The sequence below is a fragment of the Papaver somniferum genome, chromosome 2 (genome assembly GCF_003573695.1).
Source record: "Papaver somniferum cultivar HN1 chromosome 2, ASM357369v1, whole genome shotgun sequence".
In the NCBI taxonomy this organism is placed as follows: domain Eukaryota; kingdom Viridiplantae; phylum Streptophyta; class Magnoliopsida; order Ranunculales; family Papaveraceae; genus Papaver; species Papaver somniferum.
In genome coordinates, this window is record NC_039359.1 from 55,025,888 (window position 1) to 55,097,976 (window position 72,089).

The following is a 72,089-nucleotide window of genomic DNA, read 5'->3' on the forward strand; positions in this document are numbered from 1 at the left end:
AGACACGAAATTTGGTGCATGGTATTGGCGCATATTGCATGGTTGGGTCATGTATTATTTGGCCCACCCATTCTACGCTCGTCTGGCCTCGTGTGTCAAATTGAAAATTTCAATTTAATTGGTTATTTTCAGTACTGCTAGATTCATTTAACATTTGGGAACAACCTTAAGTCGTGTAAAACCCCGCGTTAAAAACTCCTGCTAACTTCTCGCATTTAGAAATATCGGACTCCGGAGATTAATGGCAGTGCTCACGGATATCCAGATGAAATTAAGTAAAGGGTGTATATACATACTTTAGAGTCTTTGGGTGCGTAGATGATGAAAACAGTAACATATATGGCTTGAAGAATAGCACCAGCTCCATTAACAGTGACAATAAGCATACCACCGTGATCCCGTTGAAATTCTCTGTTGATTTCTTCTTCACTATTCTCTTAAAAGTTTTTCTGAATAAATTTATTAAACCACTGCACAACATGGTTATTTCCCCGGCACGACAGAACAGAAAACGTCATCTAGCACGACACAACACGACACGTATTAATTTCCGGTACAACACAACACGACACACAACACGCTAAACATGTGACTTCGTGATCCTCTAGTCCCATGGGCTGTCACAACATATCCCATATCTGCCTGAACCTTTTTATCCGGACTTTATTAACTTCGGTTTTTCAGAGCGACTATCAAACGACATGGCAGTTTATGGGGCACACGATAACGTAACGGGAACTTTGCTCTTTAGTCCATTAAACTCGATCCGGGTAAATGGCTAGTCCAGCGGGTAAACATATTTACTCGCTAGTCCGAATTTTTTTTGAAAATAGTAAAATTACTCTGCTAACCCTAACATATGTTACTATGTATGTTACTAGTAACATACTACTACTAGTAACATATGTTACTACATATTACCATATGTATTGATAATGTTAAGTATTGATACTATTAAGTACCAATACTAATATGATACTACATATGTTATGTATTGATACTAATTAAATCTGTAAGGGTGTTTTAGTCATTTAAAAAATACATTTTATAATCTCCACAAAGTTTTCGGACCAATGAATTAATAATCTGGTCCAAAAACATGCTTTTGTATTAGCGAGTAGATTAGTTTCACAAATGAACTAGCCATTAACTGGGTCATGAAAAATCGGACTAACCAGCAATTCCTATTAATGTAGAAGCATGTGCAGATCTGAATGAATTATTACATGGAACAGCCGTAATGAAAATCAAAATCTTTTTGGATAATCCGATCCTCTTGGGCACGTTCTAAATCTTATCGGAAAATCACCAAATCTGGAAATACAGCTATGAATCAATTGTCTGACTGTACGGGCAACTGTTACCGTATCCTCTTTATTTAACTAATAAAATTATTGGCACGATGACACATCACCAAATCAAATCTGCCTTAAAAAAATAATAATCAAAGCAAATCTTCTGCTTCAAAAATAAAATGAGATATTCCTTTTTGGCTTGAAATTTGTCTCTGTTGGGCACCCAAAAAAAGCGATGCGCGTGCTAACGCTGCCCATCTATTACTATAATTTTTTTTTTGAAGCATCTATTACTACAATGGTTCTACCCATACCGCGTATATGAATAATTTTAAAACAACCTCCTCACATTAGCCATGTGGGGGACTAGCAGGGGATCATTTTTAGGCCCCACCAGTGAGAGAAATGTGAGGAGTTATTTTAACATTGTCTATTGGGGCGGTACGCGAAGAACTTTTGCTATTACTAAGGGTTCTGAATTCCAAATCTGGAACACAGCCATCACAGTCCCATAATTTTCTGGTTGTCAGAATCCAAACTGTTGGAAGAAATAATTTTTAGTATTTTTCTCTTTGTATTTTTTTCTTGGAAGAATAAATCTTTTATTTCGTTGCAGTCGATGTGTATGTGCATTTAATGTGGATATATTGGCTGATATCATAAACGATTTGATATTGTCTTAAAAGAGAAAACCCTGCATCAATACGTGGTCTCTCATCTGTTGCTTTTTGAGAGTGTATGGACCGTTATGGATACCACGCCTTCAATCAGACTGTATCCACTTAGGATGTGTTCCTTGGTGGTTGCCCATACATAAAGTTAGGCAAGTTTTTTTTATCTTATTGAGAGTTAAAGATTAAAGACATTGTACTTGGTCGTGTACTCTGTTTTTCCTCTGGTTCCTTTTTCCTGTCTCCGAGTGTTCTAAATGAAAACGGAGACCATGAGTGATTCTACGACTGAAACACCCTTTTCTAAAGCTGGTTTACTTAGTAGATTATCATTTTGGTGGTTAAATCCGTTGATAAAGAAAGGAAAAGACAAACATCTTGAAGACGAAGATATACCTATGTTAAGAAATTCAGATAGAGCAAGCACTTCTTACATGTTATTCATGCAACAACAACAGGAGCAATCACATTCAGTTTTTTGGGCAATTGTTCATTGTTATTGGGAAGAGATTGTCATATCGGGTTTATGCGCATTCCTCAAGATAATCACTCTATCTTCTGGTCCATTGTTTCTTAGTGCTTTTATTAAAGTTGCAGAAGGTAAAGAAGATTTTAAACATGAAGGTTATGTTTTAGCTATACTATTGTTGTTCTGTAAATTGTTAGAATCGCTATCGCAACGGCAATGGTATTTTCGTAGTAGATTAACGGGTATTCGGATAAGATCATTACTTTCAGCAGCTATTTATAAGAAGCAATTGAAACTTTCTAGTTCTGCTAAAACAACAAATTCAGCGAGCGACATAATTAGTTATGTCACGGTTGATGCCTATAGAATTGGTGAGTCTCCTTACTGGTTTCATCAGATATGGGCATTAGTCCTCCAAGTTTGTCTAGGCTTAGCCATTCTTGTTTATTATGTGGGTCTTGCGACGCTTGCGGCTTTAGTTGTCATAGTACTTGCTGTGTTACTGAACATTCCTATGGCAAAACTTCAAACCAAGTATCAGAGAAGGCTTACGGGGCTACAGGATAGGAGACTAAAGGCGATATCTGAAGCGTTGGTGAACATGAGAATCTTGAAGTTTTATGCTTGGGATATTCATTTCAAAAACGTCATCGAAAAATTGAGAAATGAGGAGTACAAATGGTTGTCACCCATTCAGTATCAGAAAGCGTTCAACAGTTTCATCTTTTGGGCAACACCTACCACGGCGGCTGCTGCCACCTTTTTGGCTTGTTACTTTCTCAAGGTTCCTTTGAGTTCTAGTAATGTGTTCACGTTTATAGCAACGTTAGGTATTGTGCAAGAGCCTATTAGAATGATTCCCGATGTTATTGAAGTTGTAATTCAAGCAAAAGTCTCATATGAAAGGATCAAAATCTTTCTTGTAGCATTTGGAGAATGAGAAGGTTAGGCACAAGGGAAATGATAAAGAGCAACTTAAGCATTCCATATTTATCGAATCGGCTTGTTTCTCATGGGAAGAGAGTCCTGTAAAATACACTGAAAAACACAAATTTAGAGGTTAAACCTGGTGACAAAGTTGCTATATGTGGATAGGTCGGTGCAGGTAAATCAACACTTTTAGCAGCAATTCTTGGAGAGGTACCAAACACAAAAGGCACGGTAAGTCCTGTTTTACACACAAACCCTGTTTTTATTTTATTTTATTTAATTTTTTAAGGGTCACTTTTCTGCTTAAATAGGGTTTGAGTCGTGGAATATGTAATTGACCATTGACCCTTTTTGATCGTAGAACAATCCCGTTGAGTCGATAGTTAATCACTTTCGAATTTGGTCAAGTTAACTCCGCCTGACCCTTTGGAAAAATTAAACACAATCAAATGACCCTTTTACTGAAATTATTAGGGTAGAAAATTATTTTAATAAGGGTATTTTAGTTAAAAACATAAAAGGTCAAACTAGTTTTATGTCACTGTACGACTCTTTTGCATGAAGTGCACAACCCAGACCCTCCTTAGGTTGTAAACAAAATATCTCTTTTTTTGAATTAACTTTCAATTGGATTTCTAAACTCATTCTGCAGATTCAAGTTTATGGGCCAATGGCCTATGTTTCTCAAACGGCATGGATACAGTCAGGAAGTATACAAGAAAATATATTGTTTGGGTGCACCTTGGATAAGAAATGGTACCAAGACGTATTGGAAAAGTGTTCACTGCTTAAGGATCTTGAAATGTTACCATATGGTGATCTCACTGAAATAGGAGAACGATGAATTAATTTGAGTGGTGGTCAGAAGCAGCGTATTCAACTAGCTCGTGCGCTCTATCAGGATGCTGATATATATCTCTTGGACGATCCATTTAGTGCGGTTGATGCTCATACTGCTACCAGCTTATTTAATGTGAGATCATAACTCGCTTTCCACTGCAAATTATTTTGCTTATTATTTGTATCCTTTTGATGATTGCTACATTGGTTCCCGCAGGAATACGTTATGGGAGCTCTCTCAGGAAAGACAGTGTTACTTGTGACTCACCAAGTTGATTTTCTTCCTGCATTCGATTATGTTCTGGTCAGTTTGCAACTAAAATCCCATTAAACTGCATCTAATTACGTCTTTTTTTTCTATATGACTGAAAGTTTGATGAATTTTACCATCTTACCGGCTTGCATAGCTGATGTCAGACGGTGAAATCCAACATGCATCTCCATATCATACGCTACTAGCTTCAAGTTCAGTATTTCGTGACCTTGTCAATGCACATAAAGATACAGCTGGATTTGAAAGGCTCGATAAGGTTGATTTCTCCCAAAGAAATGCAATCTCTGCCAAAGGTGAGGGTAAAATATACCGAGACAAAGAGATTCCGGAATCAGCAGGACATCAGTTGATTAGGAAAGAAGAAAAAGAAACTGGAAACACGGGCTGGAAGCCGTACCTGCAATACCTGAATCAAAAGAAAGGCTTCTTTTACTTATCTTTAGCAACTCTTCCATCGCTCTTTTTTTTTGGTGGCCAAATACTACAAAACTATTGGATGGCTTCTAACCTTCAACACTCACATGTCAGCAAATTACGACTAGTAGTAGTCTACTTTGCAATTGGATGCATCTCGATACTCTTTTTACTTGTTAGAAGTGTTTCTGTGGTTGCTTTGACTATGCAGTCATCAAAGTCCTTATTCTGCCAATTACTGGACTCTCTTTTCCATGCACCGATTTCTTTTATGAGTCGACTCCTCTGGGAAGATTTCTAAGCCGGGTAAGTGCACTCACTTATTATATCATTAAATGGATTGTTGATTTTGTAAGAGAATTAACGGAAACTGACATTTTTCCGATTTAGGTCTCTTCTGATCTAAGTATAGTAGATCTCGATCTCGCATTCAACTTCTTATTCGCTATCGTGGTTACCGCTAATATTTATATTACTCTTGGAGTACTGACTGTCAATACCTGGCAAGTCATCTTTGTTTGCATACCGATGGTATTCTCAGTGATATACTTACAGGTAAAGTACAAAGTTTTTCTCCCTAAGCAATCCTGTAAGGAATAAATGGATAAGCTGAAAAATGTACTTTTGCTCAACAGGGATACTATTCGGCTTCTGCAAAAGAATTCATGAGGATTAATGGAACAACCAAGTCAATGGTAGCAAATCATCTTGGGGAGTCCATAGCAGGAGCAATGACAATTAGAGCTTTCCAAAATGAAGAGAGATTCTTTATTCGAAATCTCGAGCTCATTGACAAAAATGCAAGTCCTTCTTTTCACATTTATTCTGCAAATGAGTGGTTCCTCCAACGTTTGGAAACACTATCAGTCATTGTTCTTTGCTCCTCAGCACTGCTAATGGTTTTGCATCCTCGGGGAACTTTTAGTTTAGGTATGAATAGAACGAAACTCTGCCCATACTTTTGTTGCGCCAAAGCCTGCGGAAGCGTTAGGTTTGCTCTACTACGAGGTATCTCAATATCGCCAAGAACACAATCACACACACAAGAAGAACAAGTATTTAACGAGGTTGAATCCTCGAGAAGGAATAAGCAATTTTATATATCACCGTATAGGTTGGAATATACAAAGCCTTAGACGAGAAGAAAAGAACTTTTACCTAGTTCTGGTGTTTTTTTCTCTAGTTCTCTCTATGACTATTTATACATATCAATAGGACTGGACACATTCCTTAATAAGGATTACTTTCCTACAAGTATAGGGTTTCCTAACTTAACTCTAAGAGACAAACCTCTTAAGTTGCTATACTTAGGACACTAGTAATTGGTTTCCCACACCAACTAGATTTCTTAATTTAGTCCTTGACAATCCTACAACCAATTCTCCACCTCGGATCATGCATTCATGCATGAGACGATCAATAAATAAAATCACCTCCATCTTCCAACGTCGATTGAACCATCACTGGCTGCCTACGTATCCTCAATAGGAATCAAACCCGACCGTAGTTCTCTCAAATGGCCTTACTAGAAGACCTCCACCAGGTTCCTAAGAACCTCTACCCCAAAAGGGCCTTTCACCAAACCGGAAGGATGTGTATCAATTTCGAACAATATCGAAACTTGATCCCAGATACTACTTTAGTCAACATATCAGAATGTCTTCACAAGTAGAATGTCTTCTTATTCAAGAATTTCTCTCACAAAGTGAAATCGTACGTCTATATGTTTGGTTCTAGCATGATGCACATGATTCTTAGCCAAATAAATTGCACTTTGACTATCACAATGCACAAGAAGTTGGTCTTGCACAACTCCTAAGTCATCTAGCAAACCTTGTAACCATATAGCCTCCTTAAATGCCTCAGTCACTGCCATATACTCCGTCTCCATAGTTGAAAGCGCCACAGTAGACTGCAAGATTGATCTCCAACTTACTGGTTCCCCTGCTATGGTAAATACATACCCTGTAGTTGTACGTCTCTTGTCCAAATTAACAGCATAGTCAAAATCCACATACTCAACACACAACTGATTGTTACTTCTATCCTTCACAAACTCCAAGCCAACATCAACCGTACCGTAAAGATACCTCAAAATCCATTTTACAGCTTGCCAATGTTCCTTACCAGGACAATGCATATAACGGCTAACCATACTAACAACATGTGAAATGTCTGGCCTTGTATATACCATCGTATACATCAAGCTACCAACAGACTCAGCATATGGGACTTGGGCCATATACTTTCGCTCTTCTTCAGAAGTGGGAGACATACGTGCATTCAACTTAAAATGAGCATCAAGGGGAGTACTTACAAATTTTGTTCCTTCGTAGACACCAAACTTCTGTAACACTTTATTCAAATATGCCTTTTGAGACAAACAAACCTTACCCTTCTCTCTGTTACGTTGAATATCCATACCAAGAATCTTTTTAGCTTCTCCGAGATCTTTCATCTCAAACTCAGTTGACAACTTATGCTTCAAATTATCAATCTCTTTCTTGTTATTCGATGCCATCAGCATATCATCGACATACAAGAGCAAATATATGAATTACCCATCACGTAGATTCGTAAAATATACACAATGGTCATAGTGACTTCTTGTGTATGTTTGGCCTATCATAAACTGGTCAAATCGCTTGTACCATTGTCTTGGAGACTGCTTCATCCCGTACAACGATCTCTTCAGTTTACATACACAATCTTCTTTTCCAGCAACCTTAAACCCACTCGGCTGAGTCATATAGATCTCCTCTTCTAGATCACCATGTAAGAATGTTGTCTTAACATCTACCTGAACTAGGTCTTAATCATATTGTGCTACCAAGGCCAACAAAATACGGATTGATGAGTGTTTTACCACCGGAGAGAACACCTCATTGTAGTCAATCCCTTATCTTTGGGATTAACCTTTTGCAACTAACCTTGCCTTGTAGCGTACGTGATTCACCGAAGATCCTTCTTTCTTAGCATATACCCACTTGCACCCTATGGCCTTCTGACCGTTCAGAAGCTTCATAAGAATCTATGTGCCATTCTTGTAAAGAGACTACATCTCTTCCTGCATTGCACCTTCCCATTCTTTACACTCTGCACTACGTACAACTTCTAAATAGGAAGTAGGAGTACCATCTTCAACAACTGGTAATGCATAAGCAATATAGTCATTCATCCAACCAGGCTTCCTGGTTGTTCTTCTCGCTTTGCTGGTTGTTATAGTCTTCGTGATCGTAGCTTCTGTATTTTCTACTGACTCTTGTTCCTCTTCCTCAACAGTGTCACTATCATTTGGAACTTCAGTAGTTACCTCTCTTTCAGACCCAATGTCTTCAGAATTATTTTGAACAGATACATACTTAACTGGATTTGGTGGAGTTGCATCAATCTCCACCTGCTGCAAAGGCTCATTAGTACTGGTGTTTTTTTTCTCCACCTGCCGAGAACCTCAAGACTTTACCATAGACATCTCATCAAATGTGACATCTCTACTCATGACTATCTTCTTCTCAACTGGATTCCAAATCTTGAACCCTTTTAATCCACTCTTCATACCCACAAAGATTCCTTTCACAACATGGCTATCAAGCTTGTTTTCACTAACATGATAACACGCAGGATAACCAAAGATATGAATTGAGTCATAATCATAAGCTGGTTTACCAAACCACTTCTCCATAGGAGTTTTACCTTATAATGCAGCTGATGGCAACCTATTAATGAGGAAGCACGCATACGTAACTGCCTCAGCCCAAAACTCCTTACCTAATCCAGCATTAGATAACATACATCGTACCTTCTCCAGCAAAGTACGATTCATGCGTTCAGCTACCCCATTCTGGTGCGGTGTCTTCTTAACTGTGAAGTACCTCTTTATCCACTCATTCTGACATACTTGCAAGAATGTATCACTCTTGTACTCTCCACCATTGTCCGAACGTAGTACTTTGATATTTCTGCCAGTTTAAGTCTCAGTTGCCTTCTTCCACCTCACAAAAACTTCTAGGACTTCATCCTTATTCCTCATGGTGTACACCCATACGCGCCTAGAATAGTCATCCATGAACGACACAAACCAATGTTTTCCTCGCAATGATGCATTCTTGGAAGGACCCAAAACATCTGAGTGAACATAGTCAAGAACTCCACTAGTATTGTGGATAATTGTGCCAAAGCTTGTTCTTGTTTTCTTTCCCTTAACACAATGTTCACAAAATGCTAACGTGCAGGCAATAACACCTTTCAACAAGTCTTGTTGAATCAACCTATGCAACGACTTCTCACCTGGATGTGCAAGTCTCGTGTGACATAGCTTCGTCTTCTCAGTAGTTGCAGTCTCGATGTGTTCAGAAATAGACACATCCCCTGTTGTTGTACTCCCATTCAAGTAATATAAGTTATGACGACGTGTGCCCTTCATGATTACCAACGATCCAAAGATTACCTTTAGAACACCATTTTCAGCGACTATCGTATAGCCCTTAGCTTCCAAAGTTTCGAGTGAAATCAAATTCTTCTTTATGGAAGATACAAATCTTACCTCCTTCAACTCTCTAACCATACCATCATGCATCTTGATACGAACACTACCAATTCCAATCACCCTGCAGGTATGATTGTTTCCCATACGTACTTCTCCATCAAGCTCTTCAAATCTTGAGAACCAGTCCCGATATGGACATATATGATATGTTGCTCCAATTTCTAAATCCCATGTACCATTTGTAATAGTACAAGCTGATTGTGTCACAGTCAGCGAAAAATCAGAAGCATCATCTGATTCTTCATTACCTTTAGCAATGTTTGCCTCGGTATTACTATTATATCCTTCTCTTGCCTTACGCTTGGTAGAATCCTATCCCAATGACCTAAATCATGGCACCAAGCACACTCATCTTTACGCAGACGTGTTCTACTCTTAGAACGCCCTCTACCTTTACCATAACCACCGGTCTTCTTTCTCCTGTTTATTGAACGACCTCTTGCAAGAAGAGCATCATTATTATCTTCACTTGCAAGGTCTTCACGGTCCATCTTCCTGAAATCCTCACTACGCAATGATGTAGTGACCTCAGCGTATGTCATCTTATCCTTGCCATGCATTAATGCTTTAATCACGGGTCCATACTTTTCAGGAAGAGAATTAATCAGACACAAAGCTTTTTCCTCATCGTTGATATTATCATCGTAGTTAAACAACTCAACAAGAAGTTTATTAAATGAATCTAGGTGCTCAGTTAGGGTTGCACCTTTCTTCATGTTACAGTGATACAAATTCCTTTTAAGATGTATCCTATTGGCCACGGTCTTCACAAGGTATTCTTTCTCTAGCTTTTCCCAGAGATCCTTAGCTGAAGTCTCGTGATGATAATTAACTTTTACAACAGTTTATAAATACCCTCGTATCGAAGAAAGACATACTCGATTCATCTTGTTCCACTGCTTATCAGACATCTCCACTGGCTGATCTTCTAGAGCTTCTTCTAAGTCAAGATGAACAAGAGCATCCATTACGTCCGTTCTCCATAATTAAACCAAAGTTATTGGTTCTTGTAAACTTTTCTACCTTGAGTTGTGATCTACGTGAATTTAGTATTTCTTATTTTGTTTCTTTATCTTTACTTGTGGACTCCGAATGTTCTCCTAAAGGATCTTTCGGATCAACTGGTTTATCCCCGTCAACCATTGTTCTTAAACAACCAAATATAGATAAAAACAGAACCTTTGAGATTAGTATTACCTCAAGCAATCTTCAGAAAAATACCTTAACTTCAACTTCAATCTGAGTACCCATATCCAAGAGCGTCTCCTTGCTTTGATACCAATTGTTGCGCTTAAGCCTGCGGAAGCGTTAGGTTTGCACTACTACGAGGTATCTCAATATCGCCAAGAACACAATCACACACACAAGAAGAACAAGTATTTAACGAGGTTGAATCATCAGGATGGAATAAGCAATTTTATATATCAATGTATAGGTTGGAATATACAATGCCTTAGACGAGAAGAAGAGAACTTTTACTTAGTTCTGGTGTTTTTTTCTCTAATTCTCTGTACGGCTATTTATACATATCAATAGGGCTGGACACATTCCTTAATAAGGATTACTTTCCTACAACTATAGGGTTTCCTAACTTAACTCTAAGAGACAAACCTCTTAAGTTGCTATACTTAGGACCCTAGTAATTGGTTTCCCAATCCAACTAGTTTTCCTAATCTAGTCCTTAACCATCCTACCAACAACTTTTCCTTTGGATTCACTAATGGTTCATGATTACCAATCTTATGATATGTATGGCAGGGTTCATTGGGATGGCATTGTCATATGGTCTCTCATTGAATTTGGCTCTTGTATTCGCAACTCAAAACCAGTGTGCATTATCAAATAGCATCATTTCAGTGGAAAGGCTATGCCAGTACATGAACATTCCTAGTGAGGCTCCAGAAGTCATAGATGAAAATCGGCCTGAACCAAGTTGGCCTGTTATGGGTAGAGTTGAGATCCATGATTTAAAGGTAAACTATGCGTAGTTTGTATATAAATTTGCAAGAGTATTGTTTGAAGAAGATTGATATACTAAAATACTTGATTGAAGCAGATGATACTCCACTTGTTCTTCAAGGGATTACTTGCACATTTGAAGGAGGACACAAGATTGGAATTGTTGGCAGAACTGGCAGTGGGAAGACAACTCTGATAAGTGCTTTATTTAGAATAGTAGAAGCATTCGAAGGAAAAATTGTCCTAGACGGCGTTGACATCTCAACGATTGGACTTCATGATTTAAGAATGCGGTTGGGAATTATACCTCAAGATCCTACTCTCTTTGAAGGAACTGTGAGATACAATTTGGATCCACTCTCTCAACATAGTGACCAGGAAATTTGGGAGGTATGTTTTCCGGCTCCTCTATCTCTTTGTGCGTTGTTAATCGTACCTGGGAGAACTGCACGTACATTTTACAGATCGGCTACATCACTAATCTTTTCATATTTCATAAATGTGTTAAGGTTCTCGAGAAATGTCAGCTTCGGGAAACTGTTCAAGAGAAAAAACCGGGTTTATGTAGTCTAGGTACGCAAATGTCATTACCATCATCAGCTCTCTCTTTACTCTACCCCTTTCTCTTATATCTAGGTTTTTGTATTACGCGCAGTTGAACAAGATGGTGGAAACTGGAGCATGGGACAACGGCAACTATTTTGCTTAGGTCGAGCGCTTTTGAGGAGATATCAGATATTGGTGCTTGATGAAGCTACTGCTTCAATTGACAATGCAACAGATTCTGTACTTCAAAGAACCATACGTACCGAGTTCGAGAGTTGCACTGTTATCACAGTAGCTCGTAGGATACCGACCGTAATGGATGATAGTACAATGGTGCTCTCAATCAGTGACGGTGAGTTTTGTACACATATACTCTTGGCATATAGGAAACCAAAACTTTAGAGTTCTTTTGTACACTTCTATATGTTGTTATTCAGTCTAACAGAAGTGTATTCTCTTTATGTCTGCAGGAAAGATAGTGGAATATGATGAACCAACGAAATTGATGAATGAAGAGGGATCGTTATTCGGGGAGCTTGTAAAGGAATACTGGTCACACATCAACTCTGCAGATCCCTAATTTTAGTTATTGATCCGCAGTAGTTAGATATATATGAAGCATCTGTGACTGTTGTTTTATGCTCTATGGGATTCTTCCTCACTCTTTTGTACGTGGTGGTGTAGGTAGAGGATCTTAGTTACTGAGATCATCAACCAACAGTTGGTGTTGTTGTTTCATCTCCCCTATTGGCTATTGTGCAGTTCGGTGAGGCTGCTCTCTTAGGGTCTTGATTACCATTGACTGAGATTCCCTTGGCCTCTACTGAATTAATTCTTTCCTTCATCTATAAAATAAAACTTCTTGTTGTATCGGTCGGGAAAAAGAAAAAGAATGTGACTAGAGAACAAATTAAAGAGTTTCCTATCAAGTATAAAGGTGTACATAAGCCTTCTACATAAAATCTAACACCCACTATTTGAAATGCTTTAAGGGAACGTGGGCTGAATTTTGTTAAATGTGGGCAGGTAGAACCAACCACAATACCACATGCGGCAATTAAATTAGAATATTTATTTAAAATTTTGGAAAATATTTATTCATATTAAAATAGAAATGCCACATGTTCAGTTATTATTTGATCCACATGCCCATATCAATAAAATCCCACATCCAAAGCCACGGGTATCCAGGTATCTACCCGGGGATAATTGTTTTATTTTATTTGGAGTTAGCAATTAATTAACATGGATTTTGATAATTCCCTACCACCTACTACAATCTTGTTTTTGGAGTCTGATTGATATTTTGTTGTTTGAATTGATTTTGGAATATGTGCTGATCAAAAATAAATAAATAGAAATGGTGCGACCTGTACTAGCAACCAAATTTAAACAAATAGTAATACAACACTTGTTATTTTTATATTCACTAGTGAGACCATTTGTGTGATCCACATGGTTGCACCGGATTCTTTTAATAACACAATTTAAAAACATTCAAGTATTTTGCTTAATTTTTTTTTTAATATTCTTCAATGTACTCATTAATTGGATAATTAAAAAATCTGTAAATTTTATTAAACTTCTTCTACTTCTAACTCTGTGTACTTGCATCAGATGGTTAGAAGTAGGAACTAGCGAAGAGTTAATTATTATTAACGTGCCAGTCGAAGTAAAACACTTGGTCATCTTTCTTTTCGCCTTGTGTGCGAGTTTCTGAAACCAGGGCCGTATCAAGTTTTTTAGAGGCCCTAGGCGAAAACTGAAAATAGGGGTCCTAGAAAAAATTCCAACGATTGTTTAAAGTAAAAAGACCGATAACATAAATATGTTTTAAAAGAAGAAAACAAACAAACATAAGTATGTAATAAAATTTTCAAATGGAAACGACTAGGCAAAAGTAGTTAATCTACGATAAATTGATCGTTCTGGCCTCCTCAGCGAATTCATCAATTATCGTACAGTAATCGATGATATTCACCATGTCGACCTCGATAGATAACATTGCTAGGTCATTTAATCTTTATTGTGACATTGTCGACCGAAGGTAGGACTTGATCAACTTTAGCTTTGAGAAACTTCTTTCTGCAAAGGCAACTGTAATGCAAATTGTCAATAAAATCTTGTGTACAATCACTGCATTCGGGTACCAACCTTCCAAATATTTCAGGAAATTCAACACTTCAATTGGCCGTTCAATCTCTTCTGGCAAATATCTTTCAGAACTTTCATTTCGGCATACAAGTCAAGCCCATCGATATCGGAACCCATGTCATGCTTTAAATAATTTTGATGCTTGATATAAGATGACTTTAAGGTGCTTCAATTTTTTCTTCCAACTCGGTAGCTTCGTCTAATAACTCTTCAAATCCACTATTCCTGCACTTCTCAAAAAAAAAGATCTTTTACTCGGTCCATGGCAACATCAAGATGCATATTTTCTTTCTGTAACAATTTGCTAACAGAGTCGACTGCAAGCAGATTCTATAACAATTTGCTAACAGAGTTGACCGCAAGCAGTAAATACAATGATTCCAATGGGCCAAAATAGTTTTGAAATGAGCTGACAATAATTTCTTTTTCTTCTTTTTTCATTCTGGCGGGCTAATGCTATACAAAAATAAATAAATGGGGGCCCCTATCATCCGGAGGGCCCAGGCGATTTCCTATGTTTCCTATAAGCCTGGTACAGACAACGGAGTAAAAATGTAGGAGGAGGATTTTCCATGTTTGAAAGTGAACTCCTCAATACCAAAATATATATGATCTATACAAGATGACAAACATTTTTTTTTAATAAGAATAGAGAAACATATTAAAACAGAGAAGAATTTACACAAAATTGGTTAAAAAGATCAAAGTCAACAATTTCTGGGTGAAATGGACAGTTAGATTTTGATACTGTTTAAATGGACAAAAATGTAAAAATAGGCAGGATGTAACCAGTTTCATCGTGTCCATTTTCAAATATTTTTTCTTATTTTTACTTTACACAGGATGTATCCAGTTTCATCCTTGCTATTTTTTAAATTTAAGCTAGGATGAATCCAGTTTTATCCTTGCTATTTTTTTTTCTGGCCATTTCACCCAAACTATTTTTTACTCGTCCATTTGAACCGTGATTTAAAAATATTTGGACTCTTTCTGTAACAATTTGCTAACAGAGTCGACTGCAAGCAGATTCTATAACAATTTGCTAACAGAGTTGACCGCAAGCAGTAAATACAATGATTCCAATGGGCCAAAATAGTTTTGAAATGAGCTGACAATAATTTCTTTTTCTTCTTTTTTCATTCTGGCGGGCTAATGCTATACAAAAATAAATAAATGGGGGCCCCTATCATCCGGAGGGCCCAGGCGATTTCCTATGTTTCCTATAAGCCTGGTACAGACAACGGAGTAAAAATGTAGGAGGAGGATTTTCCATGTTTGAAAGTGAACTCCTCAATACCAAAATATATATGATCTATACAAGATGACAAACATTTTTTTTTAATAAGAATAGAGAAACATATTAAAACAGAGAAGAATTTACACAAAATTGGTTAAAAAGATCAAAGTCAACAATTTCTGGGTGAAATGGACAGTTAGATTTTGATACTGTTTAAATGGACAAAAATGTAAAAATAGGCAGGATGTAACCAGTTTCATCGTGTCCATTTTCAAATATTTTTTCTTATTTTTACTTTACACAGGATGTATCCAGTTTCATCCTTGCTATTTTTTAAATTTAAGCTAGGATGAATCCAGTTTTATCCTTGCTATTTTTTTTTCTGGCCATTTCACCCAAACTATTTTTTACTCGTCCATTTGAACCGTGATTTAAAAATATTTGGACAAATGATTCATTTTCCGAAGAATTTACGGAGTCTGCCATATAGACTAAAAGAATACTAAAAACAAAAGCAAAGATAAAAACAAACGGAGAAGATTTGAGACGTAAGTTAAACACTAAGTCCCAGTTGTTTACAGTGTTTGAAAAATTGACGTGAATTCTGTTTCCCCTTGTAGTAGCCCACCCAAGAATAAGAGTTTTAACTCCAGTGCAGAGTTCCATGTCCATTGTAGAAGCCCACCCAAGAATAAGAGTTTTGACTCCAGTGCAGAGTTCCATGTCCATTTTGAAGCTATATTTGGTTTCGAAAATTCTGCAGTTTCTTTCCATCCATAAAATTCAAGTGACTGCCGCCGGAATAAGGTCCCAAATCAATTTTCCATCACCAGAAATACAAGAATTAGACCAAGTATACGCCAACGAATTCATAGTTTCGGGAAAACCCATACCCAGTTTGAGTTTGGTATAATATGTGACCAGATTTTAAAAGCAACTTTACAGTGAATAAGTATATTGCGATTCCGAACTATCTCCACAGAGTATGAAGGAACTGTATATATTCATACCATTTTGCTGCAGCATATCCAAAGAGTTCAATTTACCATGCAACACACACCACAAGAGGAAGTTTATTTTGGGAGGAACACCAGTCTGCCAACAGAACTTGTAGGGAAAATCGGGAGTACCTCAGGGACGGGCCCAGTGCTGGGCTAACCCGGGCTATAGCCCCTCCCCAGATTTGAAAACTAATTTCTAAGGCATACTGTATACCATCCAGATTAGCCTCTTTTTATATATTTAGCCCGGCACTAAATATGGACAACCAAAAATTGATACGTGTGAGATCCTGGTGGCTCTCTAAAAGAGTCACAGAAATTATAACCGCAAGTGCACGGCGTCGAAAGTGGCAAATGTGCAAGTACGAGTCGATCCACAGAGAGTTGGGGATGTGTTGAGATTCTCCTAAGCTAAAGTTATCCTACAGTGAGCTAAGGGCAGTAAACTATGGTGACAGTGACAATGAACTAGAGTGGTAGTGAGCAGTGATGGATGAAGGCAGTGAATAGTGATGCAAGACAGAAATGTTGACAATGAGTAAAAGTGAAGATATTGACAGTGGTGAGCAAGAGCAACAATGATAACTTAAAAGTAACAGAGACAGAGGCAATAAGTGACATGAAGATGTTGATAATGAGCTAAGGGTTAAAACTAGGCCTGTCAATGGAAGAATATCCGTCGGATATTTAGAAATCCGATATCCGACATGTTAAGCACTACCGGATATTCGATATCCGATAATATCCTATAGGATATCAAAATCAGATATCGATTCCGATAGGCTAAGTTGTCGGATATCCGATAAATATCCGGTTATAACAAAAAAGCTTAAAAATCCTTGTAAAACATTTTCATAATTGATACTTATGGGATATTTATCCGACAATATCCGATAATATCCGATACTAGACTCGAAATTAGGATAAATTATAAATAAGTTCCTATACTACCGGATATCGGATATTAACATTTCGGATGGGGTCTAATCCGTTTCCGATATGTTAAGGAAGAAATATCCGATAAAATATCCGATCTGATATCCGATATCCGATAAAACGGATAAAATCCTATAGGATCTCGAATACTCGGAAACGGATACCGGATATCGGACAAATATTGACAGGCCTAGTTAAAACAGTGAGCAATGAAGGTAAAACAAGTGAAAGAAAACAGTGAAGAAAATGAAAACAGTGGGAATGGAAGTGTGATTCTAGGGTTAAGATTTCCCTTTCACCTAGCTAGTTCACCTAGGTTAAATCCTTGTCCCTAATGGACAAGAGGGTCTAGTTCAAGCTAGTCTCTTGGCCAGGGCAATTCATGTGGCAAGTTATCTAACCTAAAATCCTTAGATTAACCCCTAGCATTGCCTATATGATTAAAGCATAAACAATCACAGGTCATTTAGGTTTCTAGGTCTCTAACTAATATTGCTGGTTAATCCCTTAGAGCTACCACTAACCCCTAGCATTAGTGGTCTTTTTACAGCACCACTAATCACAAGTCAGTGAGGCTTTTAGGAATTTAGCTAGCCTAGACTATTTTGAGTTCTACAAGAATCAACCTAAAGGCTAACCAACAAGGCTTAAGGGTCTTCTCACCCTAGTGGTGGATTTAGAACATGCTGAAGTTAGGAGTTTTCATGTTGTCAAGCATTAAGACTCAAAACAAGAACATATAAGTAAACAGGGGAATTACAGGACTAACAGTAGAAGATTCACAAGACAACAAACAATTGAACATTCACACAACAAACATTAACAGTGGATAAGAAGAAGATATGCATTGGATTGAAAAATGAAATTAACCCAATTAGGGGGTATCTCGGATGACCCAAGAACCGTTTTAACATTCTACATCAGTTTCTATTTATAGCTTACAACAAAATCCCTAATTCACAAAACCCTAAAATTTGCAAACCCTAACTTTTGGGGAAAATAAAATTCGACATACCCATGTGTAAATTGGCTTCGACCCATGCTTCTTGATGTCCCTCTGATGCTCTTCCTGCTCCAATTGATGTACTGCAACCCTAGCTCGAGTTGTTTCATCAATTCCACACCTAGGTCAGAGAGATGTAGGTTTGGGGAAACGACTAGGCTAGGGAGATAAAACTGTGGTGCGTACGGGTTTAGGTAGAGGCGGAGAGGGGTGTAGTGAAGCTCGAGGAGCAGCAGTTGCAGGCTGCCATGGTCGGGTGGAAGGAGGAGCTGGTTTTGGGGAAAATTGATTTGGGAAGAAGAACCCGATGGAGAAGAAGGGTCCGTTTGGTTAGGGGTATAGGTTTCTGATGCTAGGGTGTGAGGCGGATGTATCAAAGGTTGATGCTCAGCGAAGCGAAAGTGTAGGATGAAAAGGTGATGGAATGATCCAACGACGCGATAGAAGCGACCGTTGGATGATGAGATACAACAAAACTGACGGCTTCAGATGGAGTTAGGTACTATAGTGTTTGACGGGAGCTTCGGAGTTTGATGCACAATGATGAGGCGACCGTTGGATGATGAGATGGATCCAATCTGACGGCTCTCATGGAAATGGGTATGGATAATGGAAATAGATTTGGGTAAGGGTCTTGGGTCTTGGGTATGCCAAGCCCATATCTTCTTTAAGAACAATTCTTCCTCTTCAAGCCCACTTCTAATTGATCCGGCTCTTGCAAACATCATTCTTCGCTTCCTCCTAGCGGGAGTCTTTGCCGTTCCTTTGCTCTTTTCGCTCCGTGAGATAACCAGGCTTTATTTAGTACCTAAAAATGCAAAATTAATTAAGAAAAGTATTTATTCTTGAAAACAATGAAAATACAGAATATGGGATAAAATGTAGAATTAATGCACAAAAGATGAGTTAAATGCCAAGAAAAATATATAGAAATATGCACTTTTTAGCACTCATCAGATCCTACACCACTAATCGAAGCCAGTAAAGTTAAGATATTCGCCTTTTTCTTTTGCTTGGCAGAAGTCTCGAAGAGTAAAGACCAAAGAGTTGGAAAGAGGACTTCCTATCTATGTCACAGTGGTAGTATTGAATTTAATTTTGATCGATCTGATTTTGGGAAGATCGTAATCAATTATTCAATTTGAAGTTTGTAAACAAGATTGCAGGATGCTCGATTAAAATTTCAAGGTATTTGTAGTGTGTAGTTTTCGTTTTTTTTACCTTGTGAATCTAGGGTTTTGTATTGTTAATCAGATTGGATAATGGAGTTATGGTGATATTTCTTAATAAATATCAGTAGTTCTAGTTTTGTTATCTTAGATCAATGATTTAGTATAATGAAATTGCAAGGATTCTCTTGCTATGTTAATAATTAGGTTTTTTTTTTTTTTTGCTGATTTTTTTTGGTTTGCTAAATAATTAGGATTCACTTAAATATGGGTGTTCTTAATTTGATTCCACTGTTAATTATAGTTCATACCTGATTAGAAAGCTTTTCCACTGTTATACCTCGTCCAAATTGGAGTTAAGTTTTAAATTCAATAGTTCTGTAATTACTCCTTGTTTTTGCTTCAATACTTTGATAGTTTGATATGATTATTTACAATTTCAGGTATATACTAATCCTATTCGACAATGTCACTCGACCATTTTCGTCCACGGGCTAAGAAGTTAAAAACGATAGAGTCATTTTTCAAGCCTAAAAGGGGTGATAAATCAAGTGAGCTGCTTCCTTCTACTGACAATGTTGGCATGCCTACATCATCACACTATGAACATGGTACTTCTCAGCAGCAAAAGAAGCCATCATATGCTCAACCAACTATATCTAGTAAAGCCAAAGAAGTTGCAGTTCAAAGAAATGGAGGTACTTATGAGCGTGATACAGGTTTGCGGCGCCAAATTTATGAATATCCAGTGAATCAACGTGATGAGGTACGTCGAGCTTATTTAAAACAGGGACCTTTCAAACCTAAATTATCCAAATATCCTCCTACTTAGGATGGAAGACAAGATCGTTATTTTAAATATAGTTGGCTGAGACAGCATTCATGGCTAGAGTACTCTATCGAAAAGAACAAAGCGTATTGCTTCCCTTGCTTTATTTTTGAAACGGATCCACCTAAGCGTCATGCATTTACAATAGAAGGTTTCTCAGATTTCAAGCATATTGGTTCTAATAAGACGGTATCTACATGTTCATTTGTTCAACATGTTGGACATATCAAATCTTCTCACATGGTAGCTGTGGAAACTTGTGAAAATCTTCGGAGGCCATCTCACCATATTGATAGAGTTTTTCGTAAACAAAGTAAGGAGATTATAACAAAGAATAGGTTACGACTAAAGGTAGCAATTGAGACAGTTAAAGTGCTTGGTCTTCATGCATGTCCTTTTAGAGGTAACGATGAGTCATTAGAGTCAACAAATCGTGGTAAGTTTATTGTTTTGATGAAATATGCAGCCATATTGAATGACAAGATTGATGAAGTTGTCTTAGGAAATGCACCTGGAAATGCAATGTATACTTCACCGAAGATTCAAAAGGAAATTCTACATATTCTCGCTAACAAGGTAAAGGATACTATTCGTGCAGAAATCGGAGATGCTAAATTTTGTATTCTTGTAGATGAAGCACAAGATTCATCAGTTCAAGAGCAAACGGCTATTGTTCTGAGGTTTGATGATACTAATGGTTGCATTAGAGAGCGGTTTTTTGCAGTCAGAAGTGTTGAGGACACCACGTCATTAACTTTAAAGAGGGAGATTTCCGAAGATCTTTCTTCACATGGTATTTTAGTAGAAAATATTCGGGGTCAGGGGTATGATGGTGCTAGTAATATGAGAGGAGCATGGAATGGGTTGCAGACATTGTTTCTTAGAGATTTCCATATGCTTATTATGTCCATTGCTTTGCTCACAGGTTACAACTAGCATTAGTAGAAGCAGCTACAGATGAGCAAGATGTTTATCTGTTTTTTGAGAAGTTAAAGGTTATTTTCAAGCTTGTTGGGGCTTCTCCTAAGCGTCACAGTCAATTGAAATCTGCAGCAGTATTAGAGGTCGCCATAAAATTAGCTGATGGTGAACTTGAGACTGTTTCGGGAGACAATCAAACTCGTACTTTGAAATGGGCAGCAAATACTCGTTGGAGCTCACATTTTGGTTATGTATTCAGTTTGATCCGTATGTATAATCCAGCTTGCATAGTCCTTCAAAATGTTATGAAAGATGGAAACACCTCTAAGATAAGGGGGATGGCAAAAGGTGCTTATCTTGCAATTAGGTCTTTTGAGTTTGTTTTTATCTTACACTTGGTGGGAAGTGTTATGGCGGTAACAGAAGTGCTATGTCAAGCTCTGCAAAAGAAAACACAAGACATTGTTAATGCCATGAATCTGGTCAAGTCCACAATAGTGCTTCTTCAAGAATTGAGGGACAAACATTGGGTTACTTTTTTTGGAAATGTTAAAAGTTTTTGTGATGAACATGACATTGTCCTTCCTGAATTTTCAGATCGATATATGATGGGTACGGGTCGTTCTTGTCAGCAGAAAGACCATATGACTATTGAACATCATTACCGCGTTAATATATTTAATGCTGTCATTGATTTTCACCTATTGGAGCTAAGCAATCGATTCACAGAGGAATCAATGGAGCTACTTGTGCTTTGTTCAGCTTTCAGTCCGGATGAAAATTATAAAGCTTTTGACATTGATTCCCTTTGCAGTCTCGCAGAAAGGTTTTACCCTGATGATTTCACGGGGCAAGAGGTATGTGTTTTAAGAAGCCAACTACAACATTACAAGTTAGACATTGCCGACAATCCAGATTTTGGAAACATGACTACTGTGGCTGAATTATGTCAGTGATTGGTTGAAAATGGTAAGTCAAATGCCTATGATTTGATAGATAGATTAATTCGCCTTGTCTTGACTCTTCCCGTTTCAACAGCTAGTGCAGAAAGGGTATTTTCATGTATGAATATTATGAAAACGGTACCTCGTAACAAGATGGGTAATGAGTTTCTTGGAGATTGTATGATAGTCCATGTTGAAAGAGAAATTGCTGAAAAAGTGTCATGTGACTCTATCATAGATGACTTTGCTTCATTGAGACCACGAAAGGTCCAATTCAGTTAGTATATACGTGTTGCATATATTTTGTTATAGCTAGTTATGCATATATATATATATATATATATATATATATAGATCGTCGGATGAAATGTTATACTTGTACTTAGCTTAGTCACTTATAAATCCTAATGTATAACAACTTTTTTGTTATAAAATATGTAACTTTTTGTACTTAAACGCTTATGAAATGTTAATGGGATATAACTTTTTGCTATAAAGTGAAGGGGTTCTTGGTTGTTGAAAGTTTTTGTTAATTTTATGGAGCTAACCAATTGGTGAATATTGTAAGGTTTTTGGCGATTTATGTTGCAGCGTTGCAGGTGAGATGATATATAGTCCACCGATTGTATAAAGCTTATGAAATGATCGGTATTTGGTTGTTGGACAAGCGACATATGCATCAATAAAAAGGTACTACTTTATAATTTCTTTGGTAGAACTTTGATTATCTTGTTGAACAAAAAAAAATTTTTTTTGCATATGTTTAGCCCTACCCAACACTATTTCCTGGATCCGTCCCTGGATTACCTTCCTACAAATTTGCATGATACTAATTCTTTTTGATAATCATTAAACATAAGCATATTTATAACTTTATGTTAATAATTCTATTAACAATGTTGAATGAGATTTCATGTAACAGTGTGTAATATGTTCAATTAATATGCATCTTATGTAAAGTTTAATATATCTACGGTATCCCTAATTATTGCGACCAAGTACAATAAATAAAAAACATAAAAAAACAAAATAAATAAAAACCAAAGAACAATAGCAAAAAGTATAGTATATATCTACCAGGAAATGACCCGTACCGTACCGGTACGGGCTATTTCGCATTGTTGTAAACTGGGGTATTAGAAACTGTTAGACATTGTTCAGAGTTTGACTTCCTGCTTTATCCAAAATTTGTCATCCAACCATTTCCAGTGTTAAGTTTTGTTTAAATCAACAAAATATATCACTAAATATGCTCTCACTTCTCGCCAACCACTGTCTGATCCTATTTTTTTTTCTTGATTGTTCTTTCTTTTAAGTATTAAACAATTTTTTTTTTAATTTTCATTGAAGCTCCAACTGATGCCAAGATTCAAAGAACCCACCAAAATCATTAATCCCTCCTTTTTTTTAGTATTAGATAAAAAGAATTATTTTCGTTGAAGCTCCAACTGATGCCAAGATTAAAAGAACCAATAAAAAATTTAAATGTGCACGAAAAGAAAGCAAAACGAATCTAAATGTCTGATCTGAGTTTTGATCATCCATGTGTCTCCTCCATTGATTCAGCAACTCCCTCGAAAAGGGTGTCCCATCGAGCTGTATAGATGTTGAAGTTGTTTCGCCACATTTGCAATGTCCAGAGTATCGTCTAATATTTCCTCGTCCTGCTCCGCTACCTGGAGAGGGCTCATATCCTGTTATTTATTTATCATTGGAAATTATGTTAGTAATGTGTATTATTGTATGTCTCCAATGATTCGTTCTACGTATATTGGTACTGAATTGTTGTCAACCGCATTAAAGAGTTAGTTTACATAGTAAAATGTCCATACTCCATTTCTACGGTTTAGTCTAACCACGTAGTAAATGGGTGGTTGCTTCCACCAAATTCCGGAGGACGTATGAACTTCAAACACCATCTGGTGCAACAATATTTCATAGAGGTCCCAGAAAACATGTTCTACTCTTCATGTAATATTGTTTGGATATGAAGTTTGGTGACATGTTTATGCGTTTAATCATTTTACCATGTAAAAATATTATGGTAATAAATTCTTTTTAATATTTAGCACCAAACCTCTTTCATATGCATCAGTGAATCCACCATGTTTCCCAAAAGACGTTCTGCCACAATTCCATCGGCAGCAAAGGTTGTCGTCCCTGTTCCATGGCGGACTTCCATGGTTAAGATTAGCCTGGAAGCGGGATTTATTGGTTAAATTTTTGTTGTCGCTATTTTTGGAACAAATTTTTTTTTGGATGGAGTCATACCTTGCCGTGTTGAGTATTCTGGTCAAGCATGTTTTATAGAGACTACGGTGTTCCCGTTTTGACATATGTATGAAGCATATAGGGCAGTAAATGATTAACCACGGTCTTTGAAAGAGAGTATTTGTACCAGCACCCTGCAATTAAGAATTATTAATACCTTAGTAATTTATGTTTTTTGTTTTTATTATTTGTACATAACCTTCTAAGTTTTCATATGAGTATACCATGTTGACTTAATATCGGCAATGGTAACTCGATGCTCTCTGTTGAAAGGTGCAAGAGTTGGTGACCATTGGGTTGGTCAACAGAACGTTGTTATCAACTTCGGCCGCCTAGTCTTCTGCACACGAATAAGGTTTAACATATAATTGGTTAGCATGCGTGCATTATGTACTGGAATTTATCTAGAATTATTTTTTGGCTCCTTGTTGTTTATCTAAGACAGATGAATCGATACCTAGTAGTAAGGGCCTAAGGGGTTTGTCAATCGCTGTTTGTTCAGATAACTGAACATGTACTTCTGTACCCCACAACGCATTTGATACTTTTAATGAGTTTAGTGTTGAAACACAAATTTTGGAGGATCAAAGAAGATACTTTTCAGTGAGTTTAGTGTTGAAACACAAATTTTGGAGGGTTAAAGACGACCAATCTCAGCGGATATCCGCCTGCTAAAATTAAAATTAACACAATAAGACACTATATTTGTAATTCTATATTTATTCATCCATAAGCCGCAATCGATTACGTTGACTCGGTTTTACTGTTGCAATAATATTTTTCACTGAAATGAGACCCACCTTTAGCATTGTCAAATTTCTAACAAAATTGACAGTGTTGTTATTCGACAGTATATGCATACTCTTTTTTTTCCCTCACTCATCATGCAGTTTCGTCTGCCACCCTGTGGTCTAGGTATCTAATATAATTGAACTAAGATGTCGGCATTTTTTATGTGAAAAGCATTCTGTATCCTCTTTTTACATGTTCCAACAGATTTTATGCGTCCTACCTCATTAAGCAGCGATTTTGAATCGCATTGACTGGTTAAGATACCTTGTTGGTCTGGCCAGATTCTGACCTGACCTGTGAACAAAAAGTTCAGTGAAAACTTAACAACTATGAGTCGAAACCCAATCTAACTAAATGACAAAATCTAACTGCATGAAACCTTGGACACTGCTTCAAAAATCATCTCAGGGAACAATCTTACAGTTAGGGTGTGCGTCAAGGGCATCAACTTCACTAAATGGTCCTGCTACACCTTAGATTTAGGTGATGAAATAATTATGAATTTTCCAAATGGGTAACCCTATTGTTAAGCATGCAATAAACCTTATATGCTACCCAAACCTTTTAGTCATCACCGGCAGACGCAGAAAAATTGGTTATAGATAGTGATCACTGATCATGGAACGAAAATATTCTGTGTGAAATGCAAGAGAGGGAATGAATATCACCCGTGCAGCAGGCAGTTAGGAACCAATGGAAAATAGATATGTATCTGAAAGGCATATATGTTAACTATAATCTCGTTAAGTGAATTACATTAAGGTACATAACATTCCACTGAAGAATTTGTGTTCACCAATTTAGAATCATTGGCGGGCGGTGTCTGACAAATAATGAATTTTTTTTTGTTTGGATTTTTATCCATACTTTGAACCCCGGGAATTTTAGAAATATGAACCATATAAGTTGAGATACCAATCTATCTTTCTATAAAACCTGATATATGTAAATGCATAAGAAAACACTCACCTCATTAATCCGGAAGTTTGAATCGCAGCTTGATCATAGAAATGTGGAGTTACTACTGCACACGGTCAAGATAAAATTAACAAACCAAAGTCAAAACCACAAAGAATCCAGTTAAGATTAAATTAAAATGACAGTGTAGATAAATATTTGTTGACTGATAACATTAGACAGTGATTCAAAGAACAGGGACGGCTGCAGCTAAAAAAAACAAATGAAACTCTAACAATCCCTATTAATTCGTCTCTCCTATTAAACTTCGGCCTACTGAAATGCCATCACTCATTATTAGAGCATGGCCATTGGCTATTATCAAGTATGTAAGCAAATTGGTAAACATGGTATGGAAACAAAGAAAACATAAAGCTCATAAAATTACTAAAAATACTTGGAATGTTTTCTTCAATCTAATATTCAGTTGTTGAGGCGGAACTCATTAAGCATCTTCTTTATCATCCATTTGAATTTTCATCAAGGCGAGCTTTCTTTTTTGGGTGGTTACCTTGCTATGGGCATATCAACTTTGGATTCACAATTAATACACCAAAAGTCACCATCATCACCAAGTACTTTTTTGCCACACCGATGGCATGCGAGATAGTGCCATCCACTTTCAATCAGCAGATTGGTGGCACTGGCGTTATGCATGATAACATTTGCTGCCTGTGTATAAAGAGTTAACGTATATGGATTGTCGCAGATATGTTAACTGCACAAATAAATAGAGTTTTCTGGAAGAAAAATAAGATGCACAATAACCTAAAACAACTAAAATTCTTTTAGGGATCGAAAAACTAACCTGGCAGGATGGATCTCTTTTGGCGGAGAGGAGGTGAGATATACTATTTTTCAATTTTCAGGATCAAAAATATGAATGGGTGCTTTGCCTTTATTAATTGGCATTGCAAACTTCAAAGAATCATTTTAGGGGGGGAATCAAATACCGTTAATGGAAAATTGGAAACAGAGCAAGACTTGGATAGTGTGGTGAACTTATTAGGAAGTTAGTGAATTACCTTGCCGCCGGAAGTGACAGACGTGTACTTTTCCTCCCGAATTCCACATTTAACTCCAACAACTTCAATCAGAAGAGTTTACTTTCACACCCAAAAGCCTAAAAACCCACAGAGAAGCACAAATCAAAATTCAAATGATGAGATAAAAAGCGAAAACCAAACAACAACATTATCATAGCAATTTGAAAAGTAAAATTCATCAAATTTGAATGATTGAAAAGGAAAGAATAATTGACAGAAAATGTATGCGGAAGCAAGGAAACACATAAAACTTACATGTTGAACTGGTAAAACGGATCCTGTTCTCGAATTGAATTGGACATTTTATAGACAAAATCCAATTAACCAAGGGATGAGCGTTTAAGTTCTGTAAAGACGCCAAATATTCAATTGGATTGGGCATATCTTCTGTCGTTGAAGATAGAATCCAAGGAAGCCTAGGGTTTCTGAGCCGTTAAGGAATAAGGAAGGTGAGAAGAATCCATTAAGAGCAATTGAGCAAGATGATGAGAGTGCTTATTGATCGCCGGTTTCTAAGCTCGATTTGAAACTTTCATCTGCTATTGAGGAGAGAATGGAAAAGCAATGAAGATTTGTTGTTGGGGAGAGAATAGAAAGACATCTAGGGCTCCTGATCCGTTATGGAATAGGGAAGGCAAGACAAATAAATTACTCGAACTCGATGAGATTTTCCATTAATCGGAATATGAAGGGAGAACGGACGTGCTAAACCATTGACAATGCTCTGCCATTAGATAAAATGGAAAACCTAGTTTATAATTCGCCATTTAAGGAACATAATTAATTCACCCAGCGTGGGACGCGAGAGAAGGCCAGCCATCTACGTAATTCTATGAGGGAAGGGAAGATCCTAACCGGTAGTTAGAAATTCAATGTATCCTGACCCCTGGGTGACACACCGGACACTGTTACAGTATAAAAATTGATACTAGGTCTCTATCCGTGCCATAACGGCACGTGCAAGGATATGTGTTTCAAATGTATCCATCGATTCATACATGTCGTAATTATCTGAGAAGAATCGAACCGATCGATCCAGGTCTTAATGTTTTGAGAAGTTGGTTAATAAACATGTCCTTATCATCGAATTTTTTAATATTGTGTATGTAAGTCATACAACCCTTTGGGACAAACATAATTAATCGTTAGAGCAAATCCTATGGGCAGTAGAACATTACTTCGTTCAGTACTTCAAAAAAATATCATCAAAGGTCATTTACCAAATTTGTAACAAAACTAAAAAACACCTAAAATTACTTTAAAATCAATTAGTGTTGCAGTAAACCATCGAGAACAAGACAAAGAGGCAGGGAAGGGGAAGGATTTCATTATTGATTAAGTTCTATGGTTACATGGATACAATATATTTTATATACATGGAAAAGGGGAAACCCAAAAGACTTCCGTTTTGGACCGTACATCTATGGGCTTGGGCTCTTTAACACTCCCCCTTGTGCGGTTCAACGATGAAACTCCAGATGTAGTGCTTCACATATAGTGCTTCGAATGTAGGTCTTCAAATGTCATCCTCTCCTTGATAACTTGTGCCGAAATCAATTGCCTTACTAAAACTTTAACAAGAAAAAGCCCAGTGGGATAAACCTTGGTACAACTCTTCACATGTAGTATTTCACATGTTGCCTGTAACTTTACATGTAGATCATCACATGCAATACGATCTTCCAAGATCGATGAGTCTAAGTTAATTGCCTCGTTAAAACTTTGTGAGGAAAAATTCATAGGGACAAAACCTGAACTAAAGAAGTACAATATTAAGAAAACTTAGAACATAGATGGACTCGAATATGTTGCCTCACTAAAACCTTGACAAGGAAAAAGAGTACAACGTGACAGATATAAGTAAAGGTGATCCGTTGCAGATGATCATTTTTCTCTGTTGAAGTTGAATAGTTGCTTCACAACATCTAAGGAAGAAAATCCTCACGGGAAAAACAATAGCCTTAGCTGGGAAATTGTATTCCCGGTATTTGTTGTTGTCTCATTAAAAACGTTTCCGAGGAACAAAAGCCTGCGGGAAAAAGTAACCTCGGTGAAGGAAAAGAGTTCAACACACCATTAGATTCTCCCTTGATGTCATACAATTTTCATTAGTCTAATGCAGTCAAAAGGAGTTGATCACACATTACTTTGGTGACTTGAATGTTTATAAGACCCTGTTGTTGATTCTGGAAGTTACGTTGCTTAACAAACTATCGTCATTCATTTCTTTCATTTAGATATTTTCAATAACATCAACGCGATCTTTATGTATTCAACGTTCAACGTACTTGATGTTTCTAAGTGTTATCTCGCTACAAACCTTGTCGAGTAACAAAACCCTTTGGAAAAAACTATTCTCGATCGAAGGGAAAAAGAGTACAGCACAACTTCAATTTCGAAGTAAAAACATGTCGACATCATATCCTTGGATCCTCCCCCTGATGTCGGAATCTCCCCCTGATTACTTTCAGAGTTGGTCAACACACTTCCTTTAGTCATGTACTTTTCGAAACTGAATATCGTTAATAACCTAAAAAATAATCTACCATATCTCCTTATGATTACTTTCGTTGGAGAAGAGATTATTATTCCTTCATAATCAACAACTTTTTGATTGCACTTTCATTAGCATTCCTTTTAATGTCTTTGTATGGATAATACAAACTTATGTCAATGGTTACTTTTAAGTACATGATTACATTCACTATACCATTCGAATGACGTTGCGTTGGCGCTGAGCTATATCTAGATAAGAAGTTCACTGAGGATGTAAAATTTAATCGAGTACATTATTATACTAAGTACAAAAATGAGTCTCTTGTACTTAGATATGAGAATTTCATCTCCCAACACATATTCGTCATCTTCCTTTAGACGAAATGGTCACTTACTTACATTTGAACCTCGACTAATCATGGGAGTGCTATCAGGATGCATGTCTTTGTTAAGTTGCCTGAAAATTTTAGACATATGCAAACTGGTGGAATAATATACCACAAGCTCAGTACTCGATCGAGCTTTGCCTATATTTTTCATCTCAAATTCGGATTTTAAATAAATTTTAAGGTCTCTTATTACATCAAGAGTACACATCATGTCTGTACCATCAACATAAATCGCTATACTTCCAAATCAGGAACTTTCTTATGAATACGCAAGGAAAAATAACTTAATTGTATATCCCCTCCAAATCAAATAGCAACTTAGACGGGTATACCACATCCGCCTGATTGCTTAAATCTATAAGTGAGCGTTCTATCTAACTTCAAACGCACTCTATGGTTTAGAGTCATTTGATTTTGGGTAACAAAACTCTATCAAGTACTTTGGTAAATATCTTCGATCTCTTTATTCTTTCAGAGATACGTAACAACCACATACATATGCTGCATTTCAAGTCCTTTTGAAATTACCAAGCTAGCTAAGTAGCGGAACTCTTTAACGTTCATTACACGAGAACAATTCCAGGGCTTTGTGAGAAACCTCGCGCCACAAGGAGAGTCTTTGTACTTTCAGACTACTTTCTTCTCATTTTTCTTTGTGACAAATTAACTATGTATGTCCAATAGGCTTTACACTTTGTTGGTTAGCACTACCACACCAAATACCCGTATATTTTCCAAAGAACTAAGTTCTACCTGGATTGTGTAGGCCAAATATGCTATTTATTTAAAATTAATCAAAATAAAGCATGGTTGGATCTCATTGTGCTCTAATTATGGAGCAACTATTTATGGATTATATCATCATTGTGCACGCATGATCCTTCAATTGACTCATGTGCATTCTCATAATCCGTCAGGATTTCGTTGTTCTCTAGAATCATTTAAAACTTCGGAGCGTCCTCCAGTATTGATTCATGGAAATAGTCATAGACAATCAAATGAGATGATTTCATTAATGATACAAATTAGGTTGTGCCTTACTCATCTACTTCCTTTCTAGGTGAGCATTGATCGAACCTGGTGGTCTCTCCATATTCCTTTATCACTACAACAAAACATGGTTTTTCCAATGAAAAATATTGCCACAAATATTTAACTATACGTCAAAAATATACTTTTCTGACGTTTATTGTCTGTCGGTCAAGGCGTTACAAAAACCGGTGTTGCAAATAATCTGTCCGACGCTAAAAGCGTCACTTATACAGAGGAGCTGTTGTAACATAAATTTCTATCACAATTATTGTTTTTGCGTCACAAATAATTTATGCTGCATAAAAAGCTATTTTTTCCATTTGTTAATAAATTTTTTTTTGAATTATCAATTAAACTATTTATGTGACATTTTCTTAATTTATGTAAAAAAAAAAACTATTAATTTGTTGTCCTGCGAAAACAATTAAAAAATATGCAATAATTAATTTTATGAATCGAAAAGAAAAGAGTTTACTCCAATAATTATTAAAGATCATGAGCAGACAAAAGAAATAAGATCCATATGTTAATCAACAAGAACTTATCCAATTTCCAGTAAAAAGAAATACAATTTGAACATCACAACATAGCAATAGACATTGTACTATCCCATCGGGAAAAAAAAATCTAGTGATTTCTTAATTAATTAAAGCGTGTTAGCTTTTGATAACCAAATTTTTCATCTCAACGCTCTGAATCTGGAGTCGTTCCTTTCTGGTTGAAATTGTGGCTCTTGGACGACGAATTCTTCTTTTTTCTTGAAAGAGGATTAGTAGCCTGTATAAGAAATTCCACCTATAGATATCAAAAAAAAAACAACCCATAAAACTAAGTAATAATTTTGATAGAAGTGCCAGATAGATGGAACACCTACATTGAAAATCAATTAGATCAAATATATATATATAAAAAAAAAATCATCTAAGTTAAAAAGTTTGAGCGGTAATAATATCAACGACTTACCGTGTTAGATATATGATCTTGTCCAATTCTCCATCAGAATTTTTTTCTTTCGCAGAAAAAATAACAAAACCCATACAAAAAATATAAAATCAACCAAACAAAATAATTAGCAGATAGGAAGTAACTTTTATTGTGTGATGTATGTTCGAATCTAAATCGATTAATGGTATCAAACAATAGTTGGTGGCGCTAGCAGTGGCGGCTGATTTTTAATACATATGGATGAAGATTAGTTGAAGGAAAGAAAGAAAAAATGAAGAAGATACAGAACTAATTTTAGGGTTAATTCAAATATACGGGCATAGGATTTTTGTTGACCAAAAATTAAGAACCGGACTTTGAAAGCAAAAAGGGTTAACGTGTAACCTAGCAAAGTTAGGATGGTTACACGTTTGATGAGTAGTTAGTGGGTTCAGGGTTACACGTTGATGCGTGGTTAATTTGTGGGTTCTTTAAAAAAATATTTTACTTGGTGAATTTTAGGTTACATGTTGTCTTGTGGCAAGTTAAGACGGTTATTGTAAAAAGATAATTATTTTAGCTTATTTGAAAAATATTCTTTCACACTTAGAAATGTTGAAAAAGGAATTTATTTTTATTTTTATTTTTATTTTTTCTTAATTATGAATTTTAGTTACAACGCCGACATGATATAAACAAATTAATGTTTTTGTACTTCGCTAACAATATATATATATATATATATATATATATATATATATATATGCGACGCAGAAAATGTCACATATGCATAATATTAACAATACATTTTTAGGTGTTGAAAATGTAGTGTCACGAATTCCACAAGTTGTTGTAGTGTATGGATCCATGGCCTCAAATACATTTCCACCAAGTGTAGTTGCAACACCTTAGTCTATGGTGTACCCCATGTTGAGGATTTATAATCTTGCATGAATATTTGTAGCTGGTATGCGTGATCTTGTCACTTTAGCGACATCAGTGTACATTCTGAAAAATTTATTATTCTTTGTCACTTCACATTTAAATTTGTGGAGTACAAGAATCAATATGAGACATAATGGGAACACACCACGAAAATGCATGTCGTTTTCTTAGAAAATACTTTTTCTTAGATCCCCCTAATGACAGGAAGACTGTCTCATTAAAGTGATAACCTGCAAATCTAGCAGTAAGAGATCTCCTGCCAAAGGTTTTAAAATGCGGATAATTGTTGAGAGTAAATATCTAACAAAAATTACTTAATCATTTTTCTGAACCATCATAGTACGATGTGGACTCGTAATGGCACATATATAGTGGAACCAAAATGCGTAAGGACACAAATGTCATGCTTAAATTCAGTTACCAACTGGTACGCAGAAAAGGTTGACTAATATTGGGTTCTAAAATGAATTAAGTAAATATGCGTGTAATATTGCATATCCCCAAAGCAATAAAAGGTAGGTTGGTACGCATAACCTATTCCTTAGACACCATCTGTAACCTTTGATGGTAGCCTCTGCGAGACGATAATTGGGTATAAGATTCTCTATATTGATCCTATTAAACATGCAATATTCATCAAGTCCTTTTGATGTGAATTCTCTAGCATTAACAAGGGTGGTTAGCCTTTGCACTCCGCATTGTGTAGTATGTGCTAGGAGTTTTCAAACACAAATTTCTTGGGAATAATAATTAGTCCAAAATGTCAAAACATTCACCAGATCCATCAGTCACTTTAATGGTCCGCATTCTGCATGAATAATTTTCTAAATTTCACCTTGTTTTCTTTGTAATATGGGGTTTTTTTACCATTTGCATCTTAGGAAGGTCTAGATCCTATTTTACTGAAGACTTTGTAAAATGAGTGATATGCTCTCTTACTTAAAAGATATGAGGGGGGGGGGGGGTGCCGTCGTTTCGCATTCTGTCAATCTTTCTCCCGTTTTTGTTCACTCAAATAAATTGATGTTCGTATGAGTCCTTTCAAAACGATCAACATGTCACAACTAAAGTTGCTTTATGGTTATGCCCAAAGCCTATATGAGTCAGTTTCCAACATTTCATCGTCGGAGTCAATATGGATTCAATAATCCAAATATTATAGTGAATTACATTTCACTAGATTGACTCATTAGCTTCTCTAAAACGTGTTTCCTTCCACATGAATTAGAGATATAAAATATACAATCAATTACATTCTCATCACTGTGAGTTTCCATATGATATCCACTTTCATGGGTTTCTTTGAAATTTAATAAGGTGATTAGCTCTCAGTATATATAGAGCTTTTGTGGCTTTGTTCCATCTTGGAAACAAATTTTGAGCAATGCTTCGCTCAATGATCCAATCATCGTAGTCATATTATAAGGAATTAGTTCAACAACTAGTTTAAATTCCTTAAGATAATGGAATAAAAACAACTATGAGTTAGACACTCGGGATTTGAGAGTTTTAACAGGTGGTGTGGCCTTATTATCTAATAAAAGTGGGATTCAAATCAAGTACATTTGATTGAATATATATTACGTGTCACCCAATATATCTCAAGTTCTTTAGAGAATTTATGTCTCGTGTTTTCATTCCATAAGTACAGACATTGGATCTAGTTTAACTGAATAAGATAGTCAATTGGCTAGGCAAGTTTCTTGTTGCCATTAAAGTTGATGTGAAAATTGGTTGCTACTATGATACACACATTACATTTTATATACCAAAACCTATGACCAGGTGCATTTCCAACTCTTTCATTTATGATGAAAGCTAGAATTACATTTTACCTTCATCCCATGATATATATGTCCCTTTTCTCATGATTTATATGAGTCATTACGTCTAACCCTTATTACTTCGGGGTTCTTTCCATTTTCAATTTTGCTACATTTAGCTTAATTTGAGAAATTTCTTTATCTCAATAGGCCAAGAGAATTTATGTCAACCACTTACTTTAGGTTCAGTAGATTATTAAAGGTAACTCTCTTGTTGTCACACTTCAACATATATGATTTCGTTAGTATCATGGATGAAGTAGAGAAATGGAAATTTTCTGACCCAAATAAAAAAAAATTGTGAGTTCTTCCACAAAAAATTTGGAATTTGTGATTTTATTTGCAATGTATCTTTTGAAACTACCGACTCTTTAATAGTCGCGCAAGTGTATGACACTCCATGGAACATTCAAGTTTGGGAATAAAATATCAAATATGAAATAATGGTGATACTTCTAAACCCCAAATAAATAAATTGGAATTGAGTTGGTAGAACCAATTAAACAAAAGAAACCATTCAATTATAGCCAATATCATATTCAAGAGAATAAAATAACACTAAAGCCAAAACTCTCAAAGATCAACAATCATAACTTAAATTGACCTCCTATGGACTTATCTTAAAAAAAAAATAGAACTAGGCATGTCCTAAAAAAAAAGATAAATAAGCCCAATAAATATTCGGCCTTTAATTACATACCTCACATTATTGGTTCCCACCGTATATAGGTAGAACCAGTACAGACTTAGTCGCGCAAGTCCCAAAACCGGATACGAAGAAACAGTGCACCAGAACCAAAGCTGGAATAGGTTGGACCGGTTGGGTCGGCTGGGACGGGTCGGGTCGGTTGGACCGGATGGGTCGGCTGGACCGGGTCAGGTTTTTCGAAACTGACCTAATCTCTTCTTCATCTGCATATCACAGAGAGGACGAGGAGACAATTACAGTCGCCGCAAAAAAAAAACAAACAAGTGCAGCACTGAAGATAAGAATGAATCTTCACGCCCAGACGTATGTACAATATGAAATATGTTACGAAAAGGTGGATAGCTAGGTGGCTGATCCACCTGAGTAACACATTTGTGTGTGGGATCGCCGAAGTTATCAAGGGAACGACACTTGTATGTGTGACGTGTCTCCTGTAGAGGGATATTTATCCGTTAATAAGGTCGGCTAATTCTCTTGTACAATTTGTTCCTCACCTCTACATATACACTTGTTCTGGTCCATTGCCAACGTACGTTTTTGAAACTTAATAATATAAGAAATGAAACAGAGAACTCAGTTCTCATATTCTCCCCACATTTCGTTTTGTCTCTTCTTTAATTAATGTGATATACTGATCATCAGTTTCGTATGCGGTAATATATGAATCCTGGTTCTGATGATACACGAAGGAATATGACTAGTATCCATTAAACATGGAGCACATCCTTTGAACAGCTTACTGATTCGGTAATCAGTACATTAATTGTATAAAACGTTATCAGCACGAATTGCTCTGTCGCAATTGGCATGGGGACGGACGATACGGAAAAAAGATAATTCTCTTCAATCTTTGCATATTTAATTTAACTATTTCTAAATAGTTTTATGCGTAGTATCTAACTTCGTTTCCTATTTTAATTAGGACTTGTTAAAGAGAAAACTAGAAAGTTTACCGTGTCTAGTATGTGCTATTTGGAGCACAAGTAATTATGCGGTACATGAAGAGATATCCAAAATAGGTACGTACTGGCAACGACTCATATTTGTGATGTTATTCGATTTCGAATTTAGCCAAATATTTGAGTTTTTGTAGCACTTTGATATTTTCCGTTCTAGCCAACCAACGGAAGGTTTTTCCGCGTCCTTTTGGTTAGCGTAGAGAGTAAAATTATCTTTATTGGTACACCAATAATTTTTATGGTGTTAACGGTTTTAATATCGACAGAGCGAGGAATTTTGCATCCAGAGGGATAGCAAAATTTTAATATTCTTTTGTTATATATAATAATCTCTGGAATTCAAAGTCGTTCCACCAAAGGTCGGAATCGATGAAAATGGACACTAGGTTAACGCGGTTAGCCAGTCTCTATCAGCGGTCCTTAAAATGACCTGCAATTGGTATCGAGACAATTTCTTTTAAGATAAAGTATGTGTTCATATTTTATCCTTGATAGATTAATATTTCGTCGAGCCTAATGGAAGAAATTGGAGATTTGTCGCGTTATGCTAGAACCGTACATATTGCGTTTTGAATGTTTTCTTCCTTGTTTCACCATTGATTTTTGTTGAAAAATAGTTCGGCTTGATTTTAGAGAAGATATATGTACCGTATAAGATGTTGCGGCGATCAATAAGGAAAGACACATATTTTGCGCCCTTATGTGTTCCAGCTTGCTTTACGGCGTGCATAATATGCGCCATTTATATGCATCGACGAGCTTTAAGAAGCTAGTGTGCAATTTGCAATTTGTATACGTTGTGATAACAACAACGAGAGGTGCATAATTTTAGTTGTTCCTCGTATATATACAAAAGTCGAGCGATAATGAGTGTCGCATTTCTTTAAATGATATTGAGGGTTAATATCATGTCTTCTCATCGCCTGAGCTATTACCTAAAATCATGAATTTGGTGAATTAAATTTGCACTTGTACCTATGCAAATAAGTTTATCTTTTATAAAGAAGGAAAATACAATTGTGGTAGGCATATATTTGAATGTGGGAACCAAAATAATAGTTCTCGGGTTTGAGAACATGATAAACCCCGTACCACCAGAAGTGAAAAAATACGGGACGGTAGCATAGTGATTGGTTTGAATAAGCCATCTTTGAGCTTGGTAGAGCTCTGCTATCGCTGTGACATAAAAGACACGGTACGTGCATTTGAAATGTTGTTCATTGTTGTTGATCTTTATCGGTCGTCTTGGCAGGACTGGTACTAATATTGAGATAGTGTCTATGGTCACAATATTCGTTTACAGTTTACTGTTAATTTTTACATGGAAATGTAAATTCTTAAAATTATTCCAGTTGGACAGTAAACGAGAGAGGAAACCTGATCAGTCACCTCTCCTGGGTTGCGTGTTATTTTTTTTTTCTGCACCCAGTTGCTCCCTTGATAGGTAGAGTAATGCGGAACTGGATGTTCTGTTGATGAGACATCCCTCCTAAGGATCAGGGGAGAATCGTTGATGACATTGGTTAATTCCAATTGTGTCTCATCTAAATTGTCACACCAAGAAATGCCTGAGGTGTTGGAGATTACTATGTTGCTAAAGTTAACAAGAGTACGCTTGCTTGATTCAGCATAAATTGAAGTCCTTGCAAGGCATGCCATGGAATCGCAGTGATCGTTGCGTCTGAAAATATGCATAGAAGCATAGACGAAAAACCTCTTGTATGAGGTATGCCAATCTAATCAGATAACGTCCATATTCTCTTTGAGTAATGAGTTGATAACTCCTTACGAGGAGCATATCCATGAAATTTGCTTTGATATCTCATGGAGAAGAATATCAGCATATTGAAGTTTGGTACCAATGGATTAGGATATCCTCGTACTCTAGAGAATGATCTAAGATCGTTATTAACTGATTGTTAACTGGTTGTCGATAATACTATGAGTAGCTACTGAAATCGATGGATATCCCCCCTTTGCAAAGGATTTGTCGACAAGTATGGGTCTCAGTCCATATTAATGTGTTTTCTCCCTTTTGTACGCTCTTGAGACCTTAGTTTCAGCATCGGTTACGATTTTGATGCCAATCAAAGATCATGGTGAAGAAAACTAAGGTCGCTTGTTATTTAGCACCACCTTGACAACGAGTTTCCGCAGACACTAACCAGGTGGATGGAAGTATGGTTTGGTAGTCATAAATGACTCGACATATCACCTGGATGATAACTGTGTATCTATACTCATATAGATATTAAATGAAACTCTTGTTTGTCAGTTATTGATGTTGTATCATCCTAGTGATGCTTTGGGATTTGATGGTGAGTATATTTGATGTTCTTGTGCATTTCGAACTTATTACTCATGAAACCATTGTCATGTTTTCTATTTGAGACGTGTTATATTCCACTGTTGTTACTAGTCTACTACAAGATTTGCAAATTTGATGAGAAAGTCTTCCCACCGTTTGGGGGAGGAAAGGTTGTCGCCTGAAAAACGGCGTGAAGCATCCTGGTTTGCACGAAGATGAACCGGGATGTATCTCATATGAATGTTTTTTCGCAATGAAAGACATATTGAAGATTTGATATCTTCATAAATTGAAAATCAAGTTTCTACATGAGAATATATTTATGTAGTAGTAGTAAGTGTGTCATTTGAAATACACCACAATGTAGATGACTAGTTGATTTAGAATATTTTGTACCTCCTGAAAGGAAGAGACAGTCACAATCATTGAAAGATAGTGCTCTCAAAGATACTATCAAAGGAAGATCTGGTCTCTCTGAGTATATTTCTCCTAATAAGAGAATGTCTCTGCAAAGGCTGTGGAACCTCAAAATGAGAGGATTCCAGTAAATCTTGCATGCAACAGAAAAATTTGCTATCGTAATACAATGATTTTCGGTGACATACTCAAAGTATCCAATGATACTTCCACTCTCTATATTGGAATGTCATCAAAGGAATGATTGGGTTAAACATGAAAGGAGGGATTTAGGCAGAATAACTGTTTCTCATAAAATGCATGGTTTTGGTACTGCAACCAGAACGCTCGATAATATGAGCTACTCTTAGCCACATGTGGGTGTTTGTATTACTAACATCCTATGATGTGACCCCGAGTGGATACAGGTGGATGTTTGTGCATAATGAGGAAAGTAAGATCAACTAATGGCACAAAGTTTTTCACAGAGACATGAGATGGATTTCTTTGAGACATATTCCCTGTTATGGATGAAGCTACCTATTTGGTATTTGTCTGGCAGTCTTTAAGAACTCGACGTACATCCAGAAAATGTGGTTACTGCAGATCTGTATAAAAGACTATATACAGATAACTGCATACGAATTCCTGAAGGTTTTTCACCTGTCATTAGAATTACCATGTCATATACATTTACTCAATAAGGACGAAATTTTTCAATCATCTAAGTGAATGCTTATATTATCCAGGAATATGTGAACCATCTTATATGCTCATAAATTGTGCATTCACTAGATTTGATTTATGCATCTATTTTATTAGAACTTCTGAAGATTTCTCCAAAGCACAAAAATGCTTAAAGCAGAAGTTCGAGATGAGAATCTCGGTAAAACAAGATTGCAGTCTGAACATTGTAGCTAGCAGTCCATTAATTCCGTCAACCTTGAAGGTTTAGACATATTTACAGTCATTTAATCTCTTTGTTTTAAGATTGATCTGTTTACATCTCAACGGAGGAGATGTATCACTCTGTGGTTTGCATTACACAAAAGATGTGTAACTGGTTCATTAGCTGAAATATGCTATAGATACCTGATATTGGGTTTGTAGTAAACATGTAAGCCTGGTTCTACCCAGCACCAATATCGAGACATTGGTCCGGAGAAAGCTCCTTCATCTTCACGATACCATTAAGCTTGATCTTTGCATGAAAGATCGTTGAATATCTCCCACAGAGAAAAGCTAATCTGACTGTTTAAGTTTTTATTTTTGGCAGGGTCGTTGAAGCAGCTAAATATTTTCCTAGCTAATAGTCTTGTAAAAGAGGAACGTGTGTATCCTCGGAGAGATTATGATTGTTCAGACAAAGCTAGTGGAGAATATATAAAAGGCCGGCACAACCAAATGACCATTAAGAAATTGCACAGAGGAAAATCATACTGATTTTCTCAACTAAAGGAAGTTGGAGTTGCATAAGACTTTAAAGGGTGGTCCGGAATTCTAAGCAGTACTACCAGGCATAATGATCAACCGAGAAGGCTTCTCATCAGGGGGAGTAAATCCATGGAATACTATGGATATATAGACATATTAGACATTACTTCGTGTACTCTTTTTCCTTAGTCAAGGTTTTGTCCCACTGGGTTTTCCTTGTCAAGGTTTTAATGAGGCATGCGAGTCCACTGCTATCCGCAGTTCGACGTGTTGTACTCTTTTTCCTTCGTCCTGGTTTTTATCCCTCTGGGTTTTTCCGGGAAAGGTTTTAAAGAGGCAACATCTACGAGTTTATCATAGTTCTGAGAATTCATGTTTTTCTACGTTCAGGTTTTATCCTTATGGATTTTCCTGACGAGGTTTTTAATGAGATAAAAACCTTAGAACGGTGATTATCATCTTAAGAGATGTATATCCATAGATTTTCTTGAGATGCGGTTATCGGAAAATCTCTCTTATTATTTGGTTCAGGAATTTGCTACACCTGGTTTTTCCCTAAAGAGGTTTTTAACAAGGCATCTTGCTCATCGATGTCGGCATCATTATGAATTGTAGGCGCTCTGTTTTTGTCCTAAATAGTTTTCCTGACACAGTTTCGACAAAGGGAGAAAATTCGTGACATCCATCACCATAATAAAAGGGTCAAAGTGTTATACTTTTAATCCTACATCGGTTTTTGTCCTACCGAATTTTTCTGACAAAATTTTGACGCGACAATGTTTGGAATGGTGGATCGTCCAAGGGGGAGTGTTATGAAAAGGTTGGATAGCTAGGTGGATGATCCACCTGAGTAACACATTTATGTGTGGGACCCACAAAGTTATCAAAAACAAAAAGGGGGAATAAAGAGAGATGCGAGGAATAAATCGATTACAATTAATTCAGGCGTAGATTTGCATAATCTCATGAAGTAGGGGAGAAATAATGACAAAAACAAAAACCATGACAAAAAAGGAGAATAAACAGAGATGTGAGAAACTGAACCGATGACAATTAATTCGCGCGTTTGTGTTTGGTCAATTTTTGTATATGTTTCATTTTTCTTCCTTCCCCGACCCGGCAAATCTTAAAATCACAACATCTTATTTTTTGGAAAAATCAGGACTTTAAAAATTGTTTTAATTTTAAAAATTAATAAAAAAAATAATTTGAAAAACAAAATCAAATTAAAAAAAAACAAAGAAAAATTAACCAAGGGTGACTAAATAATTTGTTCTGCAAGTACAAATTTGATCGTTTTTTATCTAGCCAACTTGTCCAATCTTTGTTTTATAATTTAGAAATGTAATCAATTTTATTTTAATACCAAAAACCGTGATTTACTCGATCAGGTACTATAAATATATGGGATCCCATTTGGGTGATCCAGCGGTTATGATCATATTGCCTTATATGATTTAGTATCCTCCTTAAAATATTTGTGTTTTGTCCTTACCAATTGTGCTAAAAAAAGCCAACTACATCTATACAATACAATGTTTCTCGTTTTGTAAAGACACAAAACTATTAATGTCCACTGCTATTCACTAACATCCACCACCGTACGTAAAAACCAGTCACGCCCACTATTGTTTCCATTGCCAGTAATGTTACCACCTCCATCACTCACAAATACCCGCCACTGTTTCCACCACCCACTGCTTCTTTCACCACCACCATTAAAAATTATTAATATAATTCCGGGGTAACTATAGTACAGTGGTAAAGTCATAGGGCGATGATACATTACCTGAGGTCGAAACTCGTCAGCACCAAATCCTTAACCGATCAATATATATAGTTTTTAATAAACTTATTTATTAATAGAAATATGTATTTAGTAGATTCATTAAATGAACATTTATCATGAAAAATTAATTAATCATTCATCATGAGCAATTAATAGGACACTAATTAATAAAGTATTCATAATGGTTAGTTGAGAAAACCACGGCCGTAGATTTATTCCTCCGAGATAATTCTCGGTCGCTCTTTATCTAGCCTAACTTAGCCAAGCTTTGTTTTGTATTTTAGATATGGATCAGCTGTGAAGCTAGAAACTAGCTTAAGGGGAAACAAAATTATGTTAGGAGTAGCAAGAAAGCAAAATTAGGCTTGAAGGGAATTTTGGGCTAAAAAATTTAGGCTTGGAATCCCAATAAGCAGGGGTAACAAGTGCACACCCTTATTGTTAGCTAGATTCTCCACAATGGATGGATGTATAAAGCCATTGCGTACCCGTCGTATATATGGATATATGTATGAGGCTATTATCTAATAGTGTTGTTCTGATTTCTATCATTTACTTAGATAAGTGACCACTGGTAGACCAGTAGTGTAGTTTGCAATTTGCTTGTGCAGAAATACTACTCTTTATCTTCGTGTGACATTTTCTTTTGATCATTTGAATTTATAGCTAATACCTTGAAAAAAATTGTTTACACATTAGCTTTCAATTCAAAAGCAAGTACATCGATCAAATAACAAGAAAGCAGAATATAAATAAATAGAAAGAAAACACAATTATTATTTTCCTCCAAATATATCTATCTTGTAAAATCCGACGGTTGTAATTGGGATTTTTATTGGGATCCACATCCATTTTTTCTCAAAGTCTCCCAGATTTGAAAGAAAGATCGTAGCTAAAATTAATCCATGTTTTAAGCCCGGATCCAACCGCTCAGATTGGTTCCTCATCATTATCATCTTCTTCCGTTACACATTATAAAACCGTTCCTCCATTATTATCCCATTACATATTATTCCTAACATTTTTAGGGGCCACTCAAAAGGAATTAGGGGCCATTTTTTTATTCTCATCCATTTAAGGGAGTTAAGGAGTGTCTTAAAAATAGTAATTGTCTATATTATCCTTTACCTTTATACTAAATCTAAACCTATATCCCTCATATCATTCCTCTTCTTCTTCTCTTTTCTACCCATTGAATTTTTTTTCATCATTTAACTTTTGATTGAAAACAAAGATCGTCGATCAAACAAATGTTATGATTGATTTTTTAAAATTAAAACTCAAAATTCATTAACCTTAAAGTTGAAACTTAGAACATCAAAAGAAAAAAGGAGTTAAACAAACAAAAAGAATAAATGATAGTAGTTGTGATTCAAAGTTAGGATTTGATTATTTGAAATCAAAATTTTGATCCGCAAATTTTCTTGAATCTACACTAGCTGAAATATAATCGGTAGATAATAATCTACTTTACCTACCGATTATGGCTGATGTTCTTGGATTTACAGTAGCAGAAACATAATCGGCAGATAACAAACTATTTTACCTACCAATTATGGTTGATGTTCTTGGATTTATAGTAGCAGAAACATAATCGGTAGATAATAATCTACTTTACCTATCGATTATGGTTGATGTTCTTCATTTCTTAAGAACATCAACCATAATCGGTAGGTAAATTAATCGTTTTCTACCGATTATTCTTGATTCAAAAAATTCAATTTCTCTGTACTAAAAGTTACGCACAATCGGTAGATAATGAACACCATTAACTACCGATTGTGAAAGTAGAAAATTTCGAAATTTTATTAAGTATTGAAAATTTGAATTTTGGGCCATGAACACAATCGGTAGATAATAAGCATCACTTACTAACACAATTTACTAACGATTATGGTAGTACCAAAATTCGAAAATTGAGTATATTCGGAGGTTAAAGTAACACATTTTACTACCGATTATGGTAGTACGAAAGTTCGAAAATTTTAGGATTTTGGCAAAATCACATTTTAGGGCCAATATACATTTGGAAGTTAAATTTACTACCGATTAAGGTAGTACTAAAATTCAGAAATTGAGTATATTCGGAGGTTAAAGTAATACACTTCACTACCGATTATGGTAGTACCAAAGTTTGAAAATTTCAGAATTTTGGCAAAATCTCATTTTGAAGCCAATATACATTCAGAAGTTAAATTTGCTACCGATTATGGTAGTACCAAAATTTGAAAATTGAGTATATTCGGAGGTTAAAGTAATACACTTTACTACCGATTATGGTAGTACCAAAGTTTGAAAATTTTAGGATTTTGGAGAAATCTCATTTTGAGGCCAATATACATTCGGAAGTTAAATATACTACCGATTATGGTAGTACTAAAATTCGAAAATTGAGTATATTCGGAGGTCAAAGTAATACACTTTACTACCGATTATGGTAGTTAGAATTTTGGCAAAATCTCATTTTGGGACCAACATACATTCGGAAGTTAAATTTTCTACCGATTATGGTAGTACCAAAATTCGAAAATTGAGTATATTCGGAGGTTAAAGTAATACACTTTACTATCGATTGTAGTTAAGCTACATACTATGGAAGGGTAATTTTTCCATTACGGAATACGTGAGATAAGGGCTAGCTTCAATTTAGGTTTGGGTGACCCTATTTTTTCTTATTATTGGCCCCTAATTCCTTTTGGGTGGCCCCTAAAAATGCTAGGATATTATTAATCTGAAATCAGGGCAGAACTAATTATCCTCTTCTGTTACCATATTATGGCTTGATGTCCTCTTCTCATTATCTCCTTCAATCTGCTCTAAAATTTGGGCAAAATAAGGAAATAAAAAAAATATTCTCTTCGACTAAGTATCGGAGACATTGAAGACCCGTTAATCAGGTTCTTCATACGTTACAAATATTTCCTTATATAAACACCAACATGGGTCATCATCTCACCATGTTTGAGACGCATTCTCTCTTTATACTGATAAGTAATGGACATTTTTCCTTCATTTTTTTTTAGTTCTGATTATGCCCACTTTTTTGTTCTTTAATTCTTTTCAGTTTTGATTTAAGTTTCTAAATTCGTCGCAGGTTTCAACTGTTGTTTTCGGAAAATAGGTGTTATCCGTCTTAGGTAATTTCCTGACTTTGATTTTTAATTGTGTTAGGCGACACCTTAATTGTGTTCCTGACTTTGAGTTCCATCTTAGGCAATTGTGTTCCTAACTTTGTTTATGAATTTCTCTTAGAAAAGAGGTGCCATCCAGATTAGCTCACTGTTCTCTGATTTTTAAATCGTGTCAATTTAAGTTTTAGTAACCTATTTTGTTAGAACTCCGCTTAAATAGTTCAACCAAATTGTGGATGTTATGATTGATTTACAATAGAGTAGTGAAATTTAATTATTTCTCCGGCAATGATAAGTGAAAAAAAAAACCCATACAGTACAAAGGTGTAAACAAAAAATGTGAGTGAAGAAAATACCATGAAGGCCTCTTAAGTTTCATAAACCACACAAATAGCAAGTCCCTTTTTAGTTTGGTTCTTTTTTTTCTTCTCTACCTACTGTGTATATTTATGTCATTGGTGATACTTTTGTTGTCAATTTATTTCCAATTTTATGCAGTCCATACTCTTTCATTATTTTTCAAATAGATTCCCAGATTCTGAACAGCCCTTCCAAACGTTAGGCAAACACCTATAAACCTTCTCCCATATTGGTGAGGCCGGAGAAGTCCTGTACGTCATCATGCTCGATGAAAATGTAAGCATCCGAATTTGTATCTGAAATATGTTTGCCCTGTAGTCTCAGCTCTAATGTCGTAATGAACATATCATATTTTTAGTATATAGATTTATGTACATTTAACCAAATATATCTTAAATCTTTGATGCCTACTAAAAATTTTAAGTTACATAGGTGTTTTCCCCACATGAAATAACAGTTGGAAATATGTTTGTTCTATATTTTGAACTTCCATGTTTAAATTATTGTCATTCACTGGCTGTAGTTAATTATATTTATGTTTGATTTTAGGGTAACAATCATATGTTTATGACAATCTGGCATCTGTCATCATCATATAAAATTTATGCCTGAATCAGGGAGATGAACTGCATTCTATCTATTGTTTGGAAATTCTATCTAAAATTTATGTTTGATTTTAGGGTAAATATCATATGTTTGGAAATTCTATCTATTGCTGCGCGTTGGTGGAATATATTCCCTTAACAAGTTCACCATTCTTGGTGATAAAAAGATATTTCAGCCATCTCACAATGGACACGCTCCAAGACCTTAGGTATTTGTAATCCTCATGCTTTGCATTTTTCAAGCTACAAAAGTAACTTCTTACATGTACAGAGTGTTTCTTTCGAATTACACCTTCTCTTTGATTGATGATTGCTATTTCTGTTTGTTTTCTTTTGATTTACAGTTCAGCCAAATGTTTATCTTTAGAAGGAAACTCTTTAAAGTTGTGTAGGTTATAGTGTTGCTGGTATGAAGGATTGTGTTTTGGGTCTTCAAGAGGTGCATTTGTGTAGGAAATTAGGTTTTCTGTGAGCAATTAGAGAGGGGTACAAGGACATTTAAATTCTGTAGCGAAACTGATCTCTTCTTCAAAATTTATTTGTCTTGCTTTTAAGGTGTTGAAGAAATTTAACTATGAAGCATTTTTTTTTTACCCGAAACCTAAGTTTTGCTGTGTAGGTACTTTGAGAATGTTGTTTGAAGTGGCTATTTTTCCTTAAAAATCAGCTTTAAGTTTTTCAATGACCACTTCTATTTCTGAAAAATGAATTCCAAGTAAGTTTATAATTCATTTGGCCCCAGGCAATATTAGGCAAGACGAAGCTTTACTTCTATGATTGATGGAGTATTAGCTTCCGTGGTTTATAAATGTGAAACGCCATGAGGTCTTAGAATATTTTTCCTAAAGGACAGAGCCTTTTACTGTACTCATATTTACGGTCTAACAGAAGTTAATAGATAGCTGAAGTGTAAATCCAGAAATCCATATATTTGTTTACTGTATTTTATTGATGAGATGTTTCATGTTTGTTCACACCTGCATTAAACTGAATTGCACATTAAGAAAATCTCACTATGGTTGTGGATCTTATGTTTTCTTTGTTTTGGTTACATCTGCTTTTTCTTAAAGAGGACTATGCCAAGTATTTTTTACTCGATATTTTGCAGCTTCTGATCCAACCTTCACAGCGACCACGAATCTCTTCCACACTCTCCATAATCATTAGTGGTTGCAACTGTGATTCCTGGACGTGATTATGAATTAGACAAGGCTGAGAAGAATTTAAGCTGGCATCATAGGCTTAACTTTCGTCTTATAATAATGAAAAGGGAAAAATATTGTTTCATATATTGATCTTTTCGGTTGTATTTAAATATTTTTGTCGTCAGTTCCATGATGTTAAGGAATATTAGGAATGTGCACTCTGTCCTATTGCTTCCACTCTTTCAAAACATGGGTGTAATTAGGAATGTGCACTCTGTCCTATTGCTTCCACTCTTTTAAAACAGGGGTGTAACAATGCATTTTTTTCCAAAAGTCTGCAACTGCGTGTTATCCAGACACAAAATATAATCTTTGTGCCTTAGGTCCATACCAATACTTGCATAATTGTTGCTGCAACACAAAAAGTGCGTGCAGATCTTTTTCTGGACACCGTTTTGAGGTTTACCCACAGGTTTGGATGACACTTTACTGAAAAATATCGAACCGTTGCTTCTGAATATAGCCTGCTAAAACGTGCAGTCCGTGCAACCTTGATTCTTATTTTGTTACAGTACGGATTTTAAAGTAGTTCAACACAAATTGAATGTCATAAGACTACTGTGCCACTCGGTGACATCGGCTACTCTGTATGTTGTAAGAGTAGGTGCTAAACATGGATGCTAATAGAGTTACAAATTTGCTAGGGGGGTGTACCATTTCACAGGCAAGTGAAGTTTTGTCTTATATTTTTTTTAGTACACCGCCAGGTAAACTGTTAACCCCTGTTAGCAATCTTCCTAAAATATGACTAATTCAAATACTATAACATGCAAACAATTGGCAATAACATAAACGAACGGGTTATTATCAAGTTAGCATATATGGACGGAAGTATGAGGCTATTGCAGGTCCGTCGTATCATGGGTTGTTGGCGCAGATTTAAGTGCGTAATCTCTTTCTCTTCCTTGAGCATGGAGATTTAAGTCCATCACCTTCTCCGGCGAATGTGACTACATTTTTCTCTCCAAGTGTTTTCAACGAAACAAAGCTGTTTATGTGTGGTATTGGTACGGCCCATCCCTCGCAAATTTTATCAGACCCCCAGATATTATGTGCAATATGTGATTCTAGATCATAACTAAAGACGTATCCAAGGTACTTATTCGTTAGTAAAATGTTGCCCCCTTTTGAAAGACCAAATAAGTGAAGGATTCCTCTCGAGTAATCCAATAAGTAATCCACGTTCATGATTATGTAATCTTTACTCCAACACGGAGACTTGTAACTACTACTACTCACCTCTTCATTCTTCTTTAGAAACCACAAGTCCCAGCTCCACATTCCAGAGCAACAAGATTCAACGACAAGACATAAGCATCCTCTGATAACATGAAGGCTACGGCCAGTTGGTTCTGTCTGGAGCAAATGGAATTCCTCGTTTGCCAAATCAAAAGCGACGACATTTTCCGATCCCACATGAAGCCAATGAAGTGCCCCATTTACACAAATATTCACATTGTTGCATCGTAAATCAAAATCAGTTTCTCCTTTACATCGCCAACCGCTACCGCTACCGCTACCAAATGTATAAACCTCGACATGTCCCTTGCAGTATGCACTTCCAAAAAAAGAAACTCTAATGACCTTGTACTCATTAGTTAGAGGGTGATATCCAAATCCATGCACAACGTTAACACTCCCCTTGATGTTCTTCTTGTATATCCTCATTTCTGGAAGATTTATGATTTCTTTAGTAATAGGATTACGGATGTAAGACGGTTCGTCGAAACTAAGCTGGAGTTTCTTAAGATGGTAAGATCTCTTGGCTGATAAACAAATCAATCCATTACTCGAACCAACTAATCCAATACCCTGCACATGTGCCGAAAAGTTGAGGTTGACCTTCCTTGTTGAGTAGTTCTCAAGCCTTTTTGGATTCATCTTATAATCATCATAATACTCAGCATAATAGAGTTCTTCTCCGTTAAAGTTAACGAAACTCTGCATTGAAGAATTCGTGCCATCGTGCATTGGCTGATTCCGCTCCGGTGGTATTAGTCCTTGACCTTGTTGCTGACACAGAAGATGTAGATTAGCGAAGTAACTGGTTCGAGTATCAGTATGAAAGCTGAATGAGATTTCTCCAAACTTTGCATACTAATTTACACTCTAAAACTGAGTCAGCTGGTAACTTTGAAAATATACCCAATTTGATTTCTGAGGGGAGACCGTTTAGACGAGATCCTTCCATCCCGTTCTCCTCAGTGATAACCAGAATGAAATATTAACTTGCGTTATATATTGTTTAGAAAATGACTTAAATGCCGACTTGAATCATGTGACTAATTTAAATAGTCATTGCAATAATAATTTATCAGGAAAACGTCTGTAATTGGTTTAGGAAAAGCACTTGACAAATACCGACTTATACTATGATATGATAATCACTTGAATTATAAAATGTTTTAGGAAACCGACATCACTGCAGGGGTGGGGCCCAGCTTTCACTGTATCGAAAAGAAAAAAAAAAAAAAAGAAAGAAAAACTGTAACAGGATTACACCAAAAGGCAGAAGTCTTCCTTTTGTCCGTCTATGTTACTGCGGAACACTTTGTAGTTATTACTTCCGTCATCATCAGTTGACAGTCCAATGCTCAGGAATGATAGTGATATCTTTGGCAGAGCAAAAATGCCGTCTAGTCCTGGCCATAATTTAACAAGACAAGTTTTTGATTGGGCCGATTCTTACCATAGTTCTTGTTCGGTGACAATAATAAAATAATTGCTTATTATGCTAATTTAGAGATCTGTTTCACTTCTATGAGTAATAAAGTTTGGTTCAATGATTTTGTTCACACGTCCTCAAATTCAAGTCAGCGATGATTTGGATGCCCACCCAATAGCCCCATATGGGATACAACCAAATTCAAGTTAAAGAATATCTTCGACCATATTTGGGGGAAGGGGTTCTGAGAATCGGGCGACACTGAGTTAATTCGGTTTTCAGAAGAAAAAATAATGGATTTCTATGATCTTTTGATTCTATTTTATAATTTTTTCACTTGTTTCATGATCATGATGCTATCGAACTAATGATTCTTTTCTTTTTATCTTTTCAACAGAAATCTTATTTTTTTAATATTACTTTATCATCTTTTTCTTTTTCTTCTATTATAATGACCATCTGATTTTTCTTATCAATTTATTTAAACTTTTTCTTTGATTTCAATTTTGTTGTAATTCCTGATATCTAATGGATTTCTAATTGTGTTGCAGGGCCTTCTTTTCATATATCTTGGGAGACATCATTTTTGGACTTTTGTTTTATTTAATCTTTTTCTGTCAACTATATTGTTGCAGACAAGAACAATTTTGAATTCATAATGAAGAAGTTGTTATCATTAAACAGTTTTGCAGACCATCAAACAAAGAATGGTTGTTATCATTATGATCCAGTATTGCAGTTTAGATATGTATATTATCATAATGAAGAAGTTGTGTTAATTTTCTACTATTCAGAAAGGCCGATCCAGGAATATAAGATCCAGAATTTGAATTTTCAAATTTCAATTTTTCCCCTATAGATCAGCGTAATTGGTGGGCATGCAGTTTCTTTTTGAAAAAGCTAGAGTTGACTACTATCAACTTCAATGCTAGAATTTATCTTATTTCTCCATGGAATATCTCTTGTCCTTATTTATCTCATAATAGTTAAAACAAAATAACTATTTTTAGTTACATATTATTCGACGCTCATCTATATAATAGGAGGAGATCAAAGATTTTTCACACATTTCTTTCGTCTGGAAAATCTTTACGAACTTTAAACCCTAGAGCAATGGCTTCATATTCAAACTCACAAGTTTCCATCATTACCTCTTAAATGCATGAAACTAGAACTCGTGATATCAACAGTCGAAATCTGAGGCGAGTTGTTGGATCGACAAAGGCTATATCGGCTGCAAAAGAAGAATGAAGTAACACTCTAATAGGTAAGCTACATTCAAAAGACCCGGTGGAGACTGATGGTAGAACTAGAATATGCCTACAATATTAAACCGCAAGTATACGGTGTCTACAATGTAATACATGGAAAGTGCGGATCGTTCCCACAGGGAATTGGTTCGTGCAAACTCGAATTCAAAGCCTTGCTATACTAAATTACATCAAATAGGGGATTTTGTCTATACGACGAGATGATTGCTGAACAGAACTATGAAAGCAGTAGAGAATTATAAATGCAAAGAGGGTTGAAATCAATCAAATGGAGGAAACTAGGGAAGTCGAATCCACTTCCTAATATCTGCTAAGTCAATTCAGTTCAACTATTATTCTTGTCCCTTTGTAATGGACATCGGTGAAGATGCAAGTCTGCCGTATATCCAGGATTATCTTAAACGAATGATCTAATGTCAATTAATGTAATCAATCCATAGAATTAGTTGTCCTCTTATAGCACAACTAATCACAGATCAAATTGCGCATTGAAGTATGAGTTTAAGCACAATATAGAGTTATTTTAACTACCTATGTTGCATAACAAATAAGGTGAAAGCAATACACTGTGACACAAAGATTAAATCATTTCTATATCTGTTTAAGCACAACAAGAATAATAATCAAAGATGAATAACCTAGCATCATATTTAGGGATTCATCTAAACCCTAGCTAATGAAATTAACACATGATTAAATCAGATAAGATCTGAAATTTTAATGGAGATAAAATCATGGATGCAAAACTTCTTTATTGACTGATTTCTACTCAAAAAGATGGTAAACAAGATGAAAGTAAACTAAACATTAAAATGACCCTTCTCACTTGGATACCCCCAATACACAAAGACCACCCTCTATTTACACATCAAATTCACCCTAAATTAGGTTTTAATTCGTCAACAGTTACAACTGAAATTTAGGGTTTCAGATATCAATCACTCACCAAACACAACTGAAATACATTTCACTGCCTTCAAACCATGTTGCTATACTTTAGGCTTTCCATTCCTATATCAATGACTTTCAACCTATTTCTTCAATTTCACGCAAATGGCTACAGCAAGAATACATAGATGAAAATGATGAAATTGGGTGATTGACATCAGAGATTTAGAAGCAAAGGTGGTAAGGATGTTACAGCAGAAGTATGGTGTGGGAAAGATTATGGTTGTACAAAAAGTATGGGTGCAAGAGAGAGATCGGTGGTGGTATGGGTTTGACAGTATAGAGGGAGGTGGTATCGATGGTTCGAGAAGATATTTTCTTCTGATTTTGGAAACGATAAGGGAGAATGTAAAGAGGTTTTACTTGGGTGTTAGACTCGTGTACCTTGCTTAGATGGTCAAGGGTGAATCTGTTAGTTTTCTGGTCTTTAAACATGGATTGAACACTTCTGACCATTGATCAAATTTGATTTTATTTTGTAATTCTTGACCACAACAGTTCTTCCATTGACTTTGGTAAGTTCAGTTATGCACATGATCAACTAACAACTCCCTTGTGTAGCAGTGTGACATTGCCACTTTCTCTTACGCTCCCTTTACAGTCTCCCTAACCTTTTGTTCACCATTTACTCAACCACCTAAAACACAACAAAAAAAGAGATTATTTCGAAAAAATTACCCAATAAAGGAGATGTGCTCATGATACAAGATTTTTTGCAAAATAGAATAATAAGGTATTAGAGATGTGATAAAAGACCGCAAAAAGATCTAAAAATATGCATTATTAGGCACCAATCAACTGATACTGTGAGGAAAGAAGTAAGTGTATTGTGGAAACAATATCGAATCAAAAATATGAGTGGTTTGGATAAGAATATTTATCTCTTCAAGTTTACTTCTACTGAAATTGTAGAAGACATTCTTAGGAGAGGTCCTTAAGAGACATGGCTATAGGAAACAGTTTTTGGTTCAATTGTTATCCTCAATCCAAACTTCTACATTTAGTTCAAGCTGGATTTGACAAATGTCCCATCATGTTAGGGCCTAAGGATATTAATATGAACACTTGAAGACCTTTTAAATTTTTTGCAATGTGGATGAAGCATTTTTCTTTTAAAAACCAACTTCAGATTGCTTGGAACACCAATTTTAATGGTTCAGCTGGTTACAAATTTGTAAGAGTATTGCTCGATCGAACTCGCATGCGTTGCTATCTCAAGCATGTTTGTCAATGTTAGTGATCAAAACTGTAAGTCTTGATTTTTAGTCTTTTATAGCTAAGTATCGGACTAGGATAGAAAGTGTAGTTGAGCTCAAGGACTTCATGGCGATTCATCATACAAGAAGAAGAACTACTCAAGGAACCGGTGGAACTTCTCGAAAAAAAGGTATGTGAAGACTTGAACTTATCTATCACTCAAAAGTCTATCTAATATATCTCCTACTTCTTGAGACAAAAATTTGTATGCTATATATAGACTTAGATTATATACATTTGGTATTTCGAGCCGAGTATACCTCGCCTATCTATATTCGAAATATGTGTTGGTAAGCGTTTCGCTTCGACCATGTTTATCTTTACCTAGTGATGAAATCCACGATATGTTTCAATCACTTTGAAAATGCTTTGACGAAAAATGATGTAACAACTATATAACGTCTTCTAATAATGTTTCAATGATGGGAATGAGTGTTTAGAATACATAACCAATGATAGACATAAGTACTATGGTGGAAACACATATGTGCATAAGTCCTATCCCTTGAACCAAAGTTTGCGAACTTTGTTGATCAAGAGAAACCGGAAGAATGGCTTGTTTCCAAGTCCGCGAACTCAGTCCGTGAATTGCCGAACTTCTCATCCAGAGAAATTCTGCTGGAGTTGACAAACTTGTTGCATGAGTATCAGTCCGCGAACCCAATCCGCGAACCGACGGAAAGTCTTTGCCGATATTTTCTGCTGGAGTTTGTAAACTATGCCCGGTTGCTTAAGTCTGCGAACCTAGTGTGCGAACTTAAGAAGGTTATATATCTGAAGATGATTTCTGAACTTAAACTTATAAAGACTAAAGAATGCAGTTTGCAAACCGTGGCTATAAAAGTTCATGAACCGATTCAAGTAAATCAAATCATCTTTGCTTCAATTGTGTCTTGTGTAGTACATAATATTTCCTTGCAATTGAACAACTCTCTAACTAATTCATTTGAAGTCATTTGAACTAGTTATGGTTAAGAAGAATATGGTTGGTATGAAATGCTCATATGGCTAACCTTTTGGTTAACTATTGTCGAAACAACAAATGTACACGTTTGAGAACGGTTAACAAACCTAGAAGCTTGCATTTCATTTGTGTATAACAAGCTAAGTTTTCGATCTAACGGTTGAGAAATATTTGCTTGAATCTAAATCAGGTTTTCATCTATCGGTGGATATTGTTTGCTTTGTGACCAAGGAGAAACCCTGATTTGAAAAACTATATAAAGGAGACATCTAGTATTGTGAAAAACTAATCCCCACACTTCACTGTGATACTAGTTTGCATGCTAGAGTCGATTCTCCTTTAACCTTTGGTTTTCTTCTTCTAAAACCAGGTTAAAGACTTAAATACTTCATTGGGATTGTGAAGCCAGACCGATACTACTTTTTTCGTAGTTGTGTGATCTGATTTTGCATCTTCTATTGTACGAGTACAATCGGATTGATTGGCTTGAGATTAATATCTCTAATAGGAAAGATATAAAAAGTAGTCACAAACATCTTCGTCTCATTGTTTGTGATTCCGCAACTTCTTCTTTCGCTACCATACGATTAAGATTATTGTGAGGTGATTGATTCATCTAGGTTGTTCTTTGGGAATACAAGACCGGATTATCAGTTGGTTCCTGTTCACCTTGATTATTATCAAAAGACGGAACAAAAACTTTAGGGTTTTTCTGTGGGAGACATATTGATCCTTTGATAGACTTTTCTGTGTGAGACAGATTTGTTTATTGTCAAAGTCTGCGATTTTGGGTCGTAGCAACTCTTAGTGGGTGATATCAGCTAAGGGAATCAAGTGTGCAGTATCCTGCTGGGATCATAGGCGTAGGGAGTACAACTATACCTTGGATCATTGGGAGACTGATTGGTGTTCAACTACAGTCCAGTCCGAAGTTAGCTTGGAGTAGGCTAGTGTAGCGGATTAATACAGTGTGTGTTCAATCTGGACTAGGTCCCGGGGTTTTTCTACATTGCAGTTTCCTCGTTAACAAAATTACTGGTGTCTGTGTTATTTCGCATTATATTGTTTTATTATAATTGAAATAATACAGGTTGTGTGTTAGATCATCAATTAGATTAATCCAACCTTTGGTTGTTGATTGTCATTGATTGATCCTTGGATATTGGTCTTTGGTACCATCCAAGTTATTCCTTGTATTTGATTAGTACTCGTTGTGTCTGTTTGAGGAAATCAAATCAAGAGAGAGAGATATAAACTCGTTGATGTGCTTTTAATCGATTGAGTCTTGTTGATTCTCTTAAAATATATTCGAGTTTTTCCATACAGATTGCTAAGTGAAATATTGTGTGGTGTTGTTAGACCCCCGCCTTTTCAATTGGTATCAGATCAGGCAAACAAGTTCAAGACCTTACAAGTTTGTGTTTGTAGCGATCTGACTCTATGGACAGAGGTGTTATCTCTATTAACGTACCACCAGTCTTCGATGGATCTAATTACTTATGGTGGAAAATTTTTATGCGAGCTTTTCTTGAAGCGCGTGATTTTCAATCATGGGTATATGTTGTTAAAGGCTATGATGCTCCCGTTGTGGCAGTTGGAGATGTAAACGTTCCCAAGAATATTGGTGAATATAATCCTGCCGAGATACTTGCTGCAAAGGAAAATTCCGACGGTTTGAATGCCATCGTACATGCCATTACCCCAAATCTTCAGCACCATGTGTCAAATTGCACTAGGTCTAAAGATGCTTGGGATATCTTAGAAACCGTATTTGAAGGAAACTCCAGTGAAAAAGAAGCTAGGCTTCAAAACCTTAATTCCGATTGGGAGAAGCTTCGTATGGCAGATGAAGATACATTTGATGAGTTTAATCACAGAGTGTCTGAAATTGTTAATGCATCTTTTGCATTGGGTAAGACTATTCCTGAAAAGGACATTGTAATGAAAATTCTCAGATCGCTGCCATCTAGATACGAGTCTAAGAAGCATGCCATCATTGAGGGAAATAACCTTGATAATATTTCCAGAAATACATTGGTTGGAAATCTAAAGATCTTTAATGATGAGCATACATACAAAATCGGAAAGGATGTTGCCTTTAAAGCACAAAAGAACTCTAAGTTACTTGATAAAAGTAAAAGTGTTTATTTCTCTGAGGATGATCAGTCTGAGGGTGATTTTTTGGATGAAGATCTTGACAAATCAGTCTCCTTGATCACAAGACAGTTTAGGGATCTTCTATTGAAGAGAAGTAAACGGTTTTCAAGAGACAAACCTAGGTCGTCAGATAAACCTCACAATCGCGTTCCTCCTAAAAACAGGGCTGTTGACGAGGCCGATGAAGAGGATATGCCACAGTGCTTTAAGTGTAAAGGTTTTGGTCATTTTGCAAACGAGTGCCCAAATCGTAGAAAATACACTGGAAACAAAGGTCTTGATGTAACACTTGATGAGATGTCTGAGATCTATGATTCTGATGAAGATAGGAAATCAAGTGTTGGCCTTCTATGTGAAAACATTGATTTTGATAATTGTAGCAATACGTATATCAACCTTGATGGTTTCGGTGAAGAAGAGAATCCAATCAAGCTGGAAGAATCAATTGACCCATCCTTTAGAAACTCTGGTTGTAATGTTTCAGGATCTACTATGTGTCTGGCTGCTTTCATACCACAGATGCCTGAATATTTTCCAAGTTTGACGTGCTCGTTTTGTTCTCAGAAGGGTCATGAACTATCAAGATGTTACAAATACAAACATCAAGTAAGGCACGCCAACAAACTTCAACGAAGATCAAATCGATTGGCAAGGAAGTTTAAACTTTTTCAGAAGACTGCTGAGGTATGTAGGATTTTATCTTCGTCTAAGAAGTTGGTTTCCAAAGACAAAATAAGACCATTAGAGAAGAAGGTATGGTCAAATCGCTTTGATAGACAGAAGTCTGACGATTCCTCTCAAGAAGAAAATGGTGGACAAATTTTTGTTCACCACAAGACAAATTAATTGTGTTGTTTGGTAAATCTTGTCTCATGTGCCTGATCAAAAGAGATAAGATTGTGTACCGCTCAGGCTTTAGGAAAAGTTTTTTTTCTTAGGATTGTTTTTCCTGTCTATCAAATAAAGTAAAGGGTTATTATCTAAAATTCTACTCTTTATAGGGTTTAGAATTGGGCGTCCACGAACCTGTTTAAAGGTTGCGAACCCTACATTCCTTTTTCTTCTCTGATATCTTTTATATCTTAAGACTGCTTGATGAGATTGTGAATTCCACTCACAAAAACCAGTTGTTTATAACTGTTCTCTAAGCATCATGTCTTTGTATGGAAAAGATGTCAATATGATTGTTAAGCCATCAATCAAGGAAAAACAGAAATCTCCAGTAACTCCTTCCTTGAAAAGAAAGAGGAGGAATACAAGAAAGACAAGGGTTGTCCCTTCTATCTCTAGGAAGTTTTCCGATATTCTTGATGAATTGAAGGAAGTAAGAAAGGAGATTAGTGAAATAAAGGCTTGCATTTTAAGAACTTTGTAAATTCAAAAGGCCCTGGTTCGACTTTATCAGCCAAGACTGTTTGTTGGTATTGACTCCTTCCTCCACGAACCTTATATTCTAATGGTTGTTGACGACAAGGAGTTCGGGAATTATAAGGAATTTCTCAAAGATATTGTTGCCTAGTATGTCTTCTTTTTGGTTTAGTTGCAACAATAACTAGTTCTTGAATAACAATGATTGTGACTACACATAGCTATTATTTTTCATCTTCTTGTTCTTTTTTAGGTTTATTGGTTTAAATTCTAAAAATATTTGGAGGATGATGGTTTGAAGTATTTAATATTTATGATTTGTGGTATTGCAATTTTGTATGGGATATTGGTGTTTACGTGCGTGAACTATGTTGTCTTATATTTTGTCAAAAGTAAAGTCGTTCATGATCCGTACTCATGTATTGATTTAAGGATGAATAGACTTTTGACATATACAAAAGTTAAGCCTATATTGTCAATTCTTTGATGGAATATAGGTTGAAATCTTTTGTGTTCAAGGATTATGTCTATTAAATATCGTTATGCAAATAGTGATGGAAGATAGAATGAATCCTTGTGCATTCCACAGTATTTATCTTCACTGATCCATATTTTATGTAATACTGTGAGGCTCCGTAATGTGTCTTATGTTGCGCACGATACAACCAAGTTGATTAATTTTTGATTAGCTTTGTTGGTTGTTCCGTAAGATACTTTATGTTGAGCATTCTTGAACTAAATTAATTATCTTGTTTGGTTATTTAGTTATTGCTCCATAAGTCTTTTTATGTCGAGCAAAACAAATGACAATTAAATTGATTACATTTGTAATTAGTTTGGTTGTGTATTCCAATTATATTAATTATGGGTTCTCTTGTAATTAATCTAGTTGAGTATTTTCATACTCCGTAAGATTCCTTTTATGTTGAGTATATGAACGACTATCCCAATTCATTTTCTAATGGTTATGTTAGTCGTATGCTCCGTAAGTTCTCCTATGTAGAGCATAATCAATAAAGTTGATCACTTTTGTGTTTAATTTGATTGTGTATTCCGATTAAATTAATCATGGGTTTACTTGTGATTAATTTGATTGAGTTTTTGATATAGAAATTCATTCTCATGGTTTTTGGTGTCCAATCAAAATCCTTCTTTTCTTTTGAAATTAAGGTCGCTCTTGTTGTTCCCTTGGGAATGACATCAAATGGGGGAGAGTTCTTTTGAACTTGTGCTTAATGGTCATATCTTGAGGGGTGCGGCTGTGGACTTTTAAAGGGGTTATATTGTAACTTTAAACTCCTTGATGAATGCTATTAGCTTCGGCTATATGATTGCATCTAAATTAGATGGTATGTATTTTCTTTTAGTCATGAAATATCTCTTACGGAAATTTCATTATGATTCCGTTCTTGTACCTTTGCCAATTTTATTGACAAAAAGGGGGAGAATTAATATGTAGTTCACACTACAAATACATATGGTTTTCGGATCATTGTGTAAGGGGGAGTGGTTTCCATGTGAGATGGAGTATTGACTAAGGGGGAGTGATACATATCACCATAGTATTATTGTTGAAGTTGTGATACAATTGGACTTTGACACTGTGTAATAATACTATGACATTGTATAACAATGATCGAGACTGATGCTTTCTCATTATTATAGCTACGGATCTTCAACAACGGTGATGCTAAACTTACAACCTTTGGGATAATTGGAGTACTTAGACATGTGGAATAGGAGCTACTAAAGTTTTTTTTTGTATTTCATATGTATTGATAGTTTTGTCACTTGACAAAGGGGGAAATTGCTCGGTCGAACTCGCATGCGTTGCTATCTCAATCATGTTTGTCAATGTTACTGATCAAAACTATAAGTCTTTATTTTCAGTATATACTATAGCTAAGTCTCGGACTAGGATAGAAAGTGTAGTTGATCTCAAGGACTTCATGGAGATTCATCATATAAGAAGAAGAGATACTCAACGAACCGGTGGAACTTCTCGACAAAAACTATGTGAAAACTTGAACTTATCTGTCACTCAAAAGTCTATCTACTCTATCTCCTACTTCTTGAGACAAAAAGTTGTATGCTATATATAAACTTAGATTATACACATTTGGTATTTCGAGCCGAGTATACCTCTCCTATCTATATCTCGAAAAATCTGTTGGTAAGCGTTTCGCTTCGACCATGTTTATCTTTACCTAATGATGAAAGTAATGATATATTTCAATCACTTTGAAAATTGCTTTGACGAGAAAGGGTATAACAACTGTATAACGTCCTCTAAGAATGTTTCAATGATTGGAATGAGAGTTTAGATTACATAACCAATGATAGACATAAGTATTGTTGTGGAAACACCTATGTGCATAAGTTCTATCCATTGAACCAAAGTTTGTGAACTTTGTTGATTAAGAGAAACCGGAAGATTGGCTTGTTTCCAAGTCCGCGAACTGCCGAACTTCTCATCCCGAGAAATTCTGCTGGAGTTGACAAACTCGTTGCACGAACCCAATCCGTGAACCGGTGGAAAGTCTTTGCCGAGATTTTCAGCTGGAGTTTGTAAACTCTGCCCGGTTGCTTAAGTCCGCGAACCTAGTGTGGGAACTTAAGAAGGTTATATATCTGAAGATGATTTCTGAACTTAAAATTATAAAGACTAAGGAATGCAGTTTGCAAACCTTGGATATAAAGTTCATGAACCGATTCAAGTGAATAAAATCATCTTTGCTTCAATTATGTCTTGTGTAGTACATAAGATTTCCTTGCAATTGAACAACTCTCTAACTAGTTCATTTGAAGTCATTTGAACTAGTTATGGTGAAGAAGAATATGGTTGGTATGAAATGCTCATATGGCTAACCATTTGGTTAACTATTTTTGAACCAACAAATTACACGTTTAGGTACGGTTAAAAAACCTAGAAGCGTGCATTTAATTTGTCTATAACAAGCTAAGTTTTCGATCTAATGGTTGAGAAATATTAGATTGAATCTAAATCAGGTTTTCATCTAACGGTGGATATTGTTTGCTTTGTGACCAAGGCGAAACCCTGATTTAAAAGACTATATAAAGGAGACATCTAGTATTGTGCAAAACTAATCCCCAAACTTCACGTGTGATACTAGTTTGCGTGCTAGAGTCAATTCTCCTTTAACCTTTGGTTTTCTTCTTCTAAAACCAGGTTAACGACTTAAAGACTTCATTGGGATTGTGAAGCCAGACCGATACTACTTTTGTCGTAGTTGTGTGATATGATCTTGCATATTCTATCGTACGAGTACAATCAGATTGATTGGCTTGAGATTAATATCTCCGATAGGCAAGATATAAAAAGTAGTCACAAACATCTTCGTCTCATTATTTGTGATTCCGCAACATCTTGTTTCTCAACCATACGATTAAGATTGTGGTGAGGTGATTGATTTATCTAGTCTGTTCTTCGGGAATATAAGACCGGATTATCAATTGGTTCATGTTCACCTTGATTATTATCAAAAGACGGAACAAACACTTTAGGATTTTTCTGTGGGAGACAGATTGATCCTTTGATAGACTTTTCTGTGTGAGACAGATTTGTTTATTGTCAAAGCCTGCGATTTTGGTCGTAGAAACTCTTAGTTGTGGGTGAGATCAGCTAAGGGAATCAAGTGCACAGTATCCTGCTGGGATCAGAGGCGTAGGGAGTACAATTGTACTTTGGATCAGTGGGAGACTTATTGGGGTTCAACTACAGTCCAGTCCGAAGTTAGCTTGGAGTAGGCTAGTGTCTGTAGCGGCTTAATATAGTGTGTGTTCGATCTGGACTAGGTCCCGGGGTTTTTCTGCATTTGCGGTTTCCTCGTTAACAAAAATTTTGGTGTCCGTGTTATTTCAGTTTCCGCATTATATTGTTTTATCTTTATAATTGAAATAATACAGGTTGCACGTTAGATAATCAATTGGAGTAATCCAACCTTTGGTTGTTGATTGTCATTGATTGATCCTTGGATATTGGTCTTTGGTATCATCCAAGTTATTCCCTGTATTTGATTAGTACTCGCAGTTTCTGTTTGAGGAAATCAAATCAAGAGAGAGAGATATAAACTTGTTGATGTACTTTTAATTGATTGAGTCTTGTTGATTCTCTTAAAAGTATATTCGAGTTTTTCCATACAGATTTCTAAGCGAAATATTGGGTGGTATTGTTAGACCCCCGCTTTTTCAAAATTGATTGATAAACAAAAAAAGACTAGGAAAAGATTGTCTCACTGGAAAAAGGTTGAGTGTGGATATATTGATAGAAATATTAATAATTTACAAACCCAACTTGAAGCTGCTCAAAATAATCCTTCTGATATTAACCAACATGATAATATTGTGGCTATCACTAAAAAACTAGATGAATGGTTTAATATTAAGGAGGACTTTTTTAAGCAAAAATCAGGTGATTTTTTCATTACTGAAATGGACCATAATACCAAATATTTTCACACCCTAGCTAATAGAAGAATGTTGATTGTCTATGTGATGCTAATAGTGTTTGGCTTAATGATAGTGAGGATATTGTTAATTTGCTTGTTGCTAATTTTGATCAGGTTAGTAAAACTACTAATCCAGTCTTTACTGATATCACTTTGATATTATTCCTATTATTATTACTGCCCATGATAATGCCTTCTTAACAAGAGTTCCTAATAGTGATGAAATTCATCAAACTATCAAGCATATGAGTGCTTGGAGTTCCCCTGGACCCGATGGTTTTTAAGCTGGATTTTATCAATACAACTGGGATATAGTTGGTAAGGATATTACTAATGTTAAGTTTTTTTGAATCTGGCAATATGCCAAAGGAGTTTAATAATACCTATCTTAGTTTGATACCTAAAACTGACAATGCTAAGAGTTCCATAGATTTTAGACCAATTGGTTTATGCAACTTAGTTTATAAGGTTATCTCTAAGATCATTGCAGATAGAATTAAACCCCATTTAAAGCATCTTATATCTCCTTATCAAGCAGCTTTTGTCCCAGATAGGGATATTCATGACAACATTATTGTTGCTCATGAGATGATACATACAATAAAGCATAAAAAGGGTCACAGTGGAACCATGGCCTTAAAACTTGATCTCTTTAAGGCTTTTGATAGAATTGAATGGACTTTCCTCTTAGGTATTCTTAGACAGTTTGGCTTTGATGATAAATTATGTGGTTACATTGAACAATGTATTTCTACAACCAATATTTCAGTATTATTGAATGGCTCTCCTACTCAAAGTTTTTCTTCTTCTAGAGGAATTAGACAGGATGATGCTCTTTCACCCTATCTTTTCATTCTTTGTATGGAGTTCTTGTCTAGATTACTCTTAAATGCTGAATCTAACCACTTAATTCCATGTGTAAAAGCAGCAAGGAATACTCCAGGTATTACTCGTCTTATGTTTGCAGATGATATTCTTATATTCACTAAGGCTGACATGCATAATATAGATGGTATTATGAGTGTTCTTAATTATTTTGGTAGTGTTTCAGGTCAGATGCTTAATCTAAAACAATTCCAGTGTCTATTTTAGTCACAATATTAATCCCAGTACTAGAGAGCTTTTGGCTAGAGAATTTAAGATTGCTGAAATGAAAGATACTAATAAATATCTTGGCGTGACTTTTTTAATAGGCGAGGATATATAAGACCCAAGCTTTTAGACCTCTTATTCAATCTTTTGGAACTAGACTAAAGTTTTGGAAAGGTAAGACCATGAACTATTATGTTAGAACAATAATGGTTAAACATGTTCTAAATGCTTTGCCAACTTACCAATGGGTTGTTTTAGAATCCCTAAAACTACGATAGATCAAATGGACTCTATCGAAAAACACTTTTGGTGGGGTCATAGTGAATAGTGGTATTTGTTTGATAGGGTGGAACAAACTTAATATTCCCAAAGCTCTGGTTGGACTTGGCTTTAGAAACCTTGAGCATTTTAATAGCGCTTTGTTAACTAAATTAGCTTGGAAGGCCCATAATGAAGATAACTCTTTATGTATGAAGATTGTTAGAGCCAAGTATGGTAAAATGGAAGTTTACTAAGTTGAAAGATGACTGCTCCTGGTTATGGAGGAGTATATACTCTGGTATTGAGATTGTGCAACAACACTCCAAGTGGATTGTTCAATGTGACACTAAAATTAAAATTTGGCTAGATAACTGGATTATTGGTCTTAATAGTCCACCTGTCCCAACTGTGGGACTTTCTAGCTTTGTATCTTTCACTTTTGTTTGTGATTTGTTTTTACCTGGTACTAGAGTTTGGAATGAACAACTTATTAGTGCTATATTTGATGAAGAAACTTCTAATGCTATTCTCAGTATGTATATTCCTAACTCAGGTGAAGATTATTTAATCTGGAAACCAGATAGGAGAGGTAAGTTTTCTGTGAAGAGTGCTTATAATGCAATCAATGTTAACCATGTTAACAATGCTACCAATGGTGATTATGTTCCTAAGGAAGTTTGGAAAAAACTTTGGCATACCAAAGTTCCTCATAGAGTTCAACTTTTTATTTGAAAATGTTTAAGGGATATAGTGCCTATTAGAGGAAAATTATCTCATTAAAAATCTGATGTTGAGCCACAGTGTAGCCTATGCAACAATAATATTGAGACTATTAGTCATCTTCTAGTAGAATGTACTTATGCTAGATCTGTTTGGAATGCTTTAAATATAGATATCTCAGATATTATTCAAAATTTTGTTTCACTTCAGGACTGGATAATATCCTGGTATTATACTGATGCAGCTGAAGGTAATAACATTGGTAATATGACTGATTCCTATATTGTTAGACTTATGTGTACATTATGGTACATATGGAAAGACAGATGTAGTTGGATTTTCCAGGGTGTAAAGCCTAATATGCACAATACTCTTATAAGAATTCATAATCTTATAAAACAGTGTGATTTTGCTTCTGATTCTTCTAATGTTACTAGGAACAAGAATATTCTACCTAAGGTTTGGTTTCCACCAGATACAGGCTATATAAAAGTTAATATTGATGCTTCTTATGTTTATGAAACAAGAAAAGGTAGGATTGGACTAATAGTTCGTGATCATGCAGGGCATACACTAGCAGTAAAAGGTTTCAATATGGAGGAAGAAATGGAAGCTGAGGTTGGTGCAGAACATTTTGAATGAAAAGCTCTGATCAAAGTTGTAGAATAGATAAAAGAGAATGGTTTCAATAAAGTGATCATTGAGACAAACTGTGCAAACTTGGTGAACTCTATTCATAGTGAAGATCCACAAGTGCATTGGCTTAATCATCATTTATTTCTTTCAGTCAGAAACAAGTTTTTAAACAATGAATTTTGGTTTTGCAAGTTAGTTAATAGGTTAAGTATTAGTGTGGCTCATGATTTATCAAAAAAAGCTAGACTTGAAGCTAACAGTTTCTCTTATGTCTCAATCTATCCTTCAGAGATTGTGAAATAGATTGAGGATCATTATGTACTCTCCAGAAGAAACTGATCAATAAATTTTCTTTTAGTATAAAAAAAAAAAGTTAAAAGAACATCTTAACATTTCGAAGTTTTACAGGAGTTAAGAAAATGGTGGCTGTAAATTTCAGCATTTTCATATACTAGTTTTGCTTTATACATACTACTATACTAGTTTACCTCAATGAAAATTAGGGGTACCGTAGATATATTAAACCTTACATAAGATACACATTAATTGAACTTATTACAACACTGTTACATAAGATCTCATGTAACATTCCTAATTGAATTGTTAACATAAGTGTTTTCACCGGCTCTGAAAATGATCTTAGAGATAACAAAATCATATGGCATTTAACCATTTTTGAAAAATTTACAATAAAACCTATGTACAATAAATTGAAAACTCTTGGATTGGGATCAACAAACCCGAATTGTACATGCGTATCAAAGAGGGTGGGTACGGCATAAAAAAAATCTAAGGCTTATGAACCAAGCTTTACTCGTAAAATAGGCTGCAGATTTGGGACTGAAGCTGATTCGAAATACAACTCAATCATCACAGCTAAACTTGGAGCATATAAATTATTGTGGGCTCCTAAATTTCCTTCCACTGCATATTCCATATGGGTGCTTGGTGTGGAAACACATAGCTGTGCAATCCCAAATGGTAATCTCTCACTCTACCCTTCACATTGGTAATGGAGAAACTATCTGGTTCTGGATGGATGCATGGGTTGGAAGATCTCCTCGCACTCTATCTAACACCGCATAATCGAGATCGTGGTCAATCTCAAGTTTGATTATTTTCTCGGTAATGTCAGCTTACATCCTTTTATCTACCCCATATGTAGATCCTATTGTTTCTCCAATAAACTTCCCTTACAAGCATATATGTAACCTCCACCAACCTCTCAAAGTAAGTTTTTTCTATGGTGTGCTTCTCAACTGCCCCTTTGCCACTCACATTTGGAACTCGCTTACTCCAAACTATTACACTTGGGTTCCTCCACCATCCATCCTGCAGCTGGCCAAAGTTGGTCATCATGAAGCATTTATCGGCCTGTAAAGAATATATGGGATTTACTTCCAGCAGCTATACTTTGGAAGATTTGGAAAGAGCGTAATTGGAAAATATTTCAAGGTTTAAATCGATCTTCATATCAGGTTATCATCGAAATAAAGGCTAGTATTACAGCTAGGAGTACTGCCTTTCGAAGGGACCTTAACTACAATCTCGACAGTTACAACCTATTGGCTATGGTTTTCGCAATGAATTTGTAAATTGGGTTGCTTAAACTAATAGGTCTATAATAACTCGGGGTTTGGAGCGTAGAAATTTTTGGGACTAATAAAGAAATAACAGAAATCGGGATTCAAGATTTATGTTTTGAAAAATTCTTGAATTTCTAGTATATCTGGTTCCGGAGTTTCCCAATTAGCTTTTAAAAAACCCTGTTAAACACCATTTAGTCAGGGGATCCCCAAAGATTCTTGTTCGAGAGAGTAAACCAAATTTTTCTTAGGAAGGGATTTCAACGAGAAAAAGTTTTTTTTTTCGAATCCAATATAAGTGGTTGAATGATTTCAGATAGGTCAATTGTAATTACTGATTTGCGAGGTACCAAAATCCGAGTAAAATGATTAATGAGTATAGGTTATTGATTTGATCTCTTTAAAGACCCGACAGTCCCCTAAGAGTGTGAAAATCAATTTTCCTCTTTCTATTGGAGGCTAAAATATGAAATCATTTGGTGTTCTGATCATTTTCTTTGAAGAATACGTCACAGGAAAGCTGATGGAAGTAATTATTTCTGATTTCTTAACATTTTCCTAGCTCTGCTTGGAGATTTTTTAGAAAATCTAACTTTGCGGAATTTTTTTCTTCTAGATTTATGGATATTTTCTATTTAACTATTCTGATGTTTTATATTGTTATGGATGTTTCTCAAAACATCAGGATTATAATACCAAGATCGGAGGAAAGAAATTTAACATTCTATGAAAATTTTCTAGGAAAAGCTAGAGTTGGTTGGTGGGGTTTTCAGGATATCGTAACAACAGTGGTTAATGTATGATGAGAAATCCAAGATCTGATGCATCTGAATGGTGTTTGTCCGGAAAACTCTGAACCATGGTTTTTAAAAGCGTACGCTTCACGCTTCGGAGCGTACGCTTCGCTTCAAATTTCAGCATTTCGTTCTGAAGTGGTCATGTGAAGCACATCTTTCATGAAGCGTACGCTTCACGCTTCAGAGCATATGCTTCGCTTCAAATTTCAGCATTTCGGCGAAATTTTTAAAGCTTTTAAAAGAAAAATATGAATGTTTTAAGGGGAAATTGAACACCCACCTCTTATTTAAAGATTTTCAAATAAAAATATGAATATTTTAAGGGGGAAATTGAACACCCCGCCTCCCACTCGTCTACACACGCTTTATTTTTGATAAAAATTAGACTTATATAAAATTTTAGATGATATTATCTTCCTAATAAATTTATAATTACTAGTTACGACTAATTTATTTATATGGAAACATCCGCTTCAAACATCAACCATGAAGCGACGCTTCACGCTTTGACATACGCATCGCTTCCTAAAAATGAAAAATGCTTCGCGCTTTCAATACCTTGCTCTGAACCCATTGGTAAGAGATTAATTCTCTGTCGATCCTTTCATAAATATTTGCTTCTGCTTTTTTATTGTTCGACCAAGTAAAAGGAGATCATTCATATCCAGGGTGTTGAAGGACCAACGAGTCTAAAATTTATGTAACAAAAGATTTACTGCTTTAGCTTTCCTAGTTTACACATTGCTTTCTCCATGCATCTAGGATAATATTCAAATCTCCTATTAAAACTCAGAGTTTTTTTGACTTGCTGCGCTATATTAAAGATACAAAACCATCGAGCAATTTTTTCATCATTTTCTATAACACCATAAATAAAAGTAATCATCAATTCCATTTCACCTATTATCGCCTCTAAATGACACATATTTACCAGGAACAAAACTAGTTTTAGTTCTACATTATTATGCCAAGCTATTGCTAAACCTTTAGTTATTCCCACCAAAAGAACTATAAACCAATCATGAAAGTGAGATTTTTGGAAGAACAAATCCATTCGAGAGAATGGAGCCTTTGTATCTTATAAAATCAGGATGTCAGGACTATAATATTGACAAACATAATTTATGTGATCTCTTGTTAAAGAGCCGTTTTTTTGGGGACCATGGTTTTATTTTGGGTAAGAACATTAGAAGTAAATCTAGGTCACCTCTTATCTAGATATTTATATTAATACCTAAATTACCCTGCTGATTAATTTTTGGTAATGATTAGTTAGTGTTAGTGTAATGATTAGTGAGATGATTAAGTTAAAGATAATTAGTGAGATTAAAAAATCAGAAGTTTTTTTTTTAAAAAAGAAGTAGAATTATTGAGAGAGTAAAGTTAGAGAAGATGAAGAAGGAAAACATGAAAAACGAAGGATTTTACCAACCACAACCGGAGGAAGGGTATTTGGGTACCCAGGTATGCTTCAAATTTAGATAATGTTTGTTGATTGCTCCAAATTTTTAAAAAAATATAAATTTTTAGAGTATATTTGGGCTTGTTCGGTTACTTTATGTGAAGAACAGGTTACCGAACTCATCTGAAAGTGTAGTTCGGTTATTTTTTCGAAACATGCAGGTTACCGAACTCGCTCTTTAATGGAGGTTTTTAGTCGTTCGGTAAACACACATGTTACCGAACTTTGTTTATAGGATTCACATAGTAATGTTCGGTTGGTTCGCAAACTTTAACCCAACAACATATCTAACCGAACTCCACATGTATGCAATTAGTGAAGAGTTCGGTTTGTCAAGATTTTTTGCGACCAAACCGAACATAGTGGGACAAGTTCGGTTAAATTGAAACTCAGCATAGTAGGCAAAATAGCACAGTTCGGTTACATTGGAATTTTTTTTTCTTTTTGTACTATGGGTAGAGTTCGGTTACTAACTAGTTTTAGAATTTTTTGGGGACCAACCGAACACAATATATTGGTTTTTCAATGAGGAGTTCGGTTAAAACTATTTTTTACGAACCAACCGAACTCGGTTCGGTTACGAAAAATTAAATTCGTGATTACCGAAGTGTTCTTCGTGTTCTTGGTTTCAGAATGTTCGATGACAAAACTAGTTTTTTTAAAACTATTCCTAACCGAACATGCCACTTTAACTTCCATTTAAACATTATTTTGATGATTTCTACACAATTTTCCCAATCAAAAAACGAATTAAAAAGATTGATGGGTTTTTCAATCGAACGAGGAACGTCAAGGAAAGAGAGAAGAACAAGAGAATAATTTTTTTTTCAAAACTAAAAAATTTCGATTCCCTCCTGTTTTTGTTTTTGGTTTTGATTTTGGTTAATAAATTCATTTAGATTAGATGTATATGATTAGATTTTTATAGTTATTAAGTTAGTTTTAATTTAAATTTAAAGTAAAAGGTAAATGTGTATTTACCTAACTTTAGGACACCCCTTATAAGTATAGGGAGGTTGGCCTAATAAGACCATGGTCCCATAAAAAACAAAAACCATGCTCCCTAAAAAATCGTTCTAAGTGATCTCTAGTTAGGGGTGTGCAATGGACGGATGGTTGCGGATTAGGAGTCACCCGCGTCCAATTCGTCAAAGTTGCGGATTTGGAAAATCAAACCGTGTCCGGTCCAATCACCCGCGGTTTTCACATCCGCGGATCAGCGGATGATACGAACCGGATGCGGATAACCGCGGATTTAGTCATAAAAAAAAATAATTGAAATAATTCTAACTAACGCGAAAAGGTTAAGAATTGGAGTTCCAGTGAAAGATGGTTTTAGTGAGTTCGTGAAGCTAGAAAAGAATTCTAATAGTTTTACGGGGTATGAAGTCACTGGTTATTGCACAGATGTGTTTAAAGCTGCATTGGAAATGCTTCCATATGCTGTAGTCTATGACCTCATTCCTTATCAGAATAGCAAAGGAAGAATAGCTGGAAGTTACGATGATCTTGTGTATCAAGTGAATGCTCAGGTTACTTTATCTTTTCCCAAAAGATTCTTTTCAAACAGTTATATTAATATTATTTTCATAATTTATACTTGTATTCTTCTTAACAGAATTTTGATGTCGTAGATGGAGATGTTAGTATTACAGCCAATCGATCAGAGATTGTTGATTTTACGTTACCATATGCTGAAGTAGGTGTATCAATGGTTGTGCTAGTGCAAAAACATATCAGCAAGGATACATGGATATTTCTCGAGCCATTGGAGTGGAAGCTCTGGGTAACAACTGGGGCTTTCTTTTTTATCGTTGGTGCTGTAATTTGGATTTTCGAACACAGAGTAAACAGGGAGTTCAGAGGAGGGCCTCATCCTCTATATCAATGGGGCACCTTACTTACTATCCTACGGTGCGGATGAATCCGTGGATTTACAAAACCAACCGCAACTAAACCACTAAACTTTACGGATTAGAGAACTCACCCGTGTCCGGTCCATAGACACTTACGGATTGCTTTTCTCCCTTAATTTTGCGGAAGGTTGCGGATGAAATCCGCGGTTCCGGATTTTTTGCACACCCCTATCTCTAGTTAAAAAGAGTTTAGGCCCAATCCCTTGAGCAGTCCGGGACAGTAATTTCAAGATTTAGGGCCCAACAAAACTAAAAAGAATTTCCCCTCAAGATAACAAGAGAATAAGAAATTTAAGGATGAAACCAAAATTGAGGGAATGATTGAAATTCCCCTGAGTTCAAATTTATAGGGATGAAACTTGTTTGAGACCGGTAGGCTACCAATCAGCAACAAAAGTTTGAGAAAAATTCCCCAAAGCCTAAAGTATCTTGTATCTTGGTAATTCAGCAGTTGAAAAAACCGATAGAATACAGTAACAGATTATAAAGCTACACTATAAGCAAGTAATTCTGATTATTACTATGCGTTGACACAAACCAGGACTTAACTCAGGACTGAAGTAAATCAGCAAAGAGCTAAATCAACAGAGAGCTCGTAATAGCTTGAGAACAAGACACTGACTAAGAAATGAAACTAAAGCAAAACCTATGCGTAGAAAAAAAGTAAACAACATCAGGATCAAATAAGAACCTAATGACAGGCAGGAATTAAGGGAGATTCAGCTGAGAATAATAAAAACATGCTAAGATGTTAACTAGACATAAAATCAAGATGATAAAAAGCGCAGAAATTTACAATAGTTTAAAGTAC

At 35.7% G+C, this 72,089-nt stretch overlaps 2 protein-coding genes, 1 long non-coding RNA gene and 1 pseudogene across 9 annotated transcripts; 2 read left to right on the forward strand and 2 right to left on the reverse strand.

Moving 5' to 3' along the window:
- The first annotated feature begins 2,238 nt into the window (after positions 1 to 2,238).
- On the forward strand, positions 2,239 to 12,524 carry LOC113351063 (annotated as a pseudogene).
- Positions 12,525 to 19,910: 7,386 nt separating this feature from the next.
- On the forward strand, positions 19,911 to 22,150 carry LOC113351064 (zinc finger MYM-type protein 1-like). The gene is made up of 3 exons (XM_026595131.1): positions 19,911 to 20,210; positions 20,322 to 21,097; positions 21,199 to 22,150. Exons 1-3 carry the CDS (start codon positions 19,911 to 19,913, stop codon positions 22,148 to 22,150), a joined length of 2,028 nt encoding a protein of 675 aa, XP_026450916.1.
- Positions 22,151 to 23,525: 1,375 nt separating this feature from the next.
- Positions 23,526 to 27,916, reverse strand: LOC113347702. Of its 7 annotated transcripts, XR_003359187.1 has the most exons (8): positions 27,460 to 27,916; positions 27,184 to 27,281; positions 26,967 to 27,076; positions 26,171 to 26,830; positions 24,634 to 24,749; positions 24,410 to 24,543; positions 24,216 to 24,333; positions 23,526 to 23,832 (listed from the first exon to the last, which is right to left on the reverse strand). It is a non-coding gene; the product is annotated as an uncharacterized LOC113347702 (long non-coding RNA). The 7 variants fall into 7 exon arrangements; XR_003359186.1 differs by having other exon boundaries at positions 26,171 to 27,076; XR_003359182.1 differs by having other exon boundaries at positions 26,967 to 27,281.
- A 20,672-nt stretch (positions 27,917 to 48,588) lies between these two features.
- LOC113351065 (F-box protein At3g07870-like) lies at positions 48,589 to 49,680 on the reverse strand. Its single transcript, XM_026595132.1, has one exon. It carries the CDS (start codon positions 49,678 to 49,680, stop codon positions 48,589 to 48,591), a length of 1,092 nt encoding a protein of 363 aa, XP_026450917.1.
- Between the last annotated feature and the right edge of the window lie 22,409 nt (positions 49,681 to 72,089).

Coding starts and splice junctions, on each gene's coding strand:
- LOC113351064 (XM_026595131.1), top strand. CDS start 19,911: ATGTCACTCGACCATTTTCGTCCACGGGCTAAGAAGTTAAAAACGATA. Junction 20,211..20,321: donor CAGTGAATCAACGTGATGAG/GTACGTCGAGCT, acceptor TGGCTGAGACAG/CATTCATGGCTAGAGTACTC. Junction 21,098..21,198: donor GAAAATATTCGGGGTCAGGG/GTATGATGGTGC, acceptor CTTTGCTCACAG/GTTACAACTAGCATTAGTAG.
- LOC113351065 (XM_026595132.1), bottom strand. CDS start 49,680: ATGCACGATGGCACGAATTCTTCAATGCAGAGTTTCGTTAACTTTAAC.